Source organism: Rhinolophus hipposideros (genome assembly GCF_964194185.1).
Source record: "Rhinolophus hipposideros genome assembly, chromosome: 7".
Classification (NCBI taxonomy): Eukaryota; Metazoa; Chordata; class Mammalia; order Chiroptera; family Rhinolophidae; genus Rhinolophus; species Rhinolophus hipposideros.
The window spans coordinates 96,868,850-96,929,797 of NC_138053.1; the positions used below are offsets into that span (position 1 = coordinate 96,868,850).

The 60,948-nt window shown below is 49.9% G+C and overlaps 1 protein-coding gene across 4 annotated transcripts; it reads right to left on the reverse strand.

Annotated features, from left to right (window-relative positions):
- Positions 1-22,152: 22,152 nt before the first annotated feature.
- TENT4A (terminal nucleotidyltransferase 4A) lies at positions 22,153-60,630 on the reverse strand (the record flags this gene model as incomplete). Of its 4 annotated transcripts, none has more annotated exons than XM_081054125.1 (13): positions 22,153-24,385; positions 25,838-26,002; positions 27,200-27,355; positions 27,799-27,971; positions 28,661-28,761; positions 29,788-29,914; positions 31,804-32,017; positions 34,336-34,464; positions 35,533-35,640; positions 37,070-37,190; positions 38,177-38,223; positions 39,449-39,572; positions 59,918-60,630. In XM_081054125.1, the coding sequence occupies 13 exons, from the start codon at positions 60,628-60,630 to the stop codon at positions 24,194-24,196; spliced, it is 2,370 nt and encodes a 789-aa protein (XP_080910251.1). In that variant the 3' UTR covers positions 22,153-24,193. The 4 variants fall into 4 exon arrangements, with proteins under 4 accessions (XP_080910251.1, XP_080910250.1, XP_080910249.1 ...); XM_081054124.1 differs by having other exon boundaries at positions 22,153-24,388; XM_081054123.1 differs by having other exon boundaries at positions 27,200-27,379.
- Between the last annotated feature and the right edge of the window lie 318 nt (positions 60,631-60,948).

Here is a 60,948-nt window from a genome sequence, read left to right on the forward strand (position 1 = left end):
TGGAAACTGCACTCCTGGCTCTGGCCCCACAAGCACCCATACTGGGGGCTGGCTGGTGCCCGGGGCAGGCACTGCTTCCATCCAGGAGGCAAGGCCATGGCCAAGCCCCCAGTGGGAGAAGCTGGCAGAGGCTAAGGGGGTTGGGCTCAGACTCAGGCTCTTCTCCCCCCTCAGAACTGGACTGGGAAGCGAAGATGATAAGAGCAGCCTAGTTCACCCAATTTGGAGCGGTGCTGGTTGGGAGAAAGACAGAGAGAAGAGGAAATTTAGAACGTCCGGTCTTCTGGGCTTCCCCTTCAAGCTGGGGCCCCAGCAGCCAAGAGCATGGGCATCCAGGATGGTGGTGATTCCAGGCTCACCGTGGTTAGCGAGGGTGGAGCTACTGACACACTTCTCACCTGAGAGCTAATGTCCAAGGACTCCAAAGCCAGAGGGGCCAGGAGCACAACTTCCCTTCTGGGCGTCACACGTTAAATGTGATGAAATCCGGCAGGAGAGTCCTGGATCATGGTGGCAGACAGAACAAGATACAACTCTCTCCCCTTGCCCTTGCTCCAAATTCTTAGAAATGACAAAGGAAAAACACGTTCAAAAACAGAAGAAATCCATTAAGCCTATGACATGAGAAAGAAATACAGCTTTAATGATGAGGCCACTGATATTTTTAGGTTGTTACATCAGCTCACTTTAATTACTCTAAGACAAAACTTCGTAACCTGAGAGAGTTGTAAATAAAATAAGTAATTAAAACCTAAAATATATGGCATTACGTTAGCAATTGAGTGGCAAGAGAATTGATGTTTAAGACTGGTAAAGTGGATCAATGTTATCTTGTGGCAAGATATTTGGTAAAACTCTTGCCTCTGTTTCTTGGAAGCCAGGTCACATGCCACTACGTCTTGTAGTTCTACAGAAGATGAACAGAGAACGTTAGTGGAGTGTACTGGCAATAGCTTCTCTTGGAAAGCAATTACAAGAAAGAGATGAGTTCAGAAAAGGAGAGGCTAGTGTGAAAGCAGTAATTATAGGGAATGGAGTTCAGAAATTCTCAGCCTTGCCTGGTTGGAATGGAAAGAGCTTGGCTCATAAATCAGTGCTCAGATGAAGGGGACATCAATTGTTCATCAAGAAGAAATGAAACTCCCTGGTGTTAAAGCACTAAAATGTTGGGGCTGTTTGTTACAACAACTAGCATAAATTCCCCAGGACAATTTTCTAGCTACAAGCAATTAGAAAGCATAGTCTAGGGAAAAGAAGGTCCCAGTCATAATAACTGGGGGGGGGGGAAGACTTAGGTATGCATCTAACAAGAAATGCGCAAGAAGCATATGACTAGCTGTAAATATTACAGAATATAAAGAAAATCCGTAACAGCCAGTGTGCTGTCATCACCTGTCACCAGGCTCCATAACCAAGCTGTAGTGGAAGGGTGGCGACCCCTTGAGGCTAATAAAGGGAACTGTCTAATTGAAACTCCCTTCGATGTCTCCAGGCTCTTAGAAGAATCAGGAATAGTAGTTAGAATCGTGATTGGACAGATTTTCCTTTCTCTTCCGGTACTGCCCACACCCGAGGTATTTCTGCCTAAGGAAATCATTTCCTCCCACCATATAGTGGAAAAATGCCTCCTTTTTCCCTTTTTTAGTATTCCTGTTAAGGAGAAGAATTTTTTCATTTCATTTCTAATGAGTGAAAATATAAAAACTACTCTAATTATGCTTGGAACTTGTATCAAGGTAACAAAAATGGAGACTTATGACATGAAATCAAACATCATTCACTGATTTTATCTAAAAGGGCCCTTCCCAGAAACGTCACAAATCCCACTTTCTAAGCACCAGGATTCCAGCTTTTTAAGAATCTCTCCTAATTAGTTATCGCAGACATAGCATTTTCTAGCATTTGAATGCTTTGTGTGTTATTCAGATAAAGTAGTTAATGGTTCAGTAACAAACTAATCTAGAAATCTCAGTAGATTTGTACAAGGGTTCATTTGTCTCTTTTGCAAAATCTGTGATTTCATCCACTTTCTAGGAACTCTTACTTCCGAACAGAGGATCAGAGGGCCAGATGCATTGCTTCTTACAGCTATACCATCTGGAGCCCCTGGTTCCCAGCTCACTGTCTCAGAGGGAGAGAGAAGTATAGAGTCACATATCCTCTCTTCAGCGTTTTAAAAATCCAGAAGCGATGTCTATGCTCTTTTTTATGATCACTGTCCAGAGTTTGTCCCATAGCCCTACCTAACTCCAAGGGCTGGGAAACGTACGTGTCATAGGCATATTCACTGAGCACTAAATGTCCCACCATACAATATATTTCAAGAGAATTTTCAGTTGGATGTTGTTTGAGGGAGGAATGGGTGTGACCAGAATTTCCACACCTCTTGTACCACTGTCCATGAGAAAATGCAATCGTAATCAGTTGTAAATGCCTGTACTACTTTAATAAATACAAAAATATATATATAAAGCGAAGGAAAAGCAGTTTTCTTCAAAATAAACTCCTGGAGGAACAACGTTAGTGAGGTCCCGCTGCTGACATAAAGAGACAGGCTCAGACATCTAGAGCAGGTGTGACGATGAAGAAAAGGAAAGTAACAGGCAGTGATAAGGCACCAGGCAAGCGTTGCAAGGATTCTTCATGGGCTGTAAACAATGTCACACATTTCTGAACAGAGAGGAGAATTCAATGGAGCCCAGAGTCTGGCGGCTGTGCCACTTGGGGCCTCGGTGGAGGAATCGCACCCCCCAGTGGCCCTTCTGTGGAACTTGCAGTTCCCTCGCAGGCACAGAGGGTTTATTGCCGTGGCTGAACTCTGATACTTTGCTGGGCACTTGAAATCGCTTCCAGAAGAGTTGCTGAAGCACGATCTTATATAACTGTCTATCACCGTGATTTTTGTCAAGTCGCTTTCAGAGCTAATCAGTGCCACTAAAAAAGACGCAGTGAAGCTGCACCATCGTCCTTACTGTGGAGATGGTCCAGAAGGCAGGCGGCAAAATAGGGCAGAAGAGAAGGCAGGTGACGAGTAAACAGAAAAACAGGACTTGTGAGGATGGCTCAGAAGAAAACTGCCTATGTCCAGAGCTGACGGCATAAAACAGTGATCAAATGTACATGGAATGGGGTGAGATGTGAAGTTTTATCTTCTGGTACTTTGCTGAGACATGACATAAGTCCTACTTTGCTTCTCTCTTGCAGCCCCTGTAGACACGTGTGTACACACACATATGCACACACATACACACAAGTACACACGTGGAGTCAGGACAGACACCTGACATGACTAATCACTGGGCTCACTCAGGTGACCAGGTGAGAAAGGAAACAACATCCCCTGACATCCAGCAGTGGCCTGGCCCTCAAAATCAGGCGTGCTGTTCTCCTATGGGACGGATCTCACAGCACAACCACCTCAGACAAGGTTACTCTGAGACCACGATAAAGTGAGACCAAGCAAGGCCTCTTCACGGTTCTGTCTAAACAGACAAAACGCGATCACTGTGCCAGCCCCAGAATACCTAATATGCCCCCGCAGCCAAAATGAGTGAGCGACAGTTTAGCCATTACAACTTCATCTTCTCTCTGGTCGACCCTCCCCTTAGATGATGTGTGGGGACATCCAACCATAGAGGCCCCCTCTCTCCGACAGCATCCGACCTGGAGTATACCTGCTTCCTTACCTCCCCACCCAAATCCCCCACCCCAAACCTGAATCCTGTATCTAGTTCTTTCTAGTGCCCTCTCTGCCCATCGTTCTTCGTGGAGTGTGTTCTCCCTCGCGTCATGAGTAATAAAACCAGCTTGTGAACTTTCAGGCACACTCCTGATGGCCCTGGGCTGGAGGGCATGACACAGGAATGAAACCATCCCAGGTGGCAAGAACGCAATATGCCCACTGGAATGACAATCAGCAAAAGACTGAAAGCACCAGTGCCGGCAAGAACGGGGAGAATTTGGAACACTCACCCCTTGCCAGGGGGAATGGAAAATGGTACAACCTCTTTGGGAAGCAGTTGGATAGTTTCATAGTTATGCTTATACTTATCACACAACCAGCCATTCCACTCCTCGGTACCCACCCAAGAAAAATGAAACCACGTGTCCACACAGAAACTTTTGCACAAATGTTCACAGCAGCAGCCCTGACAATAGCGCCAAACTGGAAGCCCTCGACAGGCCCACTGGAGGCAAATTAATAAATGTGGATCCCCGTGTGATGGAATGGTACTGAGCATCTGGAAGAAACAGGCCACCGACACGGGGAGGACTCTCAGACTATTACCTAAGTGGAAGAAGCCAAGCGCACGAGAGTACCTTGGATGTGATTCCATTGGTGTGAACTTTTCCAGAAAAGACAGAAAACATAGAAACCAAAAGAAGAGCAGAAGTTGCCTGTGGCTGGGAGTGGAAGCAGGTTCACTGCCAATGACCAGGGGGGAGCTTTTGGGGTGATGAAAACGCTGAAAACAGGAGTGTGGTGATGGCTGCACAGTGTATGTTACTTAAAAATCATTAAACTCACACACTTACATTCTTAACAGTGGATGAATTGCATGTTATGTGAATTAGAATTCCATAAAGCTGTAAAAAAACAAAAACAAAACAACCCTGCCAACAATGGTCATGCAGTCGGGTGCATTACAAAAAGCTTTTAGGGCTTACTGAGGCTCCTCCTGCAAGCTCTCATCTATATCTCTAAATTCAGATGTCACAGGAACGTGGAAATGTCTATCGGCAAGTCCATTCCCCAGGTGGCCCTGCACCCCGGGAGTGTGGCTGTAGAGGGGGCATGTACTCCATTTCATTCCTCGGACAGCTTGTACCTGTGCCAGCAACTCAGCCACAGAGTGAGATGGGAAGCTTACGTGGCACAGCCCAGGTGACGGTCAAAGGGGCACGTAGGGTTCTCAGTGAGGCTTATTTGCAAAACTGTCTTCTCATCTGGTACTAAAACATGTTTGCTTTAATACTGTCGTTCAGGGTCTGAAAAGGAGCTAGAAAACACAAGATAACGCACATTTACGTGTCCCAAATGTCACCAAGGTTGGAGTGGTACAGCTGGACCTGCAGACAAAGAAGAGCCTGTGACAGCAAGCTCCTCTGGTGCTCAGACAAGATGCCCCACGCGCCAGAACGGCACCTGCAGCTGGATGTGCTCCGAACAACACGAAATGCCCACTACCCCTTCGGGGGCTGCAGGTTCTGTACTGAAACTGGGCTTCCAAGTCCTGTGAGTTAGAAGCAGTGGCATTTAACAGCGGGGTCCCCTGGGGACAACAGGGGCCTGGTTTGTAGCGTTTGTAGTGTTGGTTGGCTCCCACTCATTCTGGGGCCCCCACTCCAGAATCTTGGGACTATGCATGTGAGCGGCGGTGGACCCAGACCCCGGAGGCGTGACTTGTCAACGCACTTCCCACTAGGTTTGAGGACTGGTCAGTGACTAACAATGACAGAGAGCGTCTTTACAGAAGCGACAGACAGACAAAAGCTTCAAACCTGGCAGAGAATATGGACACTGGATAGCTTTGTAGTTCTAACTTTGATACGGGAGCAAAACACCTCACCATATTACCCTTTAGAGATGTTTACAAATATAAAAAAACATTTGTAGCTTGATATTGGGCTTTCCCTAAACCATATGAAGAAAAACTTCCATCTTAAAATTACCCTTTCCATTCCCATTACAATGGGGGAGTGAACAGTGAGCAGTAATTATGGATCAACTATTCAAGATTCAGAGCAAAGCCTGGTGCTCAGAGAAGATGCCCCACGTGAACATCTGAAAAGTGAGCGTCCCAGGCTTCTGTGCCATGTAAATCTGAGAGACTCACGAGGAGGCGGGGGACTCATCTCTGCCTATTAACTGCCCTGCCCCCCTGCCATTGACACGTTGAATAGGCAGAGGCCAAACCCGGCCCGCCCCCCTGCAGTGGAGGGAGGGGTGCCAGACCTGTGATACGTGGCGTTTGAGCAACAGAAGAACGTGACTCAGTCTGCCGGCTCAGGAAAGGCCTCCTGAGGAAGTGACCCTGAGCTGCCATCTGAAGGGTGAGCAGGTGTCAACAGGAGCAAGGGAGGTGGGACCAGCATGTTCAAAGGTCCTGAGGTGGAGGCTGTGTGATTCACTGGATGAATCCAAACGTCAGGCATGCAGAGTGAAGGTGCAGAGACGGGAGGTGAGGGAGCACGGGCTCCAGAAACAGGCAGGCCTGGGAGCTGATGGCACCCACAGAGGCCAAGACTTAACAGCTTGGCCTCCAGAGCTGAGCATGGTGACACTTAGTAGCAGCCCCTGGTGACACGTCCCTAAGAGACCTCTGTGCCTCAGTTTCCTCCCCTTACAAAGTTGCTGCCAAGATTCAATGTTCTGTTATATGCATACTTTACATGTAAAGTGATCATTTTCATTTAAAGCCTGTACTGCGCCCCCTCCTGACGTCTCCCTACCTTCGGCCACATTTCCTAACCTACATTCTGTGGGGCACTGCCATGTAACATGCTCCTGAAGGGGTCCCTGATTAAACGAGTTTTGGTAACACTGCACACTGGCATACTAAAGAATCTCAAAGCCCCACAGTTTAAAAAAATTCAGTTTCCCAACTAAGTGGGTACAAAACCTGACTACCAACTGCATGCCACCCCCTTTCTGCTGGAAGAAATGCTGTCACTTATTAATAATTAATGTCCCTGAAGTTCCACGGGGAGGATTTCGAGAGGCACAAGCCAAGAATGATTTTAGTCTCTGGCATCTGCATTTGCAAGGCTGCAGCTGAGCCATTTCAATGTTGTTGTTTAGAAAACAAACTGTTTCGAAGGTCCTCCAGCCGTTCTCACATCTCAGAACTTTTCCTGACCCGTAGGCATCATTTTCAATTTATCCAGATGGTGACTTTGGGGAAGCAAATGTGTGTCGTTAGAACAATATGACTCTGTCAGCATCATGTCACCTCTGAGCCTCAGTTTTCCCATCTGTAAACCCCAGTGTCAGACTAAGTGATCCCTAAGCCCTTCAAACAGGACAATTATACAATTCTGTTACCTGATGTATATAGGTGACTATGGAGACCAGTCCAGCCTCAGGATGAGTGGGTGGACACTCGTCCGTCCATCCACAAGTGGACAGATCCCTAGCTCTTTGCTTCCTTGTCTTTCCTTTATTTTGTCTGTCTCCACAATGCTGAAGAATAGTCACCAAATGCATGATCACAACTACTTTCGTAATTTTCTTTGTGTGGGTGTTTTAAACCCATCAAATACAGAAAAGTGCAAAACAATATACAAACGTTATGAAGGAAAGGTACCCAAGTGTTAACGTTTGCTAAACCATGGATGTCTGCTGTGCCTCCATACTTTGCTTTTAAATCCTTCGAAATGTAGAAATTATGATCTCCAGTTAGTGGTAAATTTCTGTAATGAGCTCACAGCATTGTCTCAAGCCGTCTTGCACACATCATTCCTTTGAGTTCACTGTCTCGAGGCTTAAATTTAGAAGCACAAATCTCACCTTGCTTCCTGCCCTGCAAATTCGTGTTTGGGTAATTATGTCAGAGGCACAGGAGTTATTGGCTTGAGACCAAACTTAGGCTCTATCTAAAGGCAACAGGAGCTAAAACCACACCCAAGCGATCTAATTGCATTTCAAAGTCTCTTCCATAAACTTAACTGTCGGAGTCCTAGGGGGGACATTTTCCCACTAACTTTATCTGAAGGCAGATTTAGTTCACACTCTTCCGCCTTGAGAATGACCACAGCCAATATGCCATTTTGTTTTTATTAAAAATAAACATTTGGAGGTATAATACATGTAAAACATCTCAAACGCTGTCCAAATTGTTACCAGTTTTGAATTAGGGTTGAGTCTGGGTTGCTGCCTGCTATATTTATCTGTCTAGGAACAAAGTCTTTGTAACACTTAAGTATATACAAACAAGTGAGGCTCTAATTAAAAACATGTTTAAACCTTCCTGTGTATAGAAGGATTCTGGTTCCTCCCAAATGCTGAGCTAGCATGAGCCTGGGCTCCTTTGCCCAAGATGAAGCTGGAGAACTCTAGAGACAAACACCAAGACATGAGGTGGGGACAGAGCTGTTTTGAACTCAGGGGGTGGCAGTTTGGGCTGGGCCAGGGGAGCATACAATGGAGGAGAAGCTGTGGGGTTCAGCTTGGATCTCCCAGCCATTGCATTGAGAGAGTGTCTGCCCCAGAACTGGGGCAGTCACACCCCTGGTCCAGACGGCCACAGGAGAAATTCCGGGAGCTGCAAACGCTCTGTGCTGCGAGAAGCTGAGAAACCTATGTGGAGACTGACAAGCTTCAGGCCATAGCTGCCCAGGCTGGGGAGTTCCAGGCTCAGAACGTCTCCCCCAGGGCTGCTTCTCCCAGCAGGTTAGTGGGTGAAGGCCCAGCTGACGGAGTCGGGTAGGGGTGGGGTGCGGGGGTGCCTGTATTTTCTGGTGCTGGGCCCTCGTCCACCAGGTGCTCCACCCCCGTGCCCTCAACTCCCTGGGCCTTCCTCCAAAACTGGGCTGACAGAGTAGCCAATACCCCAGAGGGAAAGAAACTGTAAAGGCCAAAAAGGGAGAAGCTTTGACCACACTCCATAGCATGACTTGTCTGCACATTCTCTCAACCATCTGGCCAAGAGCCCCTCCCAGGAAGAACACAGAGAAAAGGAGACGCTGACACCCTCATGCGCTGGGGGGCCGTGAGCCCCCACCCAGTGTTCCGCTCTTTATGGGAAGAGCCCCATTTATTCAACTGTCTCTTCTGCACAGGGGCTTATAATCACCCACTACCCTGCCAACATTGGCGCCCTATGCCAACGTCTCTGATCAAGAACATGGCACAGAGGAAAATGAACACCATTCTTTTTAAATGATCTACAAACCCGTATTTTACTCATTCACTAATATAACAAATCTGAATTACTGACATTTCACATCATAAAAAAATCAAAAACCAAGTGATTTTAGCTTATCCAGAATTTTTTCCCATTTTCTTTTTCTTTATCCGTTAAGTTGGATAAGTTCACCTTTGTTGTAAATGTGAAAAAAATGTTAGCAAAAGTTTAGCAGTGCAAATAAGGTTAAGTTCCCCTAAAAATATATATATATAATTAAAGTCTTGGATTTCTTGTGTTTTTTTAATCCTCCAGAACAATTTCATTAGTTCCAAAAATAGCTCTTCCTGGGATAAAAAATCAGTCACTAAATTCTTACATATAAAGAGGCCCTGCATCTTATAACTATTTTATAAACATTTGCTAGTTTATTTGTTCTTATTAAAGATTTTTTTATTATTATTTCTTTTTTTAAAAAGTCCTAATCCTTGGGGTGGCCGGTTAGCTCAGTTGGTTAGAGTGTGGTGGTAATAACACCAAGGTTGCTGGTTCGATCCCCACCTGGGCCACTGTGAACTGCGCCCTCCTTAAAAAAAAAAAAAGAAAAGGAAAGGAAAAAAAAAAAAAAGAAAAGTCCTAACCCACAACTATATCATGTCCTGGGGCTGCCATATGAGCGACTTCCTTCCTCTAATCACACTGCTCTCCATAAGTTGGTTCACCTCTCTCTACACTCTCGGTTCCTTGGCACGAGGACGGCTGTCCTGCAGCTGTCACTGCATTTGACAGAGTGTAAATGTCACATCCAGGCTCTGCCATCTGACCTGGTGCTGCCACCACCCTCAGGTTTCCGCCTGAGACCACCCTCGATGGAGGGCAAGCAACACATGAGCCCTGTGTTGGTATCTGCAAGAGTCAGGGAAGGGCCAACTGCTAAGAGCCTGGCCTGGCTTCACCCTCAGGTCACTGACCTCATTTATTCAGCAAATATGTTTTGAGCATCAGTGGTGGGTCCTATGGGAGGGAAACGGCAGGCTGTGCCCCCGCCACCTACCAGCCTCAGATGGTGGTTAGGGCAGAGGGCATCATGGCCGTGGCAATGAGTTTCCGGTTCCTATCCCATGTCCTGTTGTGACTGCCAGCTCCCACCCTCCCCTCCTTTTTCATGGTCCCCCCCCACGGGCGGCAGAGTTCTTTCATTCCTTCCAGGAAACTAAGCAGGCGAGCCTGTAGGTCCCCACGTGTGCGCCTGCAGACCCTCAGGCCTTGGGCTATCACAGCTCATGAGTAGGATCCCCATGGGTCTGGAAACACAACCAGCATCTCCAAAGTCCCCTGGGGACCTGGCCAGCCTTCCACCACAAATGCTGGCCCCCCAACACCCTGCATAAGAGAGGCCACTCGATGCCTTCCACGGCAGGTAAGAGACACTCTCCATCACCAAAGGGGCGACAGTGGAAGAAGAAGAGCATGTATTTCAAGGGTAATGCATCCTAAATGCTGTGTGTGCTGATCCATTAAACTAGCAATAAAAGTAGCAGCTCGCATTACTGAGCACTCGGTGTCCTCTAAGTATTTTGTACACATTAATTAAACGACATGTAATGACTTTTTAACCCTTTAAACCTACGCGTTGTCACCAAGGTCTGGCCCATTTCCCACATGGGAAAGCTGATAACTTGCCCTGGATACAGCTTGTGGGAGCAGATGCCGGGATTCCAGTAACGACGAGACCAGACTGTCTTCCTGAAGCTGTACCACCAGCAAAGAGAGAAGACTTTCACCCGTGAGCACAGTGACAGCTAGTGTGACACGTACATGATTGCCATGTGCTTTTGGAGTGAAAAAGTGCAATGAATCACTTCCCACTGAAATAATAGGGAGATTTTAAGATGCAGTGTCCATTGTACCAAGCCGAATGTGACAGAAGTAGAGGACTAATTTCCGTCCAGTTGGGTGCCAGGTGCAAAGGGATGGAGCCAGCCTCTCTGCCCCCAGGACTTCCCCAGCATCCCACGCCCGCCTTCCGTGCCTCTTGCACAGTATCCACCAGCACATCCTTGCGTCTTCCCTTCTCTCAGAGAAGTGGGTGCACCCAGTGGCTGGTGAGGGAGCCAGTGAGAAGCTGGAGGAGCTTCATCAAGTTCAGCTCCTTTCTTGCGTTTAACGAGATTTCCACACATTTCTTGCCATAAATAAGTGACTGAGGATTATAGAGTCAAGGCCACTCCACTTTTCCCAAAGCAGCCATAAGCCTCGCGGAACTTTAGAAAATAAGCCCCAATGATGGTTTCCAAGAATCATCCGTAAACACTCATGTTATTTTTTTCAAAGGGCAAGACTAAGCTTGAGCAGGAAACATGACTCAGAGTTTGTGGGGCTGTCCTTGTCTACTGTAGGAAACACATCCCTAAACAGTGGAAGTCCCACCAGTGTCATTTGTCTTCTACTGTCACCCCATCTTACTCGTCCCTTCTGGCTCCATCCCATTCACCCCCTAGGACAGGAAGATTGGGAACAAGCCACGACAAAGCCCCATACAAACTCCACCTGCCCGTTTCTCAGGTAATACAATCATGGCCACGTGTGTCTTTAAAACCAGACAGCTCAATTAAACCTAAATGCCATGGTCATGATTCACTCTTCACATTGCGTCAAAACCAAAGATTTCTTGCGGGCCCATTGCCTGTACAATCTTCTTCCTGAATGTCCAGATCACTATTTCAAAGGTCTGATGAAACACATCGAAACGAATTTGCTAAAAATTAGAGATAAATACAAGAATCTTCCTAGCAGCTTTAAAATAGCCCCAAACTGGAAATAACCCAAATGTACATCAAAAGAAAGGATAACCCTATTCTGCTTGATTTGGACAATGGAATATGACAGCGTCTTAGGGACCGCTATCAGGGAATACCAGTCTGAGTGGCGCAAACATTTATTTCTCATAGTTCCTGAGGCTGGAAGTCCAGAACAAGTCTCCAGCAGATCCGGTGTCTGGTGAGGACCCATCTCTGGTTTGTGGACAGGTGACTTCCTGCTGTGTCCTCACATGGCAGAGAGCAGAGAAAGAGCTCTGGTTTCTTCATCGCCTTAGCAAGGCACTCCTCTCATTCGTGGGGGCTCCACCCTCATAACCAAATTACCTCCCAAAGGCCTCTCCTCCTAATACCACCACATTAGAAATTTAGGATCCAATATGAATACTGAGAGGACACGAACAATCTGTGTATAGTACACAGTGATGGGAAAAAATAATCTGATGGCTGTAACAACATGGATGAATGTCAAAGACATGGTTAAGTGAAAGAAGCCGCACAGAAAAGAGAAGGTACTGGGTGATGCCATGTCAAGTTCGAGACCAGGCAAAGCCAATCTTTTGTGACAGACGCCAGAATAGACAATACTCTTGGGGGGGTGGGAGCAGTGACGTAAAAGAAGTGGAGCACAGTGGCCAGAAGTCTACATCGTCCATGAAGTGGTCTTCCTAATAAGACACCACTGCACTGCACAGCTGAAGCTGAAGCTGAATAAGATTGAACGTCAACTATAATTCCATATATATATATATAGTTATGGGATGTGGAGTACAGCATAGGAAATAGAGTCAGTGGAAATGTAACAGCTGTATACGATGTCAGAGGGGTAGTAGATTGGGGAAGGGGGGTTATCACTTTGAGAGGGGTGTGAATGTCTATTACATTGTTTTGTACACCTGAAACTAATAAATAGAAGAAGAAGTACAGCAACTTTTCAAATAACATCGTTTTGTTCACAATCATTTTGTCTTAACATTGTGAGGACCATAGGAACTCAGCTCTTGCTAACATCAGTTAGCCTAGGGTAACACTGGTTTCCTTGGCCATCATTTGCCGCGGTTTTGAGAACCAACGATGATGGGAAGTAAGGACTTACTGTCTGAGGAAGACTCCCGGGGCGGGCTGGCGATCTCTGTGTCTTGCACTGGCTGGTGGTAAGTTACAGTACATGAAATTTTATGGGCCTGCACACTTGATGACCAGGGAAATAAGAAACAATAAATAAATGTGCCCAGCAGGAATTCAGAAGTTTCCTTTAGGCGTCTTGCGGGATGCAGGCATAACACGGCCAAAATTATAATGGCACTGGGGGCAGATTTTCTGGCCTTAAGCTCTGTTAGGAATCCCACAGCATCTGATCCCCAGGATCATAAAACATTGGGATGAAGAGATCAGGGAGATCATTTAACCATGCTCCTCAGTTTACAAACTTCAGAAGTGAGGTCTCCAAGACATCTGTGGATGGACACACATTACCTGGGGAAGTAACACCTTCCATCAGTGGAGCTTAGCCCTGGTTGCACATGAAAAATGCTAAAAGAGCATTCAGACATGGGCAACCAGGCTGCACCCCACCCCAGCTAAATCCTAATCTCCGGAATGAGGCCCAGCAGCCACGGTTTCCGAGCTGCCCAGGTGAGTGTGATAAGCAGCCGGGGTGGAACAATGACCACTCAGCTTTCTCACAGCACTCACGTCTTAACTGAAATTCCTCTTTGATCAGTCTGCCCAGAAACTCACAGAGCCCTGAACCAATGGGCCTGAGGGGTAAATTTTGGGGGGGACCAGGGGACGTGGGAAGAGGAAAAGCCCTATGTGTAGGCCCTGCCCGCACCCTTGCCCCGCCTTGCCTGCAGCCCTGGACACCAGCTTTCCTGGAGCAGAAAGAAAGCTTTCCTGTTCCACGTACATGAATTTCGGTCGCTTCCTTGAACTCACGCCTAGTGTGGTGCAGTTACATAACCCAAGGAGCTGGGTCCTTAAAGTTCAAAATGAAGATGGATCTGGCACAGCAGGAAATTCAGGATAAATTTAGTTGAAATCACAGCTCTCCCAGCAGAGGCACGGCTCCGACTGGCTTGTGCTGTGCTTCCCAGCACACGGATTCCCCAGCTGGAGATTCACACCCAGATCTCTGACTTCAGCCAAAAGCAAGTTAGTCAGTGTCTAGGCCATTTCCTCCACTCCCAGGAAGGAAAGAGCTGGAGTTATCACTACACACCATCTTTGGGTTTTCTCTACCTTTAGAGATTTCCCAGGGCTGGAAATCTTGGGAGGAGCCAGCAGACTGGACCGGGGTCATCTCTTGGCAGGTTTAGGATCCTCACCCCAGATGGTATTGGGGATTCTGTCCTGACACCCTTCGGAGTCTGGTTGCTGGGCTGGGTTGGAGACCCCGTGGGGGTCCCATTCCTACACAACCTCCTTGCACTTGGGGTCCTGAGAGCAGCCCCACTGCTCCAATGACACCACCTCCGGTAGGTGGCCCGAAGTCCTCACAAGGCCCTTCTGTGGGGCCAGAAGGGAGCAGGGCCTGGAGGAGCTGCCCAGTGCCCTCCAGCTCACCCTTGCTCCCTGACCAGACCAGCTGGATCAATTGGTGCCAGAGGCTTGAGCAGGTGCAGCTAGCAGCCCAATGATGCTAAGCTGACCTTGAGAGCAGAGCAGAACCAAGATGCATGGCACTCAATAATAGAAGTGCCGCTGTTTTCCACCTGGAGCCCATTAAGAAGCAAGAGGTTCATCAAGAAGGAAGACGCAGAGTTAGATCAAATGTGCACACCCTTAGGACCAACCAAACTGCCAGATTGGAATTTCTTCGTTTCATCCTGCCTTACTTCATGTCCATTACCTTAGATGGCTTAGTTCAAAGACTATCCAATCAGACCCCCTGAATTAGAATTAATGAATATGTATAGCTCTGCCTCACCTGATTGTTTAAATTTGTTTCAAGTCTTTGTTCAGAGAGACTAATTTGAGATTCTTCTCCAGTTTCCTTGTCTGGCTGCCTAATGAATAAAATCCACTTTTCTCTGCAAAAATCCTGTTGCCTCAGAGTCTGGATTCTCTGTATGCAATGGACAAAGGACCCACCATCCACCAATGCTGATCAGTAATACTGTTATTTCTCTGTGGCCCTATCCCCTTGACGTCATCAGGGAAGGAAGGCTGGGTCGTTCTCCTGGTTCTGTCCCACCAAACCCCATCCCATGGCAGGGGGAGGGTGCAATTAGAATAATTAAGGCCTGTTGACTGTGTGTATAAAAGGATGAGCTCTTTTACTGGTGTGATTCCTGGTACACACCTCCTCAAGGGTCTTCTTCAAAACCTCCCCCATTTCTCATCCCCCACCCTTCCTCCATCTCCCACTCCCTCACAAAGCTTTCCCCAAGTAGAGACATTTGACCCCTCACACACACCCCTCCATCTCAGAGTCACCCTTGAGACCAGTCTACTTGACTAGGTGGGGTTGGGTGTAATTAATAAAAAAACTACTATTCCAGGAGAGATCCACGATGGCAGAATAAACACTGTACCAGCTTCCTTCCATGAACACATTAAAATTTCAACTAAATTTTAGGACAATCTACCTGGAGAACCATCTGAAGTCTAGCCGAACAGAAGTCCTATAACTAAAACTTTAAACAAGCCGCATCAAGATGGGTAAGGATAGAGACACGGAACAGGCCCCACACTTGAGTATGGATGGCAGTTGAGAATCAGGAGGAATATCTCGGCCACATTTGTTCTCCCCAGAGAAGCAAGAGACCCCAGCCCCACACCAGGGTCCCCAGCCCAGAGCACTGGAGCCGGGAACAGGAGCCCCCACAACTCCTGGCTGTGAAAAGCCGTGGGGATTCTGACCATACAGGTGGGGCCGAGGCTGTGGGAATGGCCTGCGCACAGATTCATTCACTCACAGGGACTCACCTTGAGCTCTGGTGGAGGGACGGTGACTCGGGGCCTCGGAGACGTCCGGGAAGCTGACTGATGTGTGGCTGGGGGGGGGGGGGAGTGGAGCACTGTCCCCATTTTCCCCGTGAGGGGTCCTGCTCCTGTGCAGCCGGCAGGTGGGCGCCATCTTTCCTGTGTTGAGCCCGCCCCCTTGGCTTCCAGCCAAATCTGAATCTGATTGGCCTGGTGAGCTTCGCTGGTCCTCATGTGCACTGCTGCAGGCACTTTCTCTGCTCGCAGCCAGCCCCGCCCACACTGCAGGAGAACTCTCAGAGTCTGGCAGGCCCCAGGCCTGCTTCCACACCACCGTGAGCCTCCATCCACAGCACCCTCCTCTCCTCCCCCCTTGGGACACCCCCCGGCTCTCTCCCAGGCTCTTACCTCACACTCAGCATGGCCAAACTAAGCTCACTGTGTCCCCAGAAATTCTGAAACTGGTTCTTCTTAGAGTCCCCTTGCTAAGACCCACTGAATCTATCAAGTCAATGGATCTGCCATATGTGCGCACACACACACACAATAAAGACGGCCCAAAGCAGGGGTCGCCATACTGTTTTTATATAAAGGGCCAAATAGTAAATATGTTAAGGTATGCAGGCCATTCCGTACTTGTCACAACTACTCAATTCCACCACTGTAGCTGGAAAATGACCCGAGAAAATATGTAAACAAATGAATTGGCTGCATTCTAATAAAACTTTACAGAACTTATAAAAATAGGCACAAGCATAGATTTAACCAGCGGGCTATGGTTTACTGAGCCATGCCCGAAAATACGCCAATGGTTCTCAGTGGTTATCTATGCATGTTGGAATTCTAGGTGGTTTTAATACTCCTTAAATCGTTCTCTATTTTCTAAGTGTGCTGTTATGAACATATGTATCATATTTATAATCACAGAAAGGGTTTAAGTTCATGTCAGTCATTAGTGGCTGATGCTTTGATCAGCTCTATTGATCGAGGTTTGCTCCCCGGTGCAAAGAATGATCCTTGGGGAACCCGTTTACAAGAAGCCTGGAATTAAACAGTTATTACTGGGCTTGTTTGAGACTCCAACAGAAATATTTTTATTCATTTTACTTCTTGTCCTTGGGTGCATGTTATACACGCACACACACACACACACACACACACACACACACACAGTGATTTTCTTGGGGATCTAGATGAAATTCTCTTTTCCAGTACATTTTCCTCAGATGTCTTCCTCATCTATTGGCAGTGTATAAGTCAAAGAAAACATTTTTATTTCTTACATGACATACTCAGTAGAAATGGGAAAATGAGACAAGCGGCAACGTGTTTTCTCTCTCCATGGCCTGTGCTCCTGCACACAGCACTGACTAAAGTATCACTCTAGTCCATGTTCATCGGGCCCCCCGGAGGTGGGCCCTGAAATTACCAGCAGTTGTGGGTGAGGAGAAGAGGCAGGATACGCCAGCAGGGGCAGGGTCGGGTCCGGCTCCCTGGCCCAGCCTCCTGCTCCCCACAGCAGCTAGAATGCCCTCTGTTCCCTCAGCACAGCAGCACCACCATGGGCAGGTGAGGGACACTGGCCACCCAAGCTGGTGCCCGTCGGTGTTGAAGACCAGGCAAGTGACCGGTCTGGATGAACAAGGCCGTCGGGCAGCACCCCTCACTAGGGGCTGCATGCGTGTCCCAGGGCCCCCATAACAAAGCACCACCCGGTACCCAGTGCGCAGAGTGGGGCCTGGAGCACTGCGAGCCCAGCATCAAGGTTTGCCTGGTCCCAGCAGGCTGCGCGGTCAGGCCAGCGTGTGGAGTCAACGTGCTTTCTATGGGGCCGTGCTGGGGGCTACACAACCTCTGCTCAGAGGTCTGAGCCCCACACACGGAGCATCTTTTCTCAGCTGCTGACGGCTCACATTCTAGGTCAGATGGGTTGCACTTGGTACCTCGTCAAAGAGAAATTTAACTGAAGATTGTTTCAGGGAAAGTGTAATTATAGAAGATAGAATCAACAGGCCCCATCACAAACCCCTGGGTGATTGCATACACGTTTGCCATTACATCCAATCTCGAATTTTCCTGTGCGTGTGCTCCTAAATACAACCACCTGTGCGTGTGCACACAGGCACCCGCATACACACACACACACACACAGCCCAGGGCATCTAACAGCCACTCCATCAGATCACACCACCCAAACCTTTCCCAGGTTGAGTCAGAGCAGCACCCCCAGGAAGGTGGGGTGAGTGTGCAATTCTTTCAAAAGTCACCGATTCTGCCTGTGAGAGTCAGGCTGGGGGCTGGCTTCACAGAGGAGGGGTACCGGGCAGCTCTTGGAGATTCAGCCGAGCTGCCCAGATAAACGGAGCAGCGCCACATGGCCTCAGGGGGAGCCCAGCCTGAGCAACCCCCACACCCCTGCCCAGACCAGCCTATGCATGGGCCACTCACGGCACCAATTCTCATCGCAGGGCCACAACAGGGGCTTGACCTGCCCCTCTCTCTGTGGGGCCCTGGGCAACGCTGGGAACTCTGAGCACGCCCACCCCGGGCTGGCAAGTGCTGAGAAGGCCAAGGCCGCCCCGTCCGTGCCTCAGGTAGGATGCACGCAGGCCTGACACCCGTGACTGCTGGGTAGGGCCAGGCAGGTTAAATGGTAAGTCAGGAACTGGGACAAGGAGTCAGTGATTTCTGAGGCAGGAAGATACGCCCAGAGGCTGTGGCTCTAGTGTCGGTGACATTTTCTTCTCATGGAAGCCCCTTGCTGCCCTTTCTTTCTCGCAGTCTCCCATGTCCCCCTTGGGGCCACCGCCCAGAAAAGCCAATTTAAAGGAGCACACATGCGACTCCATGGCCTTCCCTGGGCCTCTGGAGGGTAAGGCAGTGCCACGTGGTGAACACAAACTTGGTGGTGTAAAACGACTTTATTCTCTTGGGGTTCTGAAGGTTGGAGGTCCTCCTGCTGTTTCCCTGGGGCCCGGGTGCTGCCTCCAGCTTTTGCCTGAAATGGGGGCCAGTGGGGGCGGGGGGACCCCCACCTGAGTTGAGGTTATGAACATCACCGAGAGCAAGAAGTCAAATATTTATGAAGTAAAATCACTTGTTCGGTCGTTTGGTCCAAACTCAGATACACAATGATCCTGGGTTTCTGAAAAAAAAGCAGGACTTGACAAAATATGCCTCAGGGACTTGGGGAGTGTGTCCCCTGCAGAGGGGAGGTGGCTGAGCTATGTGGCTTCCATCCCCATGAGGCACCCGAGGGGAGGGCCGGTGGGACGTCAGGGCGGGCAGGCAGCCGGCCTGTGGGAAGAGGGCAGCTCCAGCACCTGCCAGGACTTGACCAGGCAGAGGAAGGTGACATTACTGGAGGGGAAAGTGGAGAGGAAGAAAGAAGCATGTTTTGGGTTTTATTCCTGGTAAAGGAAGAAAGACTTATTCACCATGAACTTAGGTTCTGAGTGTCTATTTGTAGAGTGCTTGCCAAAATTGTTGTTCTCGTAACATGGCCATAAACCCAACAACCAGATTACTAGCCCCCAGAACCCCTGGCAGGTGGGCCTGCCATGCGGCCGAGTGTCCCTCTGTAACCACATGGTGCTGGCATCTCCCGAGGCCCTGGCTTCCCAGCCTTGTGCACTCGCCCTGCCCCGCAGGATGGAGTCTGTTCTCCTCAGGAAGGTTATGCCTCCTCTGCTTCTGGGGAACTGAGAGTTTTCTCTCCCTGACCGGTCCCTGAGGCCCCTCACCCACCCAACTACTAGTGTGCAGCTACCAGAGAGCTGGTGCCAAGGCAGCTGGACAGAGTCCCGGGGAGGAAACGGGCAGAGAAAGAAGGGAAGGTCGGGAAGCCTGGGCCCCAGAGCTTGCGGATTAGGGGGAGCAGCTGGCAGTTCACAAAGTGCATTGGTACAGAGGCCTGCATGTGCCCCCCCCCCCACAGTTCCGGGGGTGGGTTTCCACATCCCTGTCCACAGGTGGAGGGGCCGAGACAGATCACATGCCTTGTGGGATTTCACAGGCTAAATGGAGGGACACAGGACAGGAAAGGTCCTCAACCAGAAACAGCCCCCGCTCTGCTTCCCACCAGGGCCCCTCCCAGGAACAGCCCCCCCACCCAACCTTCCCAGAACATGGGGACCCTGATGACAGAGCAGCCACCAACCCCCTGTCCAGGACAAAAAGGCTGCAGGTTCTGCAGGAGGATGGAAATCTGATTTCAGCAATTCTGGGTGGACAACGCCCCCGCCATGAGACCTGACAGGAACCCCGTGGGGTGGCAGGAGCGCCCCCGCCCCCTTCTCCAGGCAGCCTCACCCTAATTGTCACTGTTGGTATTTTATATTATCCTTTTTTTCAATAGAAAAAAATGCTGCCTGGTTTCCCTGTACTATTTTTAAAACGTGAGCACATGGTTTTTCAAGTATTAATTCTCGGCCTACTTCTGGGGGCCACCCTGCCCTCCACCCCCCACCATGAGGAAGGGACCCTCTTGCCCCGCAGTGACATGCAGGCCTGTGACCCATGGGGGAGAGAGGGACTGACCAGGGGAGGCTGAGAAAACCCACCTGTGAGTCTCACCTCTCCTCTTGGTGAAATGCTCGCACAGCCAGCAATTCCTGAAGGGTCCAAAAAGAAGGGTCCCCTGGACTCAGGAGGGGGCCCTCAGCCTGACCCCACTGGGCTGGGTCTGGGGGGATGGAGAGTGATGCCCACCCAGACCCTGGGTCCAGGCAGAGATCCCGCACTGAGCAGGCCGCAGCAGGAATGGGTGGCAGCCTGGCGGACCACACTCAGCCAGGAACTCGGGATGAAATAAAATGCATGAAACAAAGCACAACAAAACATTGGAATCCTCTGGCTTCATTGTGGCTCCAATTTTCCTTCCTCCTGTGCTGCTGGGCTAGCAGGCACCCTGTTAACAAAACCCTCCAGGATGGATAACATCGAATGGACCGTTTCATCTAAAAAGACGGAACACTTTTTAGAATTCTCATACGTATCTAGATTCCAGTTTCCCTAAGACATGAAACCTGAACTCTGGACTCTATTTCCTGCTGCTTTTCTCTGCCTCCCATTTTTTTACTCACTGAAGCTTTGTTTATTTGCTCCAGACTCCTCTGGCACGTGATCACAGGAGCAAAGGAATCAAGAGGCCTGCCACGAACTTTGTATCCAGCCACTTCAGTATCCAGCCTGCTGCTCAGCCTGTGAGGGACCCACACGCCCACATAATCGCACACACGCTGCAGAAAACTCACAATCTAGTAAAGACATACTTGAAAAAGTAACAGAAGAAATGCTACTTTCTTAACATGACACAGTGACTGCCAAAAAGAACAGGTGATTAGTTTGGCCACTGACGATTCTGGGCCTGACACCAGAGAATAGAGAACAATCCTCTGGACCTCTCCAAGTGACCCCCAGGGGAGGAGGGACCCCGTGGATGAGGGCAAAGGAGCCGGCCCCAGAATGGGTTGACAGGAAGAAGAGGGGTCCTCCCCAATACCAGCCAACACTCACACTGGGCCCCAGGGGGACACAGGGCCCCCACACTCAGGTAGGAGCCCCTCCCAGCACCAGACCTACCCCCGATCTTCTCCAACTTCCAAGGAGCAGGCCAGGGATTTGGCCACGAGCATGCAGTCAAGAGCAGGCCCCACGGATGCATGAGGAGGCAGGAGGGAACAGGAAGAACGGAGGCCCAACCGTGAGATGGGGGCATGTGAGGAGCGAGCTACAATGACCAAAAAGTCATTTAAAAACATTTTTAAAACGCCCAGAGGTTTGGGTGGGTGCGTGTTTCAGACAAGCAGAGCACACTTTTCCAGCATTCATCTTTATGAGGGCCAGTAGCTTACAACTCCAAACACTGACCACAAAACCCAGTCTAATAGGAAATGGCCACACCTCCTGAGCTGGGCGGTGCTATCACCGGTTAACACATCGACCCAGGTCATGCTTCAGGATGGGGGTGCTGAGGGGTATGCCTGCCCAGGGCACCCTCGGAAACCTGTACTGGAATGACACCGTGCATGCACGTTGTACCCACGACACCGCCTTCACGATCATTCTAGAACACACTCTCTAAGGGGCTGTGCAGCCTGAGATTAAGGAGTTCTGTCACTCACTGTTTGCAAGAATTTTTATAAATTTCCTTGTAAATCTAAACATACCTTACATTTCAAGCTACATTATGACTGTTTGGCAGTTTAAAATGTGTTCTGTGTAAGCGACACAAATGTTGACTTACGAGCGACGTAGAAGACACACGTTTCACTGGGAAGTCTAAGCGCAGAGTACCACAGTGTCAGCTTGTCAGAAGTCACACATACACAGTACCACCTAAACAGTTTGACTCAATCCCCATGAGCATAGAATGTGAGAGCAAAGACTGTTTCAATTCTGATTTTCTCTCACTCTGCCTAGAACCTCAACTGGGTTCTGAATTCATCGAACCAATGGATGAAATAATTTTTCACCTCCTTACTTAGAAAACTTGAGATTGTGAAAGTGTAGAAGGTAACCTTCCCTTGAGAGGAAAGCACACACGCAAACACAAACGATCTGGTTTCCAAAGTTTATTAAAAATCAAATAGAAAAACTTTACATAAAAATATGTCAATTTTAGCTTCCACATTTGTTGCCCACATACCTAAAATCGAAACATGATATCCTCTTGCTGACTCTGTAGCGCCCACAGAGGCAGCTAGGCCAATTCATGGGTTCACCACGACAGGGACGGAGCATGGCATCTGCTATGACTCGAGCTTTAGAATGGGCACCCACGGGACACTGGCCGGGTCCCACAGTGGCGTCCTTAGTGTAGGGTTACAGTCAATATTGCTAACGTGGAAAGATTAGTACAGCCTACCTATCAGTTTTTATAAATATTTATCAATAGGTTCACAATTTAAATATCTTTAAATATTTTTGATAACTTTCGATCATTAAGAACTGCAGACAAAATGTGCTACTCTCTTCTGGAATGCCTCCTAGAGAACCTGCTGTTGCAACTGGCTGCTCTCAATGATAATGTGGGCCAGTCCTGCTTCAAAGACATTTTAAAGCTTGTCCTTCTAGGTGTCCATCACTTCAGAGACAGCCCGAGAACCCAGTCTGCACATCACTCGTGTGTCATGGCAACAAGTTTCTCGTCTCAACATTCTCCACTAGCGGACTTCAAAGAGCAACCTAACTGTAGTGTTCAGCAGGGCCTGATCCCCCTTTCAAAGATGGGGCATCAGGTGACCTATGAGATGCCGCTAACTCCAGGACAACTGTGGTACTCCGAAAACTCAGGGTTCGGCAGGATAGACATATTCTTGTTCAAAAAAGGTAACAAAGACAGTGGTTGTCGTGGCAGAATACACTTGCATAGTATACCAGTATGCTTCTCATGGCGGGCGCCAGCCGCTCCGGGGGCCCCCGCCTCCATCCTGGGCTGTGTTCCCCCCAATGCACTGAGCAGCTGGAGGGCTTCCATGTATGTGCTCTTAACAGAACGGATACATACAGCTACAGATTCCTCAACGGAATCAACCTAACTCCTTTCTCCACATTCCTAAAACTGGGCACCATTGTCTGTAATGATATTCTCCAGACCCATCGTTACAGGCTATGTTACTAAAACTGAAGCATTTAGAAGCTCACATTTTTTAAAGATTTTATAATGTGACAATCTCTTCTCCCTTAGAAAGTTATACTTCTGGCACTTTAAATGCTGGATTTGTTGTCTAGTTTAAAAGAACGGAAAACCATATCATTAAAATTCTGTGGTCAGAGCGAGACAACAGACAGGCTGGACAGCAGAGCCAGCGGGCAGCTGGTCAGAGGGCTTGGGAGCCGAACTTGGAAAACCTCGGGGTGGGGAAGCACTGGGATCCTTCACCCCGACTGAGAGGTCTCCGGTCTGACCAAAAGGATAAACATAAAAATAAACCCAAGCCCCTCACCTGGTGTTTGCAACGGTGCTCATCTGACAACCAGCCCATATGATGAACCCAACTTAGAAAATGCAACTCGGGAAAGGACCTAAGCTTATTTAAAAAAAAAAAAATCCCTTCTCCCTTAAATATAACTTATGTGAAAATATGAAATTAAATAAAAAATATCTAAGTTATTGCACAAATCATAAATTTTCAATATTTACATAAAAAACAGTTCTGAAATTTGGAACAAAGTGTGAGGGCAGTAAAACAATGGCGACCTCCCATCCTACCCGCTGAGGAAGAACCGAGGACGAGCTTGATCTCGGTGGCTGACAAACGGAAAATGAAAACACCCGACCGCAAAGGAACAGATACGGCCACTGAGAAACAAATGCCAAGGCCGACTTCACTCCCTGCAGCTCCAGGCCCAGACCTGCTTCTGGAAAGATCCTGGCAAGGCAGAAAACAGCGTCCACGTTGACTAAGGCTTCACAGATGAGCACAAGGAGCTGTTCTTTACGATGGACGTGACCACCACACAAGGGACATGCAGAGTGATCAGCGGCGGGCGGCCGCAGGCCCGACTAGTGTGCTGGATGCAGGTCTCAGCTCCCGGCCGGGTGCCCGGCGGCTCTGTGCGAGGGTGGGTGGGGGCCGGAGGCGCCGCCAGCAGCTATTATCTGCTGAGACTGACAGGCAGGCTGTCCCGCGTGTGCGTGTGTTTTTTCCTCCTCCAGCCGGTGCGGTTATATTGGTGGTGCCCCCGGTTCCCCACGGGGGGCCGCACGCCTCCACTGCTCACAGAGCTGTAGCTGCCGCCTTGGCTGTGGCTGTGAGAGCCCTTCATGGACAGCTTCATGCCACTGTGCTGCTGAAGAGACAGAGAGGGACAGTGACTGGAGGGAGGCCCGGGGCCCCTGTCCCAGCACCCGCTAGCTCGGTCCGGGGCAGCGAGCAAATCGAAAGGCTCTATCTGAGAGAAAGCCAAACTCTTCGATCTCACAGAGAGAAGAGCCACTCTTCCCATTCAGTGATTCACTCAAGGTAAGAGCTGTGGACCTGTATCAAACCATACATTCACATCCAAATACACCTAGAATCCCACTTCTACATGGTTCCATTTGCCTGCAGAAACAAGAGGGTCCTCCTCGTATTCTTCCTCCCAACTGCCCCCTGGACTCTGGGAACACATGCATGAGACCCACAGGTCAGTGCCGTATCACAGGTGACACGGGCAGGCGCTCAGAGCGCCATGCGAAGCAGCGCCCCTGTCCTGGAAGGGTTCAGAACAAACCCAGCGGCAGGAGGTTGAGGAGGGAGCCAGAGAGCAGTCAAAGAAGGCCGCTCCTCCTCCTGCAAAGTTCCCCTTTCATCCTGAACATGTCTACCAGGCCAGCAGAACGCACCTGTCGTACAATGAAAACCCCCTTGTGACAGGAGGGATAAATCAAGAAGGAATGTTCTATTCCTTAACTCTTAATAAAAAAGTAATCAGAACGTAATGACACAGGTCCAAAGAGCCCAGAGTAAAGGGTCAAAAGTCTGCTGGTGAAATATGGTTACCGAGCAGCAGAGGAGCTCACGGGAGCGATGGAGACGGATACGCTGAGTGCTGCCCGCACCCCGCACCAGGGCCCAGGGGACCCCGGCCCTGGCCTCAGACACCACGGCTTCACCCCAGTCTCAGCTCTTTCAAACATCCGGCTCTTTACGAGCACAGGAACTGAACAAAGGCTGTTTTCCTACCCAACAGTTCCTAACGTGTGGGGTCTGGACTCAGTTTAGCCACCGGGAAGTGGAGAAACGCATGCACAGGGACCCCGGGACCCAGAAAGCAAATGACCTGTGGGCCGGCCCCGCCCGCCCCCCTGGCCCTCTGCTCGGCCCCTGGCAAAGGGCAGGGGAGGGAGTAACACTGTGGGAATGACAACACGACAACACTGCGTGGGGTCACGTCAGTATTTGTTCTCGATCCTGCAGTTTGCTTTTTGAAACCTAACTTTTTAGCACATACTTGTAAATTAATTTAATAGATAAATGGGAACACAACATAGTCTTCAAACTTGTTCTGTGCTAACAAATCCACAGAAGAATGAAGAGAAATGTTTGTGGAGAGGAACGATATTAAATTTTAAAATGATTTCTTAACACTTTTCAAGTTTTGTTTGTTACAAGAGAAAGCAAATGTGAAGCTGAATGATGAGAAAACAAACTCCCTTTACAAAAATCTCTGCGGCATTCTGTCTTTCGTGGAGGAAGCGTTAAGCACTGCCTGTCATGAAGCTGCTTTGGGGGCGCCAGGGCCAGAGCGCGGACGTACCTTATGATACAGGTGGGGGCTGGGGAGCGGGTGAGGCGACGCGGACGGGACGGCCGGGGAAGACATGTGGTGCACGGCCTTCAGTGCCGGAGCTCCTTCGACACCAGCTTGTCTGCAAGGGCCAGGGGCCACCCCCAGGGCCGGCGGAGGGATAGTGAGCCTGGTCTAGGGGTACAAGCAGAGACATCGTAAGGCAGCGATCCCGCAGGGCCCCCACTCCAGTTCTAGCACTGAGCCCCAAGAAGGCTGCCATTTGCCAACAGGCTCTTCAGTGTCACCTGGGTGAGACTATAACCCAGCAGGACAGTTGTGAATCGGAAGTGTTTATACTCGGAAACAGCAATCACAATGGGAAGTGTGCCCAGTAACCCGTCATCGAGTTTCAACATTCATGAAGACCAAACAACAACTCAGAACACTGCACTCGTCAGAGTAACAGCTGTGCCTCGGATCCCTGGGAAGCACCCCGTGCACAGCCCCCACCCCACACAGGTCGGCACCCCGAGGCCGCCCCGGGAGGTGCCGGGCCTGCAACGGACAGATGGTGCCAGGGGAAGGCCCCTGCCCGTGCCTCTGCAGTCGGGGCTGCTTCCATTTCTGCACCACGTTCCGCCACAGACGGTGCGGCACGAACGCCTCTCCTCAGATCTTCAAGAGCGGCTCTGCTCACATCCTGCAGTCAAAGACCTCTGGGGAGTGTCTATGTCACTTTATGCTCAAATTATAACCACGTTGTAGACACTGGCTTTGTTTTCAAGTAAATTAATATGACAGGTTTTAATACATAATTCAATTGATGTATAAATACAAATTCAGTATTTTTGATAGTCTTTTAGTTTTCTAATTTTGCCTAAATTGAAAAACGAAAATGGAAGACATATTCCAATAGAAAAGCCTTCTATACACTGCCTAATGAATACGGTGAAAAAGTCAGAGTTCACACCTGACTGTTTTAAGAGTGTGAACACTGAGATTCTAAGAGGAGACAGAATAAGTGTCCGTTTGTGCCAAGGGACAGCATGAGTCCCTCTCTCCGACATGACCCAGGACTGCGGGTGTCAATGTAATCTGCAGCAAGGCAGTCACCTCGGACCCTGTAAGAGCTGTGTCGGGGCCGACACCGATTCCCCTCACTTCAAACACTGTGCTTAGCGGGCCTCGATGACACGGTCTTCCGTAACGTGACAAGAACACATTCCATCCGATCCACAAAAGATGAGGATTTCCTACCATAAAGGTACCTTCCATCAATTTTTAAAGTTGTTTTGCTAAATCACAAGTGTCAGCCGCTCCTACAGCGAGCGCAGTCACAGCTCAGACACAGTTCCCGGGCTGCCAGGAAGGGCACCAGCAGCCACGCACCTGAGTGTTACTTGTCACGACCAACGTCCTCGTAGTGGACTGAGCTTTGCCACTAGGCATGGGCAAGGCAGCGGGCAGGCTGGCCAGCAGAGGGGTTGGTGCTTGCAGACTGAACTGGTAAACGCCGGGCGCCGTGCAGGGCGGTGTGTCGGAATCCTGTGAGCAGAAAGAGCAGGGGGGCTGCACCCAAGTCACCAGGGTGATGCCTGCAGCACACTCACCACCCCCGGCCGCGCCAATCCGTCCCTCCCCACGGTTCCCGACCAGCCGCCCAAACCTGCCCGCATTGCCCAACTGAAGAAGATTGCAAAGGACATGCATGAGGGACACCTCGACTTCCATGTGTTATCTCCAAGTAACTGTTCAAAAAACTATTCGAGGAAGACTGCCGTCATTCTACTGTCAGTGGCACTACTGCCCACGAAGGGCCACTTGGGCCACTGGGAAGGCTCCCCAACTGTCCCCGGGAGCTCACAGCACAGTGGGGACCACTTGGTGCAGACCTGGGGTGGCCTCGGACACTCAGAGGGTGACAGAAACTGGGAGATAGTCTCTCGACGCCCGGCCACAAACACAGACCACCTAACAGACACACTCACAATGTCACTGCCGGAAAGCGAAGACACGGAAGAGGCAGACGAGCCTGAGGACAGAAGCTGGGGGCTGGGCAGGGACAAGGTCAGGCGCTGGCTGTAGGGAGGCTCTGGGTCTCGAAGCGGGGGCTGCTCCTCGTCACGCGTGCTAATTCGCTCTTTTATCTTAATTCTATTGTCTGTGGAGAGAAAAATACACTGGGTTAGTCACTTCCTAGGAGGGCATATGTGTGGGGTCTAGGAGGGGGGACAGCCACTGGCCACAGGTGTGACTGAGCCGTAAAAATGTCGCTAATGAGACTGACAAACTGAACTTCTAATTTTTTAAATTATATCTGTTTCAGTTATTGGAAAACATTTGAATATATTTGGAACAAGTTGCATCGGTAAATAGTTTTCAACTGTTTACAGTTTTCAAATGTTTCAACATTTTATGAAATTTATGAAATACAGATGAAGTTATTTCTGGAAAATTTAGCATCCTAATTGTGATATGCTGTTAAGTATAAATGCACATTGGATTTCAAAGATATACAAAAGAAGGCTGCAAAATGTCTCGATGACTTTATATTGATTACATCAAGAAATGGGAATATTTTGAACACTAAGTTGAATAAATCATAATATGATTAAAATTAATTTCACCTGTTTCTTTTCACATTTTTAATGTAGTTACTATAATAGAAAACTTAAAATTCCATGTGTGGCACGCGTTATATTTCTACCGGACAGCACCGGCCTAAATCCTATCGTTTTAAATTAAACTCTTATTTAAGAAGGGAGGCAGTTTTCTTAGTGTGGCCGTGAAGGGACCGGGCTTCTCCCACACCGGGGGCAGGGGAGTGATCCGACTGAAGTACTGCCTCACCCAGGTCTGGCGCCGCGTGGGCCCTGCCGCCCCATTTCTCCTTGATCCACGTCCGGTAGTCAATCACTTCCTGAGTTACTTTGACGATTCTGCCTAAAGTACTACAAAAGGACAGCATGGAAAATCAACAGAGCATAAGGGAATCTGACGCGCATGCACCCTCCCCAGTAGCTACGTCATACAATGCATCGCTCTGCTAAGTGAAATACAGGAAAAAGCTAAAACGGCTTTACAAAATACATATGACTTCTGATGTTTGAGCTCAAATGCACTTCGAAATCACAGGACAGAAAAAGTGGTTTCACTCAGCAGAAGTCCTTGAACCTACATTGATCTACAGAAGACCCTGTAAATCTGCTACCAGAATAGGGAACCACCTTCCCCACCCACAGTGATCACGAAGGCCTGGCATCCCCACTTCCCAGGGCGCGGTGAGAAAGAAGACCCACCAGCTCCCACCACGGGCCCAAAGCGCCGTCTGAAGACTCTGTGTGGACAGAGGCCACTAAACCCACGGCCAGCTGTCACCACCAGTGCCAGGCCTCAGAATCCACTTACTTCATAAGCATCCCAAGAAACAGAGCCAACTACCACTTGTGACAATGACACTCTCCTTCTTTCCACTGCCTCCCTCTGCCCCCCAATCCCACCACCTCCACCACAACAGCATAATCTGGGGTCAAAAATAAGTATTTCTCACTACCAATAAAAGCGTACACTGGAGAATGAAGGACGACCGTGAGCAAGAATGAGAGAAGGGGTGAGACCAGCGGACTCAGACACACGTTCACACAGAGCGGACTGACCCGCCTGAAGAAAATCATCACCTTCCCAAGTCTGAAGAGCCAAAAATCACCTCCCCCCAAAAAAACACTGGAAAAAAACGTTAACTCCACAAATACAAAATTTTACTCTTGCCCTTGGATAAGCCAATACGGCCATCCTGAATTCCTGAAAGCTCTTCCCGTACCAATATTTTCAAGTTTTACTAAAACCTGATGGTACATCCATTAATAAACTTCATGGAAGCAAATGACGGAGGCAAGGGCTGCCAGTTCTGCAAAGGCTAATGAGGGTGCAACGCCCCCAGGGCTGGGAGCCCAGCAGAGGCGACATGTGGCTGTTACCTTTCCGAATCTCTGTTGGGGTAGGACCTCGCAAGTGGCGACACGGCGTGGCTGAGGACAATGTAGGCGTAGTCGAAGACCTGCTTCACCTGCATGGCCCCATAGGAGCTCCGGCCAACGTCATTTCCTGCAACAGAAAGGCAGCTGGGAGCCTCTGCCAAGCACGCAGGCCGGTGCCCAGGTGTGTCTGACCTTCTGGTGTCAGCTATTCTGCAGCAGGCCCTCACCACCCAAACATTTCCAGAGCCCGCCAGCAAAAGCCTACCAGGCACCTGCAAACACACCTTAGCTAATCGCCGTGGGTACCCCACAGCATTCATGGGCTGAGGCCCATCTCATCATCAGATCACGGTCTCTACCTCCATGAATAGACATGTCATTCATGGAGACTCAGTGACAGTTCATGAGTGTCACACGGGAGCCAAGCAGCCACCTGCATCAGACTGCTGTCTTGCTGACCGAGAGCCCACTGCAGTGGACAGTTAACCCGAGCTCATCACAGATGGGTCAGCACCAATGGGACCTGCACAGAGCAAATCCTCGAGGCCTGCACTCCGGGGGTGGAGAACATGACAGGTAGCAAATCACATGAAGCCACCACTGACTGAGGTCACCAAGTGATCCACAAAGAGCCTGTTTGGAATTTCAGTTTACACGAAACTTGTTCTTCACACGTCAGGTAATAAGTACTTTTTAGGCGATGTATTCTAAGTATTGGAATTTTATCATTTCCAGATTTAATAATACAACCCAGTGATAATGTGGGGTTTTGTTTGTCAAGTACACTTCAGCAAACACTGAAAACAAGGGAAACGTCTCCAATTTCACTGATGAACATAGACAAACAGCTGATGAAAACCTGTCGCACGTGCTATTGGGAAACCTACTACTAAAAAGGCACGGCACAAACCATGTCCTCTACGAACAATGACACAAAAATCAGTATGCTTTCTCTCAAAAAATTTGTAAGAAGTAAATTTCACATTCCAGAAACTATAAAACCAAACAAATTAAATTTGAGGATATGAAAAGATATATATTGGAGATGAACAATAAAAACTACCAAACCCAGATGCAAATGACAGACTGGGGAGGGGGAGAAGTACCACAAAGAAAGGCTTCCCTAACAGACACAGGCTCTTCCCAAATCTGTAAGGGAACACAAGACAAAGCACATGAACTCACATGAAAAGACATGCAAAGGGCAGTGTGCCTGGAGCTGCCACCTCCACCACCTTTTATGTCACCTGTCTGTCACTGACTTTCTTAGCAACAGCAAGACCAGTGTCTCACCTAACAGATGCTCCATAAAGGTGTCAAATTGATAAATAATGATGTGTTCAACCTCACTATCATTAAAGAAATGTAAATTAAATGAAAATTTATACTGCATGGTTTTATCAGATTGGCAATGACTTAAAAGAGTGTTACCAAAGGTTGGGGACATGAGCACCCTTAAATATGCTAAAATGAATCAACTGGAAAACAGAAGACCCGCCTTGGGTGGCAATCCTTATAATGGAACAGACCGTAGCGAAGGGGTCTCGAATATAGCGTGAAGTGAAAAACCAGGCTGCAGGTTTATTTGTATCATCTGGTGCCATTTAACTAATAGGGCTGCAATAAGAAATGTTAATAACCATGTGGCGGAAAATGGGAGAAATACACACCAAAATGGGAGTGGACTATGGCATACTTTGTTTTTCTGTTACACACTTATGGGAATTAAATGGCTTATGGTGAATATGTACTTTTATAATCAGAAAAAAATCCATTTTTCTTCATTCTCGCCTTCTAGTTTTCTGATTACAGAACGTAACAAACTGCGCCTTTATAGTAAGTAATGAGAAGCACACACAAAGGGTCCTAAAACGTCACTGTGAACGGCTGGACAGTAGGAATCCGCACGTCTAACGAGCCGCCCCCGCCCACAGGGCCTGAGGTCGCCCCCCACCCCCCCCCCCGTGGGCCAGGGGCGCCATGCATCGCTGGGAGGTGCAGAGCCAGGGGCCTTACCAGGCAGCAGGGGGTCCTCAATGCACAGCATTGATGGTCTGTACCCGCTGGTCATGGCTTTCATGATCTCTTCTTTGGCAATATAGGCACCTCCTTCTTTTATTCTAATACCAGTTTTCAAGTAATTAAAATTTCTTCCATAGAGTTCAAAAAATTCTACAAGAAGCATCCCAAGGTTTTCATCAGCTCTCCGGGCATCAATTCTTGGATGCAACTGTAAAAGCAACAAACCGACAGTTTGTACCAATTCTAGGCATTTCTAAAGAAGGCTGCACGCGGTGAGGCTTGCCGCCTAGTGGCCTCAAGGCACCGCCCTGAGTGGCGCGGTCAGAGCAGCCCAAGGAGGCACTAACAGCCTCGAGAGCCTTTCTCAATAAAGAGCGAAAGAAATGAAACCTTCCAATGTGCACTTTCTTACTACCGTTTATTTCTTTGAAATTGGTAATCTATACAGCAGCTTCCTACCAGCACAGGTATGTGATTAACCACAGTTCCCAAGTACTGCTAACAAGTGGGCACCCCCTGCGTGGTGTGGAGTCATGGGGACAGTGGGTGCATTTTCCAGATTCTAATCTTAACTCCATTTTTCCACAACACGACCGACAGAGGGCAGTGTGAGACTGAACAGTGTCAGAAACCCACAATGTGACAGGGTTCATTTTAACTGCGTATAGCTAATTAGTACGTTATCATAATATTTGGAGCAAACTACATCCTGCTTGTCAGACAGACTAGCGAGAGCCTCCGTTCAGCGCCACAATTTCTTTTTAGCAGCTAATGGGGCTTCTTCTGAACCCAGGCCACTGTCTCCTGACACCCTCCTTACTCACTGATGTAGGAGACTCACAGATCTGAGCAATACAGACCTGCGCTGCCCGTTAGAAAGGCCAGGAGCCACATGTGACTCTCTATACTTCAATACAGTAAGACGCATTAATGAAAAGTTCCATTTGTCACTCCTGCTGCCACACTGTAAGTGCTCCGCAAACACCTGTGGCCCGTGGCTATCTCGCTGGACCATGCAGACAGAACACTGCCAGCTGCACAGTCGCACTGCACAGCACTGAGCTGGAAAGCGACGGTCATGTCCACACAAGTCCTGACACAAGTGCAACTTACAACAGAGCTCCACGAGGAAAGCCTCCGAGGGCTTTTCGGGCTCAGAACTTAGGCATGTTGCAAAGGCACAAACGCAACATTTTTATTTTGGCCTTATTCCCTTCCTTAGCCCCTGCCTTCTAGTCAAAATCAAGCACCTGAGAGCTACGCAGGACCAGGCCAGGCCTTCTTACCTCAACGAGCCATGAAACGAACTCACATGCTACACCAGTCCGAGCTCTGAGGCAGGAGGCAAGGCACTCGGGGGTGGGGGAGGACAAAGATGACCCCCCCCCATGCTAGCGAAGCCTTTGGTGGGGTCACAGGGACCTGCAAGGATCCCATGGGGCAATTCGACAGGAGGCACTTCACCCAGTGCAATAACAGTAAGCACAGTCATTGTTACAAGGCCGTTGGAATAGTTCAAATCAGGAATACATGAGGAGGTAAGCCTAGAAAAGAAGGTTGTGTCTAGCTGAAGAGCATGTCCAAAAACTAGAAGAGAATGGCCATCAGGGCAGCATCATGGAGGAGAGTGGAAGACAAGGCAACGAGATGAAAACTGGAAGGAAACGCATGGAACTCCACCTTCACTGTTCTTAAAGCATCTCTCGGCCCACACAGGCCAAGGCAGGGAAAGGAAGCAAAGGCCCTGCAACCAGCCGGTGCGCTGTCAGCTTCTTCTGATACCGAGACGACCACACGGTTCACTCTGGACGTCAAACCCTCACCAGGCACAATCACAAACACACAATTAGTAACGAACAGGGAGGACGCACTGTGCAGCTAAAATACATAGGCCAGACTGTGTGAAGAGCAGAATCCTCCGTTCAAGAAAATACAAATGAGATGTTTCAATTAACTTAGAGACCATCTTATGTTTAAAAAGTATGAATCTAGTTTATCAGTACTTCATAGCACTTAATACAGGTAGGTTTTCTACTGACCGAATTTTTCATGGTACTCAACAAAAGAAGGGCAACATACAACTCAAGATATAATATGAAGTTTCATCTATCTGAAAAGAAAAGCTCTTTTCAATATTTTTTACCATACATGGTACCAAACTGTTTTACTGAAACAGATTTTTCAATATAAATCACAGTCAAGCACCAAGAAAAATCGCTTTTTATTGTCTATCAAAGTCTGAAAGTTTTGTAAACCTAAAGGCATTTCCTTGAGTTGAGATCAACAGACTGACTGTCAGAAGCACGTAAGGCCTCCCCTTCCTCCAACAGTTAAATCAGCTGCAACATAAACTATAAAGGACCAATAGGAAAGAAGTATTCATCAAAATAGGATTTTACTATGAATATGAGAAGTCAATGTCTACCAAAGCAAAACAGTGGTAAAGGAAGGGCAAGGCCAGCTGGGTCCATGAAGCAACTGGTCAGAACAAGGAAGAGTCTACCAGTCTCAAGAAAGCACACTCACCTGTAGAAAGCTAATGGCCATTAAAATTAGGCTGTACGAGCTAATTCCACCAGTAAAAACTTCATTCAGGTCCCTCTGCAGGAGGAACTGTTTCAATACTAAAATCAAGTAAGGCAGCAATGAATATTTCTGTAAATTCCAAAAGAGAAACATTTTTGGTTAGTTCACACACCTTCTGAGACTTCTCACAGCAAATTTCACATTGTAGAGGAAGCTTCCTCCATCCTCCTGGCCCTTGGATAGCTCTAGACCAACTGCCCTCAATGCAGAGGGGTCTGAGAGTGTCAAGGGGGGCTCCTTGACACCACTGGGGAGCCCCTGCCCAGGTTACAACTGAGCAGGGTGAGGTGGGGAGCCCTGCATCTAGGGCAGAGAAGCTGAGGGTGAATGAGTATGTTCCTTCAAATCCTTTCCACGGCTGGCTGTGTGCCGGGTGCAGGGGGAGCGGCAGTGAGTGACAGAAGGTCCTGGAAATAATGCATGAATTTCTGAAACTCAGAGGAAGCGAGTGGTGGGGGGCCAACAGCAGGATGAGCAGCCAGTCCCCCAGGGGAGAGCAGGGTGAAAGCACAGGGAAATGCAGAGGCCAGAGAAGGGGTGGGGACAGCAGAAACTTGTTTCATGTCTGCGGGGGGAGCACTGAGCCTGTAGACAAGAGATGACACAGAGGAAAGGGAGATGGAAGGAGGCAGGACCCGACCACAGGTGCTCGGGGCTTCTATCAAGGATCCCACCACTTCCACTGGAACAGGAGGGCAAGACCACCTGTTTCACTGGTCAGAGACCAAAATCGGTCCTCTCAGTAAATAGTCTGCTCTGCCATCCTAAGGCAGGAGACCAAGAGAGTACATGTGGAGCATGTCACGACGGATTCGCCTTCCGGGGCCCTGGACTAGCTGGTAAGTCACACGGAGCTGCAGGGATGATCGCTTTGTGATAACTAGAAAGAACATTTGACAAAGCTCTCTAAAATAATGTTCAACTTTATGAAACATTCAGCCAAGGAAAGTAAATCTGAAAAACAGCTAAGTCATTTCAAACCGTCTCTAGAATGAATGCTGTAGGGTAATTCAACTCTACAGTCTCTACTCTTGAAGACACCCATCAGTCTCAAGGGGTAACACCTATCGGAGAAACGACACCGGCACAGACAGCAGCGGGAGCCGTCTTGCCGTGCTAACGTGCAGGAGGCCGCACCTTCATGTAATTCTTGATGAACTCCGCTGCTCGGACCCCCGTCTCCATGTTGAAGCTGATATCAACTTTAACCTCCGTCTCCTGATCTGTGAGCTTTATTATTGGTACCTGCAAAGATTTAATTTGAAAAATTGTGCTTCAATACGTAACATTCTCCATGGCAGGCATCAAAATGCTTCCAAAGTTGTACACAGGAGCTTTTTAAAAATTACTCACAAAAGGGGCTTAGAGATCATGAACCTGAGATTTGATAGATGAGAAGAAAAAGGGCTTTGCCCGTGTTCACCTCCTTAGTCCCTGGAACCCAAGACTACCCCTGCACCCACCCCGCACCCCGGGGCCGCCAACACCTCTGTGCAGCCCCGCTGGCCTGACTCAGCACCCCCAGCCACTAGCTGCCGCTGCCAGGGAGCCTGAGGGAGGGAGACGGGAGGGCAGGCCCAGACTCCGCAGCCCGCTGCGTCCCTGTTCCACCAGTGCTTGGGCGGGGGGAGCCACTCAGGGTCCCCAAATGGTGTTTGCTGGACTTTCTGAACACAAGCAGAGTAACTTCAAAGCCATTTTCAAATTAGAGTTTATGCTGATATTGTTTCTCCAAACAATTCTACTTTTGGCTTCATTCTTTAAGGCAAGCTGAAAAAAAAAAAAAAAAAATTCCCTAAAACTCAGAGAGTACAAGGGCTGTTTTGGAAATACTCTCATCAACGGAAATTATCACCAATGGCACCCAAAACTCGCCTCATAAAAGCTGCCCAAGCCACCATTCAGGTCACCCCCCCCAGAACTGTATTCTTCTAGAAGGCAATGTTTTGTTTACTTCAGCTGCTAAGGAATAAAAAGATTGTCCCCTTCACAACAATCGGGGTCTAATTAAAGGGTTAAAACACCGAGTAGAAGTCAATGCAGGAAAACGCATAGCGCACAACCCGATCTACACCGCTCACCTGGACCCACTGCCCAGGACACGTGTGAGAGGCCTCTGGCAGCGCAGGGGGGCCAGAAACTGGTCTCACCCAACAGGCAAGTAACTTCCACTTCCTGCGCTGTTTCTAACCCTCACAGGAATGCTTCCAAATCAGTCTCACCTTCCAGCTTTTCCCCATAAGAGGTTTTTTCATAAATGTGTATTTTTTGAACAATGAAGGGACAGGTAGGTTTTTCTTTCGGAAGTGTAACTTGGCGAATGGTCATCTTTTTCTACGTAATAAAAGCCTTGGTTTTCCTCACTCAGTTACATTCTCCAGCAAGGACAGTGCCTGCACGTGTCTCGCTTCCGATACCAACACCCTTGCCTTACACACCTAACACAAGGAGACACAGTCATGCACTCCAGGGCCGAGAACAACTGCAGGTTCTCAAACCTGCAGTTCCGACTATCACTAAACACGTCCTCAGCTGTAACCTCGCTATAAAACAACTCGGAACGGAAGCGTGTTTCCACCAGACACAGAGAAGTCTTCGCAAACACACGCACCCCACGCCTGCTGCCCACACAGGTCTGAGGGCAGCCTGCAGCCGTGGGAAGTCCCTCACTCACCGTAGCTTTGTCCAGGACCTTGATGGAGCCCGGCTCCGCCACGTTGTGCTTCCGCAGGGCCTGCTCCAGTAGCTGGAGAGGAGGGCGCTCCCATTTTCCAAAGACCACTAGGTCAATGTCACTGGACAAAAGAAAAGCAACTGTGAACCACTGCTCTCCTCGCTGTACATACGGTAACCCGGGCATCTGGGTGGCCCCGTGGCACGGCACATCCGCCTAGCTCCTTCAGGGCCGACATCACCCTGTGTGAAGCAGACGCCCCTCAGGGAGAGCAGATGCAGCTGACAAGGATTCGCGACAAATGGAAAGCAAAACAGCTACGGCCACTCTAGCATCACTAGCACTTAAGGGACTGACTGAAGGCCTGACTCTCTGAAGTTTCCGGGCCCTTCCTTCTGTGCCGTCTGCACTGGACCAACCCCTCTTACTGACCCAGGACTCCTGGACATGAAACTGTTCAGTTCCCTACTGGCCTCGCCTAGACCTGCTCAAAACCGAGGACTTTTCAGAGCCCAGTTCAAACCCTCCAACAACTTTCAAACCTCCAAATCCCGAGGTTATAGCCTCTTTAATCTCCAAATGCTAACAGTGGGTTAACAGAAAATAAAGTTTTAATGAAACGATGCACATAAAATCGATTTGGATACTAAGAGTCCTTGATGAGTAAACACTGGAGAGCTTTAGAATGCAAACTTGTTTGGCATTTTTCTATCAAATAAAAATCCTAACAAAATAGTGTTTAAATTTTGCTTGAATCTTCATTAAAACATAAGATCAATTTTTCAAACACATATCTAAAAATATCACAGAGTATGTTTTATTGCATTTTCTTCCCCTGGCTCTTTCCCTCATCTTCATGTTTCTAGTATCCAGCACTTCTGTACTCCACTGACTCAAGTGCAAGAGGAAAAACACAAAGCAATCAATTATAATAGTAAATTACATTTTACTTCCTGCGACTTCCCCTGTGTTCCAGTCTTCCCTTTAGCTTATACTCCTGGCCTCAGATTTGAATACAAGGAACCTACTTTTAGCCCTTAACACAGACACAGACACCGCCCAGCCCACCCCCTGCTACATACACATAACACTAACCCCGGCACTCACCTAGTTGGAAGGTAGAGACCAGTACTAAAGCTGCCAAATATTTGGACCTAAAAGAAAGAATGACTGTCTTAGAATAGGTGACCAGTCAAGCGGTCATCCCTCCATCATACTCACTGAAAGAAAGGCCTACTTTCTTTCACTCCCACTCCTAGATAAAATTAAAACTGCTCTGCAGTTGTGGGGATACCAAAAACAATCCAACAAAATCTTTAAGTTAAAGACCTGCCCCAAGATCAAGAAGTACAAATTGCCAGTTACAAGAAGTCACGGGGATGTAAAGTACAACACAGGGAACACAGTCAATAACGTGGGAATAACGACGTATGGCGCCAGGTGGGCACTAGACTGATTGGGGATCACTCTAAGTTATAGAAATGCCTGATCACTACGCTGGAACTAATATAATGTCATGTCAACCGTAATTTTAAAAAATGTTTAATTTATATGTATATAGAAGATCTGCTTTCAGAAGGAATTTTTAAAAACTCAATATTAAGAGATGAAACCATTACTGGCCTCGCCCACACCTGCTCAAAACCAAGGACTTTTCAGGGCCCAGTTCAAACCCCCCACAACCTTCAAACCCACAGCTGAGGCGCAGAGCTGGGGTTGTCTCGGCACTGAGGTTAAAACCAAGGATGTGTAGGTGACTCCACGAAAGGCGGGGACTCAGCTTGCTGCCTGGCCCCCGGGGAGCAGCTCATCTCCACCACTGGGAGGTCACCAGTCACGGCATCGGTCACAGGTAGGGGAGGCTGACCGGTCAGGCCAGGAGCCTGCGGGTGGGCTGTCAGAACTTGGTCAGAGGACACGGCTGTGCTGCCTGTGCCAAGCACTGGAAATGCCCGTGGTCCTCACCTCAAAGGGACATTAGTTCAGTCCCTGTAAAAGTGGTGTGTAAGGAAACATTTTCAAGTTTCACAAAAAAATAAACCTATGCTACAATGAGTGGTAGAGGAAAGCGTCAAGTTTCTAGGCTTAAGGTGAATCTAAAACAATACAAATCATCACAGCATTCCCAAAGCACCTTCCCTCAGGCAGTGTCCTCACACCTGGGTGCCTCAGGGCCACCTGGAGGGCAGTGTCAAACACACAGGCCGGGCCCGCCGCCAGGGGGCGTCTGCTTCAGCAGGTGCCCGGGGCCAGGACTACACCTGGAGAGCCCCTGCCTTGGCCAGTGAGGGGACACAGGTGTGCACGGACCCGACAGGCAGCGAGTCGAGCGCTCACATTCTTTCGCATGTGACACAGAAGGACAGACACGATACCCACATCAGCCGCTGGCCAGAGGTCTTTCACCACCGTCTCGATCCGTTTCACTACCTCTCTTCTCATGGCCGCTTCTTCAGGACAAGGGGACATGAAGTTGTAAAAATCAATTATTTCCTCGTGAAGTCTAGAGGACAAAAGAGAAAACATACTAGAGTTACAATTAAACTTAACCATACTTTCCCTCTGCCATTGGATCAGCGTGACACCACCATATATTTCTGGCCACTGGCAATCCAGTTTCTCTCTTCCTCTGACAGTACGTAATGAAATGAAAACTCTGGCGGACCAATTACAAGTGTTGTTTAGCACCACAAATTGACACAGGTGAATTCTGTCAATACCACATACCAAAACTTTCAACTGGCATTTTAAGACTTATCCAAAAGAATCATTTCTGTGGCTTCACATTCAGAAACAGAATTCCCCCATGGAAGACGGAAGGCAGTCCTAGTTGGTGTGGTACAATAAACAGTCACCCCGGCACGCCACCACAGCTCCAAGGTGCTCTGTGCCCCGTGGACACCTCTGGCTCCCACACTAAAGAGCGTGCACATGTCTGGGACAGGGACACGTGACACAAGAAGACACATGTCCTCAGAAGCCTGATGGTCAAGTCTCAGCAGTCAGGCTGCCCACCCACCTGCTGTGCAGGCCCCCCAACCTCATTTCACACAAACGCCCGCCCTAGAGGTGGAAAAGCCCTATTTAATTCAAGACCCGAGTGTTCTCTCCTAAAGGAGACAAGATGGGCAACAACCTATTGCATGCAGGCAGAACATAGAGGGGCCTCTCTTCCTCTCCTAAGAGAGGTTTTCAGGAGAGGAGTGAGTTCCGAAAGCTGCCTTACATCTCTGCCTCAAAAGTCACTGTGTCACTGTCAGTGAAAAAGCCGGGCCCATGGTGGTGGCAACAGCTTGTGGAGTTAAGTTGCAGGGCCAAGGACGTGCTCCAAAGACTCCTACAGGAAGGAAAGATGGTCATCCTTGGTTACTTTCAGGGAGTAAAGGGAGGGGTGAGGGTGGGAGCCAAATAATCCAATCCTAGGAATGATAACAAATCAATTTGTCTGCTTCCATTCCAAGTTTGTTTAGAAAAGCAAACAAAGACAAAATAAAATTAGCTTAATAAAAATACAACAATAATGTTAGCTCAATAGCTAGCAAAATAGTCCACAGCAATAACAGCAGGCAATACTTCTCAGCAGGGCCTATTAGTGTCAAGTTACAAAGGTAAGGGGTATCATATTATCTTACATGTTATCTTACAGGGGCTCATTGAAGGCCCATTTCAACTTCTCACCTGAAGTTCTATCTCCCCAGAATTCATATGGAGGGACCATTCCTGACAGTGGCAGCGGGTCTGATGGCTAGAGGCCCCTGAGAGCACACACTGGGGTATAAAGGAAAAACGGCCCAACACCCATCCACGCCATCTCTGCAGTATCGACTAGTTAGGCCATCACTGGAACCTCATGTGTGTCTACCATATTTAATTAACAAAAAAAAAAAAAAAAAAAAAAAAAAAAGCATGCTGCCAATTCAGTCAGCCAGGACCCAGTTCTCAGCAAATCCAAAGTAGTACGTCACACAACACTACAATCAGTATGTTTTCCAAACTATCACACATCAAGCTATTAAGGGTAAGGCTTCTATTATTTCAATGGGCCCTGAGCACCAACTACACACGAAGCATCTAATCGCATCCATCCCAGCAGCTCAGCAGGCATGTTAAAGCCTGAGGTATCACCTCAAGTCTCCTACCACCTGGCAATGTTGTTACAGGACTAGGTTCCTCTGGTTAGCAGGTTAAGGCCCCCCAGCGACGAACCACAGGCGACCCCCTCCCTGTCAGCAGGACGTCACTGTGGAGAGCTGTCCAGGAGGGTCTGCTGGAGCAGCTGTCACCTTGGGTGAGCGGCTCCGGCACCGGGTAAGGACACAGGCCCTCCTGCCCCTCACAGTTCTGTTCAGGTGCAACAGGAGTATAAAAATTTAGAAACAAAATGATCAACAGGCCTAGAATGATCAACCAACTGGCCCAACATCACTGAAGAAGGCAACCAACGCCGTGTGCTGAAACCTACCACATCCCAGATGGGACACACGGAATCACCTCGTTAACCGGATATTCCAATTTGCCAACATGTCACGCAGGTCTGCACTTGTGGAGTAGAACGTACCATCAGTGTTCTCGTAAGCTGGTGCCTCTGAAATCACGACAGAAGACAGTCCTCCTAGCTTCCCAGGACCCTGCCCTCCTCACTCTGACACACCAGGAAGGGACGAGCGTGAAAGGAGACAGCGTGGCCAGTCTGCAGACACTACCCGATGCCTGGGCTGGGACGGGGTCAGTTTCCTCACGTCTCCCGACTGGCTCATGACATAAGAGGGGTCGCCAGCATCCCCCCGCTGGTATTTTAGGAGGGGCCAGCAGCGGCCTTGAAGGCACAGCGTGACTCCGGGAACCACTCTATGAGACCGGGGCGCACTGGAGTGCGATGGCACCTCCGGCGCAGACACAGGGAAGGTCTCAAAAGTCAGCACGGCTGCCTCCTCCTGCTGGGGCTCTCCATGGAACCCTTAAAGCAGAGAGGTAGCACCAAGGGCTGGGTGAGGGTTGGGGGGTCAGGCAGAGAGGGGAAGCCACTGTCCTGCCCGAGAGGAACAACGCAATCAGAGCAACTCAACCAAAGCGTCAGGACGGGCGAGGGGGCGCCCACGCCCGGCACTCACTCTTCCCCAACCCACTATGTTCTTCAGGCCGTGGCCATGTGGGGCTGGGCTGGTGACCCACTGCCCCTCAGGAGGAAAGGGGCCCGCCTGCTCACTGCCTCATCTCCACATCAGTGTTTGCTCACAGCAGGCATCCATCAGTATGTGTGGAACGAATCCAATCAGGTTCTGATGCGCATTTTGCTTATGACCTTGTCATCTGAAATCTACATTCCCTACAAAACGACATCAAAAATTAACATTCCAAGAAATAACATTTTACCCCTGTAGTGGCTAACTTGATTTGTTAGCTGAACCCATTGAAGTGGCCAGCTATCCTTTTAGAAGTGGAAACAGTGCTAAATAAAAGTTTGGATTACTTATTCAATGCTAACATTACAAGCAGTTTTAAGAAACTGCATATTCTGGTCACAACAATATCCTTTCACAATTGGATACTATCAGCCACATGTCCAGCCACCAGCATCAGATACAACACAGATCGTTTTACTCATCTATTACGTCTGATACCGAATATACCCACACACTCAGTTCTCCAAACAGTTTCACAGAATGTCTTCATGAAAAGTTTTGATCATTTCTCCTCAAAAACAAAAATGAGGAAGTTTACTTTTCTCACATATCAAAACTTCAAAGGAATTCCACAGCTGACAAGATGTCTACAAAAAACGCTCTAAGTCTCCTCATCCACAGACAAGTTAGCCATTGTCATCAGAGCTCAGTGTCAGCCCACTAGCATGCAGTCTCCAAACCTTCCAAGGACATTTCTAGGCTGTGACCATCACAGAAAAGTCTTTAAAATGAAACCAGCAGGAAACTGCGACTGCCTCACAGGAGGCCGTGGGGCGCTGTCCCAACCCTGCCTCGGGGTCCGAGGCCAACAGGCCACATGGACCCTCCTGTCCAGCAGCTTCAGGCGGAAGCTACCGGGAGGCTTCCTCGGCAGGTTTCTTACGGGGGGCGTTCCCACAGCCCTTTGCCTTCCCCTTCCTGAGTCCTGAGCTCTGATCCACGGCTGTGGCTCTGAGAAGGACGTCCAGACCCTGATGGGATTGGATCACCATTATCCATTATGTATGTTCTTCGCAGCCAAGCCTAACCTTGACAGAGTAGCCTAAAAACATCAAAGTTAGGTCTCCACCTTGTTCTACACTTGAAAATATGTTACAGATTCAGGGTTAAAAATTTTACCTGAAAACAATCAAATCGAACCTGAAGGACTTTCCAGACTCCAATTCCAAAACAACAATCATAATACAAAGACAGACAGCTCCAAATAATTACAAAGAAATTCTATCAAACAGCATGCTGAGTGTAAACAAACTGCAAAGCAAATGACAACTGCGCATGACAGAAATAAACATGAAGACTGACACTGCAGAGTCGGCCTCTCACCAGGTATCGGGGAACGTGGTGTCCGCTCGGGAGGAGTTGGCAACTCGTCAAAGGCTGAAAACGGCATGCCTCTCAGAACCCCGTAATTCTGGAAACCTGTGCTACGAATACGGAAACATACCCAGGAACCCAGGCGTGCTCACTGCAGGCCTGCTGGTCATGTTCCCACAAGATGACACGCTGTCTCCGCATTCAGAAGGAGAAAGATGTGAGACTGCTTAGGGAAGATCTCAGGACAGACTGTCAATGTAAAGACAAAAGAAGACGTGGTCCCACTTACGCGGGAAGCTTCAGCCGCATATGGACATGAGTACACGAAAGGACTAAACCGCTGTGCAGAAGCCACACGTCCAAACCAGCAGGAAGCCACGATCACAACAGGCTTCCCAGCCCCGACCCTGGGATTAGCTGGGCGAGGGAGCCCCTGCTGTCCACTCCACATACTGGGACCTGCTTGAATTTGTTTTACAAGAATGTACTCATCATACAGATTTTAAATGAAAAGGAAAAAAGATAAGTATATTTTCTAGGCGAAGAACAAGACTGAACACAGAAGTCCACCCCTGAAAATGTTCATTACACCGCTGCTTATATGTAACATTTGGTAACAGCAAAATGTTACATACGACACAAAACAGTCCATTGTAGTTCCGATGATGGGATTACTTGTGTTTTTCATATTCTTTTTGCTGTGTGCATTTTTAATCTTAACAATGAATCTAGATTCCCTAATTAAAGAGAAAGCAAACAGAAGACGCCATCAGTCAGGCCTCTAACCAATGCCACGAGCCATCCCAGCCCACAGAAGGCAGCAAGGGCCCGCCCACCACCACGACGAGGGACGCACACAGGCCCGTGCTGCCACAGGGAAGGGACAGATGTGGCCCGAGTGAACCCAGCCGGGCGCCACGAAGAGGACTTCTGCGATGAGTGCAGCTAGAGACCCTGAAATGTGGCCAGTGCAACTGAAGACCTTCATGTTTCATCTCCTTAATTTAAATCTAAACAGTCACACGTGGCGAGTGGTCACCCTCTGCGACAGTGCAGTTCTGGCTGCTTCTTCCTTAACTAAACCCAAGACAGCTGAGCAACACAGAACTCACCAGAAGGTTGACGCACATATGAGTCATGTTTCTACAACACGGTTCTGGAGGTTTTCCAGAACTCAAGGAATGGGCTCCATCTCCTCTCCCAGACCATCACTCCTTCCTTTCATCCTTGGAGACACAAAAGCCCAGGAAGTAAGAAGTGGCCGCCCCAGGGCACCAGGCCCGACTTGAGCCCTCCCACCCCACACCATCCAGGGGAAGACCAAGTCAACCGATGAAAAACGCTTTCTAGTAGGTGCACAGACTCTTGTGTCCAAACTTTCTTAAAAATAAATAAAGGGCTAAAGGTGGACAAATAGGCCCAATGTCAAAACTAAGCATTACAGTTCTTGGTAAAATTTAAATACATACTTACTGCTACAATTACAAAACTATGCTTTAATAGCTTAACAAGATGTTCGCAACAAAGGTGCCTGATTAGGGCATTTTCCAAGCAACTGATGGAATTGTGGGATTGAGCAAAGCAGGTTCCTCCTCCATGATCACTAAAATGCACCTTTTCCTTAACATTTTAACATGTCTGAAATCAGGAGCCTTTTTCAATCAATGGCTGAGCGTCAGATCAGTTTAAAATTAAACATTTTTCTTTCTTCATGGTACATTTCACATTGGTGCATCTTTTTAAGGTCAGTTATCTACAGGAAGTTGTCAATATGAAATTTATATTTCTGACCCACAAAAACAACTATTTCAAATTTGCCAACGATTTGCAAGCAATGGCACCTCAGACCCACCCACATGTGGGAATGAGATGTTGAGGAGGAAGAGGAGTGGCAGTGAGGCCCAGTGGGACGAGGCCTGCCCTGCTCTCTGCAGCTACTGGGCGCGAATGAACCCCGCAAAGCTCCCTACAGCCAGACCTCAGCCTAAGCTGCGAGTGGGGTCCAGAGGTAACCGCAGGGGAGCGGAGCTTCTGCTGCTGTGGTGGCACCTGTAGCCTCTCGTCTTGGTTGTGTCATTAATGTGGGCAGGCACACACGGGGTGGGGGGGATCCGCTGGCATGTGCTTAAAAGAAGCCCTGCGAGCCTCAGGATGTATGGCTGCAGCTCGCCTCCCACCGCCCACCTGAGAAGAGCACTTCCAGGACTAGCGATGGCTGCTGGTCCTTCCAGAGCAGGTCAGGCCAGGTGCACCTTGGAGATTCAACGGGGAAGAATCTCAGACTGACACCGTGTTGCCCCGAAAATCAGACTGGGTCTTGTATTAAGGTTTGCTCCAAAAGATGCATTAGGGCTTATGTTCAGAGGACGTCATCCTGAAAAATCATGCGAGGGCTTATTTTCCAGTTAGGTCTTATTTTCGGGGAAACACGGTACATCGCAAGCCTGGAGAAAGGCTTAACTGATTCATTTTCTGGTTATTTGGAGAAAGATAGAAATGGTGAGACCAGAGTTTTCAGTGAATTTTAGTTTTTATCATGAAACTGCCAGAGAATAGACCTCTGGAGCATTATTTTCTAATGTACTTTTAAAGTAAATATTAGGAAATAAAGTTCTTTGAAAAATGAGAAGGCGTTTCTCATCTACAATTGTTCCGAGTCCATACGCATTCAAAAGGTAATGACTGACTTCTCTATTTATTTATACATTTCCCAACTTCTGCTTTTAGTACCAAATATCAGGATCAGCGATGTTTTAGCACATTAGTATCCAGCATACGGCTGCTGCAAATATTAATAAAACCCACCTCAATGAGCTATTTTAAAGAGTGAAAGATGGATCATTTGATTAGAGAACCAAATTATCTAATGTCACAGCTAACGAAGCTACTGATGAGCACAGATGACCACTTCAGGGGATTATGTCTTATTTTAGAAACTGAGCTGGTGGGGTACAGGGTACCCAACTGTCTAAATTGGAATCCAAGCCAGGGAGGCCTGGCTGCTCTGGAGGGGCGCGGGGAGAGAGGGGCAGCCCCAGACTTCCATGTCAGCACCTCCCCCACCGGGAGACTGGGTGTCCGGGCCCAGGCTGCAGAGCTGGCTCCTTCCCCTGCTCGCAGCCCCAGCACAATCTGGATGTTGTTCCAAGGTGGCCTCTTTGCACTTGACCATGGACAGGTAGGTGCGCTGCAGCAGGTAATGGACACAAACAAGGGGCCCGAAGCACGGACCTCGGCATTTGTTTCAAAAATGAAAGCAGGAAGAAACGGGGCGAAGGACACCCGCAGCAAGCTCTGGCTGCAGGCCGGCCTGCTCCCCTAGACTGTAAGTCTTGTGGGTGCTTCAGAGCAGAGGCGATCAGAGCTGGGGCTGTAGTCATCGTTTCCTTAACGGTAAAGAGAAACCAGGGGAGTGAATGCAGCCTCCTCCCAGGTGCTTGCAAGAGTCTCACCACCTGAGCCCACTAAACACAAACAAGCTCTTAGTGGTAACATGGCACAGCCTCCCTCCTCACTGAAAGCCCAGAACCCTCCACACTAGGCCCCACAGTCCTGTCCCCACATTAACCAGGTGAGGTGTTTACCTTTCACCCCCCATAAATGCAGTCAATTCCAAACGCTTGGGGAAAACCAAGTTTTTCCGTTACGATGTAAAATGAAACAGAAAACACTAGAAACTGTCTTCAACTGTTAAGTTATTCTCTCCCTCTCCCCCTCTCTCCAAATCTTCTTAAAACCTTCCAAAGCTTTAAAAAGCCAGTGATTTCTCGGAAATTAGAAATCCCTCCCTCTGCTTTTTTGCCAAAAACGACGCCTTAGTGAAAATATTTGGAGTTCCCGACTAGACTCTAGTTTGAAGCACGCTGGACCAGAGCCCCCTCGCTGGTCTGGACCAGACACAGGGCCGGGTCTGAGCTGGCAGCCCATCCCTCCTCAGTACCAGATAGGCGGGCTGCTACTGAGCAGGGACAAGTGCCGACACGCATGAGGGGACGACCGAGTCACTTTTCCTGTCAGGGAGGGCAACCCTCTTTAAAGTACTTATTTGTTGATACAGTTACTGAGCTAATTATAAATCATTCTTATTTATTTTTAATTACGGTACAAGACAATTGATGACTTCTCCAATATTTCAGGAAACCGTGCATCAGGACTTTAAAGGTTTGTTAGATTTTTCACCTAAGTTCAAAAGTAAAAGGAAACTAACTGAAACTGCAAAGTCAAGACCTCTTGTTTCCCAAGTGTTCCTTTCTGTTGGTAATGTGGGGGCTGCCAAGCCAGGGCTCCCATCAGCCTGCTCTAGTCTGTTCCTCAGCTTCTCACCACACCTTGCAGAGACCTATCTGTGCACCTGTCTTTCTTCAGAGGAGCTTTGAACAAAGCTACATGTGCACATGATTTCACAAGTGTTAATGAAGAGTGAGGCCCTTGAAAGAAGCTGCTGCAAGGTGGTGGTGAAGGGAGGCAACTGACAGGAGTCGGGGTACCTCCTTGGAGGAGAAGAAGGCAGGCGCTGGGCGAGAAGGGCACTGCTGCTGTGGGACAGACCAAGGCCAACCCAAGGTCCAAAAGGCTAAGACCAAGTAGCATTCACAAAACAGCCAGGGCAGAAGGCTCTGCAGCTTTGGAACCATTAATGCAGTAACTAAGGTCCATACAACTTCAGCTCCCAGCACAAGTGAGCTTCCTCTTCCCTCGCTTCAAGACCCCTCCTTAGGGATCAATCACATTGAATGGTGTAGGGATCTCTGGTGTAGAGATGGCCCAGGGCCTTTCAGAACCTAGACTGAGACAAGCAGGGGAAATGACACTCTTCCACAGAGCAAACCCAAGCTCACTGCAAATGCCATGCTAAGGCCCTGGGGCCACCGGAGACCGGAGAACCCCAACAATCTTCTCTTCCCCTCAGAACAGAAAGCTCAGATACCAGAAGCTTATGATTAAGCCATGGCAACAGCATTTAATTGAATGCATTTCTTCTGAACCCACTACTAGAGAAGAAAACATGTGCTGAGATGGTTTTCATAGAAAGAACTCTGGTGAGACACCTGGGAGCTTCCCACAGACCAGGATGACGTCCCCCCCAGCATTTCACACACTGAGTGACACGCGGATGTTCCAGAATCATTACTATGCCATTCTACATTAGAACCCCAAGAACCACCCCATGCCACAAGCACCTGCTGGAGCAAACAGCAGAAGCACCCAACTTGCTTAGCATATCCGCAACCCATCATGGGGCACAAATGACCCACGGGTCTCCATCTCCTGACAGTGGGGTCCTCAGCAACCCACAGTGCAGTGGAGATCTCAGCTGGGCGAGCTGCCGGGCACAAGACGACCCTCTGCTGAGCCTTGGGCGCTGGCTCCCTCCTGGGCTGGCTCAAGCCACCTATCACCCAGGTTTGCCTGGCCGCCACTGCACAATTACAGGCCGCTGCAGGCCACTTCCAGGGTCCCCAGCCTTGCCTACTACCGTGTTTCCCCAAAAATAAGACCTAGCCACACAATCAGCGATCATGCATCTTTTGGAACAAAAATTAATGTAAGACCTGGTCTTACATAAGTCTTACATTGTAGTAAAATAAGACCCGGTCTTATATTAATTTTTGCTCCAAAAGACGCAGTAGAGCTGATTGTCCGGCCAGGTCTTGTTTTCAGGGAAACACGGTAAGTGTTCACTAGACAGATGGTAACTGGCCAGGACCACACGACCAGAACTCAAACCCGGAGCTGTGTGCCCTCAAACTTGGTGTTCAGCCACAGAGCTGGGAAGCCACACTTACAGAAACATGCGGAAGATCACTGTGGTCCCTTTATAAGAGTGAAGCTCTCTGATTTTTAGGAAATCATGTACATCCACACATTTAAACACTGTTTTGAAGAGCTTTCCAATGACAGGAAGAACCACTTATCTAGAATTAGATTTAAACAAACAAATGCAAAATGATCCCTTTGCAACATATTTAAAGCAGCATTAAAAATAACAACAAAATATGCTCAAATGTTAGGAGAAAAATTACGGGTAGTTTCTTCTCTGTATTTTCCAGATTTCTTCCCTAAGTACGTTACAGCCTTTATAATCACAACGAAAAAACCAACAGTTACCTCAGCTTTGCTGACTGACACTGCCTTCAGCTCCAAAGGTCCCAGGGCAGACCTCATGGGCTGGCCTGACGTCTTCTTCACGAAGCTGGCCTCCTTCAGCCTTCACCTTCACAGCAAGGCCAAACCAGGAAAAAGGGCTTTCCCTGCTGCCTCTGTCTGTCGCAGCCCCCAGTGGGCCTCCCTCCTGGCCTCCTGGAGATCTTCGAACGACTCCTGTGACTGCTCAGCTCCGAGGGCCAGCCAGGCTAAAAGGCCCCTCTGCGCTAAAGCTCTGGTTCTAGAGCCACCCCAAGTCACTGGTTCAGGAAGCTACCCCACACTGCAACATAAAAGACAGGACTCCTGAAGAAGCTCCTCTGCAGATGCGGGAGACTAAACCAAGAGGAGACGTGTGTGAGGAAGGGACTGTCCTCCCAAGTACCCCAGCTCTCCGGCCATGCCACACCAGGTGCAGCTAACAGGCTTTCTCCTGTGCCAGCTTGCCTCCCGGGCACTGCTGCCGAGGGCGACGCTGAGAAGAATTCTGAAGCTGCAGGGAGACTTAAAAAGCCTTCAAACTCATTAGTTATACTATCGTATCCATGTTCTCAGGATTAGCTGACATTGCCCGGCTGCTTGCTCCGTGCCGGCGCATGGAGCATGAGCAGATAAGCACCACTATCGCCGTCCCCGGCTGGCACGTCACAGCTGCCTGGAGCGGAGGCAGCACCTCCCGCAGGTCTCTGCTCACAGCGCCCTGGGGCCTCGAGTGCCGTCAGCTCCGCAGACCTCTGGCCGGACCCCACCTGCACCGACTCCACCTCCAGCACCTGAAGTTGCTCTTCCCTCCAGCTGATGGACGTGACCACTGAGCCGCAGCGTCAGACTTGCACAGCCTCTCCCCAGTGCTGGTGCTGTGTCCTGATGGGACCAGTCTCCCCAAAGCCCTCAGAGCAGGAAAGCCGGGCGTGGACCACCCCCGGGGGAGGGAGACCTTGCCCATCACTGCCCCCCAGTGTGCCCAGTGCCGGAGGCCTGTGGACCTGAGCAGCGGGGTCTCCTCAGGCGGAAGCAGACGTGCCTCAGGTTTCTCCATTCACAGCCAGACAGTGACACCTGGGATGTGTGGTATGGAGGCGCTGAGGCAGAGAAACCTGTGCCTCAGGCACGCAGCCGGCTTCAGGGACTACGGCACCAAGCAACTCTCCTTCAGAAACGTGGCCACAACACACACAGCAAAAAGACACGATGAGCAGAAGGGCTGGAGCACGATGGAGGGTCCCGTGTGGGGACCAAGGCCGGGGCCGCAGGGGAGCCAGGGGAGCACTGTCTGCGAGTGCAGAAGGAACAAAGATGGCCCAGCCTGTGAGCCCTGCTGGGTGACACACAGCCCGCACGAAGCCGGCAGGGACGGCGGCACACACAGAACGTGCAGATCTGAAGGGGACCCCGGCAGCCCCGCTGCTGAGCAGGAAGCCTATGGAAGCACAAGCCAAGGCGAACCAACAGCAAACTGTGGTTTCCTGTGGGCTCAGGGCTGCCCCTGCTTTCCAGCTCCGAGAACCTGCAGGGCCTCAGCTGCTCTGTGCCTCCATTTCCTCATGTGAAACACGAGGCAGGATGACGATGGTCCCCGCACCCCCACATGGCACTGTCATGAGCATGTAATGAGTCCGGACCAAGCAGTCAGACAGGGCCTGGCACTGAGTCAGAGCCCACTCTACGCTGGTGATTACAATTACAGAGCGCAGCAGAAATGCTTACGTCATGCTGACAGACGGGATAACCCCAATCAGGAGATGGCAAGATACGTGGAGAGCCCTCTCAGTCGGCCTGGACGGCTGGAACAGGAAGCCACATGCGGGCGCCTTACACAGCTGCACACACGTATCTCTCACAGCTCTGGAGCCTAAAGTCCAAGACCAGGGCCCCGGGAGGCCGGGTGAGGTGAGGACGCCCCCTGGCTTGCACACGCCGTCTTCTCACCTGTCCTCACATGGTAGGAAGAGCGCTCGGCAGCTCTCAGAAGGCACTAACACCCCCACTCACCTCCCAAAGGCCGAGCCCTAACACCATCACACTGGGGTTGGCACTTCAACATAGGAATCTGGGGGGAGACAATTCAGTCCATAGCAAAGGCTAACATCTCTACCCCACATAGCAGCAAGCAGGTCACTATGGTTTCATTAGAACTTTTACTGAGTGTTTTTTTTTGCACTTAGCTACTTAAGATTTTTATCATCCTTTTTATATTCTTCGTCTCAGCAACGTTTCTTAGAAACCAGTATTTCTATCTAAAGTTGAACTTTATTTTCACTTTCAAGCACAATTAATAATTTAGTAAACTGTATTTAAAGAGAACATGAATTGTCATGGAAGTACTTCTGTTGATCAACCTGTGTGTCCGTCACACATGGCCCTAGGGAACTGGAACTCAACGTAATCACTGTCTTCCTATCGTCACACCCGTTTGGATCCTGCCCTCTTTGTGCTACAGGTCCAGTGGTTAAAGACATGGTCTGTGGGCCAGACCACCTGGCCGCCAGCGCCGGCTCTGCACCTACCGGCCATGTGAGCCTGGGCCGGCCACGTCACCAAGCCTCACTTCCACTTCTGCATGGTGAGAGGACAAGAGCTTCTCCCTGACCTGGGAGGACCGCAGGAGGCGCTGCATGAAAGGGTGGGGGCTGTCGGGCCAGTGACGACTGATCGTTACTGTGACAAGTGCTGAAGACCACTCGTTTGATGGAGTAAAGGCAAAGCTGGAGCACCTGCCTGCTAAGAGAAGCTTCGAGCAAGCAGTGAGCCTCTTCCCAACCATCGCCCTTTCAGTTCCCCTAAAACCCCATCCTAAAAGGCCTTTTTCACTCTTAACAATGTTCAAGCTTCAGTTCACTCCAAGCGTTGCCCTGTGACAATTCCCACAAATTCCCATTCTTTGGCATTTGGCCTTGGTTCTCCATTCTCATTCCTACCCATCATGACTGTACGTGGGTTTGTACATCAGTCTCTTGTGAGTCAGTCTTCGCCAGGGCCACCAATGCTTTAGACAGACTCATCTGCCTTTTCCCACAACTTATAACAATACTGAAGTATTTCTTTGCGTGGCACAGGCCATGCCAGGTTGTCCTCTCGTGTATTTTGGGCCATCACTTCAGAGTTGTTCTCCGATTCTCATAAATCGGTTTGCACACAGTTAGAGAAACGCCTATAACCGAAATGCTCTTTCCTGTGCTGCACCCTCTGTGCCCACTCACTACGTCCCTGCTCCGTGCTCCTGACCAAGTGCCCGGGGAGCACCGGTGAAGGGCGTGGGATTTCTCGTACCAGGCCTCCCAGCCTTCTGGCCCAGGTCTTGTATTTACTGGTTGCACCTCAGGCAAGATGTTTACAGCTACTCAGGCTTAACTTGTCTCTCTTTAAAATGAGTTACTGTCAAGAAGAACTGGGAGAATGCAGGTCCAAAGCAGCACCTGACACCAAGGAGGCAGTCAGGGAGCCCTCCCTGGTCCTACTTTTGGTCTTTCAACTCTGTCTTCAGACAAAACAGCAACTCAGCAAATGCTCCGTTTTTGGAATACTACAACCTCTAAGAATCATTCCGATGGCAGGAGTCCTGCTCCCTCCATAGCAGTGCCCCTCCAGGCCAGTTCTGGAAGGCCTTGGAAAGCAGCAGGTTCAGTGTACTACAGTAGCAGGATGGCTTCTTGTCCCTAGAATCCTCCCACAGTGTTCCCCGATCTTCTTCATTCTGCACTTAACTGTCAGAGTCCTTCAAGGAGGAGCTGGCCCCGCCACCCCTCCCGACCCCACCCCCACCGCCCCCTGGCACTGGGTCTCCACTGACACGTTTAAACCAGGTTTCCAGGGCGAAGTAGTCGCTGTCTTCCCTCCCTGTACCTTGGGGATGCCTCCCTCACGTAACACTGTGCGGAGCTCCCGACGCGAGGGCCAGACTGGCATTTCCCAGCAGCATCTTTGGCCGAAGCACACCCGCCCGTCTCGGCTTTGGTTTTCTGTCTACGAGACAGGCGTAACATTACCCACTTCGTGAGCCTGCTGAGAACCCAGGGAGGACCCTCAGGCAGAGGTGGGCCCCACAGAGCCCCACACACTCGGCGCTGCTGCTGCGTGGCCAGGGGACTGCCAGATGAGATCGCTACGCAGGCACACAGAACTGCCGACTCCTGGCACCTGCACCCGCAGACCAGACACGCCGAGCCGGGCACGTGCCAGGCTGCACGCGGCTGTGCACCCAGTTTATGCCTCATGGGTGACTAAAACAGCAGCCCGTTGAAAAGGATTTACACTACGAACTCAGAAACACTATTTCTAGAGTTTTCCAGTGACTTGCTCAGTAGCACAGCTTTTGTTCCTGTTTTGAGTCTGGATTTATTCAGGCAACAGTTAATCGTGTTCTGAATAGAGTCTAAAGTTATTTCAGTTCAATGCGGCCCAAACACAACGCTATTTAAATTTTCATTTTAATTCAATGCAACTAAAATTCAGTTCCTCAGTTGTATTAGTCACATTTCAGTGGCACATGTGGCCAGTGGCTCCCGTTACAGGACCACACAGAACCAGAACTCTTCCACCGTCACAGGACACGTACTGGACAGCGCTGCTCTACCTCGGCCTAATGGGCCTGGGCCCCCACCTCTGTGTTCTCCACTACACACAGAACCTGCTAGAAGCTGCAAAGAGTTCAGAGAAATCACACAACACGCACTTCTATTACATGCACAGAGCAACAAAAACATCTCGACCAACTTTAAACAAGTTACGTACAGCAGCACACGCATACCTGATAAAATACATCAGGAGTTCCCTTAAAGCTCTGGGGCGGTACGGTTCTTATTTAAAAACTGGAGAACACATTACTTGGGCATCGTTTAAGGTTTTAAAAATAGAAAAGAATGTCCTGATTCAAAGGGAGAGAGTGTTTCTGCAGCATCACGGCGGCCTTGCCTGAAGACTTGGCCTTTGGGTCTTCAGCAGTTTCTCCAGGAAGAAAGTTTCGGCCTGAGAGGGAAAGTTGTCTGTGTTTTCAAAAACCAGGCAAAAGGCTTCTTCTGTCTAGTTGGCAACAAGAAGCATGTAATTTTTGGTTTCAATTTCCTCAGAGAGGAGAAAAGGAAAGCAAAGGCCTTTCTAATCCCTCACGTGACAATTCACACATGGCTCCAAGTTTCCTTTACTGAATATGTCCCTGCGAGGGGTCATCACAGGCCCTGCTTCACAGGTGGGGAAACTGAGGCTCAGAAGTCAGAACCCACGATGAAACCCGCCAAACCCAGACCGTAACCCAGGCTCTGTCAGAGCACGCTGCAGGCTGGCAGAGCAAGCTCAGGCCCCGTGCATGCCTCCAAAAGCTGGGAAACAGACGCCAGTCAAAGGCTCAAAGCAGAAAGCCTGCTTTTCCGTTGCCTTAGAGCCCTGCATCCTAGCCGTTCCTCAGATCCCAGGATTCCAGAAACATGACGATCGTCTGAAATCTCTTTCAAACATGGAAAGATATAAACCATCTACATCCACACATTATCACTTAAGAAATAAACTCCAATCAAAAGCCACAGAAGAGCCTAAATGGTTGTGCAGAATGGCTTATTTGGGAATTAGAAAGAGCAGAAACCCACAATAAAAAGGCATGCTGCTGGTAATCAAAGACACCCCCTGCCAATGGGACCGCCAGAGCTGATCCCATCTAGTCCTCCTGTCAGTGTGGAGACGGCGAAATCTCTGCACAGTGACCCGCCCAGTCCAGGACCAGGTTCAGCGGGCTCCTCCTGGATGCCAGCGCACGCCTCTGAGGCCAGGACACCAGTGAGCCAGCCACAGGACACTGAGCAGGTGCCCAAGCTTTCTAACTTTTCACGTTAAGTATTACTTTTTACTATAAAAGTAAGAGACCACTTAAAACTAAGTGGGAATGCCTTTCAAATACAGGACAGAATTTTTTGAATGTTTTGTTTTTGCCTTTGATATTGCAAGGCATAAAACTGCCTTAACCACACTCTTCAGGAAGACGGGTAGATAAATTGCGAAAGATTGAACTTTTCTGTATTTGAATAACTTCAGAGATGGCAATCACATCTTTAGAAATTCTAAGACAGACAAGTTATCTTTAGCATTTGATTTATTTAAACTATGTAGACTTGCCACCCCTCACTTGCTCATCTAAGCTGAAAGATCCCTTTCCTTCCTTCCTCCCTCCCTCCCTCGGCCCCTCCTTCCCTCTTTTCCTTCTACCCGTCCATCCATTCATCTATCCAACAGGTACTCAGAGGTAGCAGCTAGCACGTGCATGGCTCTGAAAACCAGGCTGAAACACAGCCCCTGAGGGGACGCACGGGAGCAGTGGTCAGTTCTGTAAGAGCAGCAGTATCCACAGAAAGGGACCAAGGGGGAACCATCTGGGGCAGCCCCTGCTCCCACTACCCTGGACTGCAGGACGACTGGTGTGGGGTCTTCTGCAAAGCAAAGCCTGGATTGCTATGTAATTAGAACTGGATTCCAGAAGTGACTTGGGTGAGTCACCAGCCACCCTTTCACCTAGCATAGGAATGACACTTTAGATGGCCTACATGATAAGCTAGCTCATGAACAGGACTTTTTAATCACTGTAATCTTCATGTATTCATTCACATGGCTTTCTGGAAAACTTTTCTTAGATGGCACATTTTAGTCCACATGAGAGAGACACAGAAAGGCATTCACAGCTATGGTCACTTTGGTTGTCCAAGTTCAGTGGTGACAAACACGTAGAGGACAGGACCACCAATCTGCGAGAGTTATCACGACAGGCTAGAGTCCGGTCGCGGGACAGAAGTTGGGCAAGAATACCACAACATCCTCGTCACCCATCTGCCCAAGGCAGGGGAAGTCTCCCTACAGCAGGACGTCTGCATGCGGCAGGAAGCCCACGATTCTACACCTAATCCCTGGAACCGGTGACTAGGAGACCATCCGCACCCTGTGATCGTGCTGTATTATTCCATGTCCTTAAGGGAGAGGGTACCCAGGGGGGCCGGACCCAATGCCACAGGCCCTGAAAGCAGAGGGCTTCTTCCAGCTAGCGGAGACATGTCAGGAAGATGCGGGCAGCTCTGCAGCTTTGAAGGCGGAGAGGCCCCAAGCCAAGGAATGCAGGTGGCCTAAAGCAGCTGAGAGGGCCCCAGCTGCCAGCTAGCACAGAATGAGATCTCAGTCCCACAATTCACTGCAAGGAACTGAATTCTGCCCATTACAGGAATGAGCTTGCAAGAGGACCCTGCAGCCAGCACCGTGACTTCAACCCGGCCACCCCGACTTCTGACCCACAGAAACTAAGACAATAAGCAAGTGCTGTTTTACTGCGCTGACTTTGCTCTCATTGTTACACTGCCGCATAAAGCCAGTGCAGCACGGAACTTAGAATAGCCATTTACCTTGCAGTGCAAATCCCAAACTGTGAGAAATGCAGCGCGCCACCTCACCCGGGAGCCACATTCGCACCGGGGCAGCTGTGTCGGGCATCCGTCCCGATTACCGTGATCACAGCAAGTCTGAGCAGCTTCTCACCCTCCAGATCCTTTCCTACTGCCCAGGCCAGGCGCTCTCTTACCTCCGTTCTTTCCCTTTCGAAGCGAAAGAGTCCTCAATGGCCTTCCTCCATCCCTCTGGCTAAGCTGGCAGCCAGGGGTAGGTTCCAAAGAGCCAAAGGGTTAGCTGCCATGAGCCCAGCGGGCCCCCTTCCTTCCCTGACCCAGGACAGCTCCAGCACTCCGCTTTACTCTTTCTCCTCCGCAGCAAGCACTGGGAGCAGCAGACCAAGCTCCCGCCCTTCCAGGCACAGGGCTGAGGGCAATTGCACCAGGCTCCTCCTCTAGGTAGAGAGGACAGGAAGTGACACGCTGAGGGCAGGACTGGGGGCGTGTACACCCCCATAGAAGCAGGCAAGGAAGGGGGCCCAGCAAGAGAAACAAAGCGTTACCATGAGCATTACTGTTGAGGCCCCCACTACCGTGTTCCCCCGAAAATAAGACCGGGTCTTACATTAAGGTTTGCTCCAAAAGATCCATTAGGGCTTATGTTCAGGGGATGTCATCCTGAAAAATCACACGAGGGCATATTTTCCAGTTAGGTCTTACTTTCGGGGAAACATAGTAGGTGCGTTAAAATGCAGACCTCCTGGCTGTTTCCCTGCCAACTCTTAGCCCCACACCACATGGCCTCTGAGCTGAGTTCTAACAGGCAGGCAGGGGTGTCAGTGTGGGACCCTGGCAGAGAGGGCGAGCAGACCTCCAAGCCACAGCAGTGCCCTAGAGGCCTGCTGAGAATTTCAGATTTTAGTCTTTAACCTAAGGGGGGTTGCGGGGTCCCATTACCGGGCTCCAATGGGGTGGGACCTGAGCAAACCTGCTGGTAGATCACCGCATCGGGAAAGGCCCAGCACCTGGAGCTACCGAGCCATCTCCACTAGAGGTAACAACAGTCTACGTGAGGGTGAGAGGATGAGGGAGAGAGAGATTACACAAGACAGTGATGAAAGACTAGACACAAACAGAAGTGAGTGATGGGCCCTGGACAGACAGTGCTCACGTGCGCTGGGGCGGGGGGGCACTCTCCAAGGAGGGTTAGGTTTGGGTATCAGGATCCTAAGGTTGGGTCTCCCATGCCAATCCCTGCCCATATCCAAGCAAAGCGCCTGGCATGCAGTGGGCTCATTTACTAAGAAAAGCAACAGTCAGGAATGTACTGAGGCTTACTATAAAGCTGCAGGTGAGGAAACAGCACCCAGAGCCTGAGTGATTTGCACAAGGGAACGGCTGCCACTGCTAGAGGCTCATGAAAGGAAGAAGCGGGACTCCAGACAGTCTGGGCCCAAAAATGCTCTGTAAGTGAGGACGACATACCTTCCTATCTCCTAAGTGCTAAGACACAGAGCCACTTCCAGTTACACGACTGGCTGGAAACCTGAAGGTCGCCCCCAAAGAGCTCTTAGGTATAATGTCACACATTATGAAACTGCTCCCACCACCTTTTCTCAGAAAGTTCTACAAATAAGAACTGGAAGGAGAGAGGGAAGAGGAGACGGGGCTCCTACTTGGTCTGATGTGCGTGCTCAGACTCCAGGGAATCTAAGTTAATAATCCTTCTAAACCAAACCAGGTGAAACACGTTGCAGAATACGCAGCTATTAATGTCTATGACACATGCTCTAAAGTGGTGTCAACTTGTTTTCCAACATAATTCTAATGAGAATAAGCAGACCTATAAGAAAGTTCCTTTAAGAAGTAATACCAATATCTAACAATTAGGAAATTAGAAGAACGTTAACGTTTGTAACAACCCTAATACCTGGGAAATCCTTAGGTGCCTTTTAAATGAGCATGTAATTGTGCAAAAAAAGTTTATGAGATACTGAAATAAAACCTGTGTACAAACACTTTTTATTTCTAGACGCTCAGAAAAGCAAAAGGATTGGTTAACAGTCACACCTGAGCAATTTTACCTGGGACAGCTCCATTCCGCACCCCAAACACACACACACATTTTTTAACCAGTCCTGGCCATCTGTAATTGCACTAAACTTAAACAAAACTTTTAATATCCTCTACGCTGGTGTGAAAATACTTAAAGATGGCATCTTCCAAAAAAAAAAAAAAAATAAGTATGTGCTACCAACCTTGTTTTTCCTTTGAATGCTATTAGTTCTTTTAAAAAAAACTGCGTTGATGCTTTTTATGTTAATTTCAGCACCAAATTAATTGTAACATACAAGCCTTCTCCCAAAAAAAGTCACTTCTAAATTAACTGTTGGTTAAATTGTATCACAATAAAAAAAAGTAATCATGTTTTAAAAGGCCTCTGCCAAAAAGACAAAAAGTTAACATTTTCCCTCCACTTGATTCAAATTACTGGCAACACTAAAGCGTCTGCAACTGGATTCCACACAACGGCACGCCTATCCGCACCCCGCTCTGACAGTGGGTCCCCCGCACGTGTCGGGGGAGGAAGAGGGGAAAGTGTCAGGTCTCCCTCTCCAGTCCCAGGAGGCACAGAAGGAGCCGGTCCGCAGGGCCGGGGCAGCGGCGCCCTCCCCGCACCGTCAGTTCCCGGCCCCGCAGACCGCTCGTTCGTAAACGGAGATCTCAGCACGCGTCTTCCAGGGAGTCGGCCCCTGGCCTCCCGCACCCATCCCAGGAATTAAAGGGCGCCCGACACGGACGTCTGCGCCCCGCGACCTCGCGGCGCGGCCCCGGGCCCGGCCGCGCGCACTCACCCCTGGATGCCCGCGCTGTAGGCGCGGCTCTTCCACGGCGTGCCGGGCCGGGGCGCCTGGGGCCCGGGGCCGCCCCCTCCGCTCAGCGCGGCCGCGCGGCTGCCGGACAGCAGGTAGTTGAGGCCGTAGGTGCTGGCCTTGTTCTCCCGTTTCCGGCGCCCCGGGTGGAACTGGTGCTGCGGCGGGGAGCCGGCGGGCGCGGGGCCGCGCGGCGCGGGGTGCCCGTGGGCCGCGCCGGGGGCGCTGGGCGGGCCGTCCGTGAACTGGAAGAAGGCGCCGCCGCGGCCGCCGCCCGCCCGGCCGAGGGAGGCGCTGCTGGAGGACGACGACGAGCAGCCGGGGCTCTCGGTGCCCGACTCGGCGTTGGACGAGGACGACGACGACGACGACAGCGACGGCGACTTGTGCAGGCGCCGGGCCCCGTCGGCCGCAGGCCCGAGCGCCGTCAGCAGCGCGGGGGGCAGCGCGGCCGGGCCCGGGGCGGGCGGCGGAGGCGACGCGGCGGGCAGCGCGGGCCCCGCCAGGCCGCCGCCGCCCCGCCCGGCCGCCCCCGCCGCGGCCGCCGTGTCCAGCGCCGGCGAGTTGAGGCAGAAGTAGGACGCGAAGCCCGAGCCGCCGCGGCCCACGCCCTGCGAGGTCTCCCAGATCTGCATCCACAGGGCATTGGCCGGCCCCTTCTGCTCGGGCTGGATCCAGGCCACGCGCGGATCCATCCACGCGCCGCCCCGCGGGCCCGCGCGCCCGCCCCGCCGCGGCCCCGCCCCCGCCGCGCCCCGAGCCCCGGCCGCGCCGCGCACGGACCGACGGACGGCGGGCGGCCGGGCCTGCGCTGCGGCGGCGGCTCCCGTCGGGGTCCCGGCGCGGCGCGGGCGACCCTGGCAGGCCGCGGCTCGGCTCGGGCCTGCGGGGCGGCTTCAGGCGGGGCGGGGCGGGCGCGGGGCGGGCGGCGGCGGCGTTCCCCACGGGCCGCCGGGACAGGCCATGGAAGGAGGGCGGGCGGCCGGGCCGAGGGGGCGGGCCCAGGCGCCGCG